The sequence below is a fragment of the Dreissena polymorpha genome, chromosome 1, assembly GCF_020536995.1.
Source record: "Dreissena polymorpha isolate Duluth1 chromosome 1, UMN_Dpol_1.0, whole genome shotgun sequence".
Classification (NCBI taxonomy): domain Eukaryota; kingdom Metazoa; phylum Mollusca; class Bivalvia; order Myida; family Dreissenidae; genus Dreissena; species Dreissena polymorpha.
Window position 1 is genome coordinate 104,399,685 of NC_068355.1, and position 63,211 is coordinate 104,462,895.

The window sequence follows — 63,211 nt, forward strand, 5'->3', positions numbered from 1 at the left end:
TTGTGGACATTTATTACATTATCTTCCAAAAAAAGCGTAAAAAAAAAAAAAAAAAAAAAAAATCGGGGGGGGGGGGGGGGGTTTGGGTGCGATGGTTGGACGGTATTTCAAACATAACCGTTTTAAAAAAAAAATGGGGGGGGGGGTATAGTGGTGAGGGTGTGGTGATAATTTGTGAGATGATCTTAAAAAAAAAAAAAAAAAAAAAAAATCAAAAAAAAAAATTGGGGGGGGGGGGGGGGGGGTGGGGGGGGGTATAGTGTGAGGGTGTGGTGGTCATTTGTGAGATGATCTTAAAAAAAAAAAAAAAAAAAAAAAAAAAAAAAAAAAAATAGGGGAGGGGGGGGGGGAGGGGGGAGGGGGGGGGGGAGGGCACGGGGGATGGTTTGGGTGAAGTCTATTGTGGTATGTCAGGTAAGAGTAGTTTCATCAAAGTATCAATCAAATCTAATCATAAATAAAGAAGTTATGGCAATTTTAGCAAAATTTAATAATTTGACCTTGAGAGTCAAGGTCATTCAAAGGTCAAAGTAAAATTCAAGTTGCCAGGTACAGTAACCTCATGATAGCATGTAAGTATTTGAAGTTTGAAAGCAATAGCCTTGATACTTCGAGTGGATCGAAACACAAAATTTAACCATATATTAAAAGTTACTAAGTCAAAAAAGGGCCATAATTCCGTAACAATGACAACCAGAGTTATGCAACTTGTCCTTTTACTGTACCCTTATGATAGTTTGTGAGTGTTCCAAGTATGAAAGCAATATCTATGATACTTTAGGGGTTAAGTGGACCAAAACATAAATCTTAACCAAATTTTCAATTTTCTAAGTATAAAGGGCCCATAATTCCGTCCAAATGCCAGTCAGAGTTACATAACTTTGCCTGCACCGTCCCCTTATGATAGTTCATAAATCTTGCAAGTATGAAAGCAATAGCTTTGATACTGTAGGAATAAAGTGGACCTAAACACAAAACTTAATCAAATTTTCAATTTTCTAAGTATAAAAAGGGCACATAATTCTGTCAAAATGCCAGTCAGAGTTACATTACTTTGCCTGCACAGTCCCCTTATGATAGTTAGTAAGTGTTGCAAGTATGAAAGCAATAGCTTTGATGCTTAAGGAATAAAATGGACCTAAACACAAAACTTAACCAAAATTGTCAATTTTCTAAGTATAAAAAGGGCACATAATTCTGTCAAAATGCATGCCAGAGTTATCTAACCTTGCCTGCCCAGTCCCCTCATGATAGTAAGTAAGTGTACCAAGTTTGAATGCAATAGCATTGATACTTACTGAGAAAAGTGGAACTAAACGCAAAACTTAACCAAAATTTTCAATTTTTTAAGTATAAAAAGGGCACATAATTCTGTCAAAATGCACGCCAGAGTTATCTAACTTTGCCTGCCCAGTCCCCTCATGATAGTAAGTAAGTGTACCAAGTTTGAATGCAATAGCATTGATACTTTCTGAGAAAAGTGGACCTAAACGCAAAACTTAACCGGACGCCGACGCCAACGCCAACGCCAACGCCGACGCCGACGCCAAGGTGATGACAATAGCTCATAATTTTTTTTCAAAAAATAGATGAGCTAAAAATTATAAAATGGTCAGAAATATATATGGATCGTTGAGCAATTGACAATCATATCCACAATTCATGAGTCACGATTCACAAATGGAACAATGAATCATTAGTTATTAAAAAGCAGCATATACGATAGTTAAGAACATTGCACTTCATTAATTCAAACACCTTCTCTTGGATACAAAGTTCGAGTTTACCATGCAGTATCATATATTGACTTTTCTTGAAATAATTATGTTCATGGAAGTTGTGTTTTTAAAATCAATAAGATATTATTAAACTGGTTTAAACACTACAAAAAAGACATGAAATGCACATGTCATCCGAAATATTTTTATCCGGATATATGTTCACTTTCGACATATTTAAATAAAACCCGACTTTTTTCAGTTTATAAGAAAATCAATCATAACACTTTTTCTTACTTCAATTCCTTTGTAAGCAGTCACCATCTGATCTAAAATGGCACTAAATGACAGGGTTTAATCTCATGTTTACAAGATGTTGTTCTTGTTGGTCACAGCCACACGGCCGCAGTAATCTCCCCTGGTAAACGTCATATGTTCAGTTTTGTGACCCTCAGGGCAGGGTCAAATTTGAGCCCAGGGGAATAATTTGAACAAATTTGGTAGAGGCCTATTAGATATCACTACACACCAAATTTAGTAGCCCTAGGCTCTATAATTATGAACAAGAAGATTTTTAAAGTTTGCACAAAATAGGCCTTATTTAAGCATATGTTCATTTTTGTGACCCCCAGGGCAGGAACAAATTTGTCCCCAGGGGCATAATTTGAACAAACTTAGTAGAGAACTATTAGATGTCACTAAATACCAAATTGGGTAGAAATAAGGCCCAATGGTTATGGACAGGAAGATTTTTAAAGTTTGCACAAAATGGGCCCAATATAAGCATATGTTCAATTTTGTGACCCCTGGGGAACGGTGAAATTTGATCTGAGGGGCTTAATTTGAACAAACTTGGTAGAGGACTATTAGAAGTCATTACATACCAAATTTGGAAGCCCTATGCCATACTGTTATGGGCAAGAAGATTTTTAAAGTTTGCATAAAATAGGCCTTATACATCATGTTTAAGCAAATTTTCAATTTTTTGACCACCCCGGGCAGGGTCAAATTTGACCCCAGGGGCATAATTTGAAGAAACTTGGTAGAGGACTATAAGATGTCACTACATACAACATTTGGTAGCCCTAGGCCCAATGGTTATGGATGAGCAGATTTTTAAAGTTTTCACAAAATAGGCCTTATTTAAGCAAATTTTCAATTTTCTGACCCCCCAGGGCAGGATCAAATTTGACCCCAGGGGCAACATTTGAAGAAACTTGGTAGAGGACTATAAGATGTCACTACATACCAAATTTGGTAGCCCTAGGCCAAATGGTTATGGACGAGAATTTTTTTTAAGTTTTCACAAAATAGGCCTTATATAAGCAAATTTTCATTTTTTTGAGCCCTGGGGCAGGGTCAAATTTGACCCCAGGGGCATAATTTAAAGAAATTTGAAAGAGGTTCACCCCAGGAACATTCCTGAGAAATTTCATCCTAATTGGACCAGTAGTTTAGGAGAAGAAGATGTTTAAAGAAAAAGTTAACGCACGGCGCACGCACGACGGACACAGGACCATGACATAAGCCCCACTGGCCTCTGGCCAGTGGAGCTAAAAATAATGGTCGATAGTTAACCCCGCCCTCATAAGCATTCGCGTAAGCGATTGGACGATGAACATCACAGTTTGACGACAGGAAAGTTACCTGATACATCCTTGTCAGCATTTAAATGACTGTGTAATGTGGCTAGAATAATCAATACGCGCGTCATGCTATTCTCTTATCAGTGGATTATCCATTACCCCATGTGGTGTTTATGGCGATTACTTGTGAAAGTAGGTACCGAGTGCTCTTTTAAAACAGGGAATATTGATGCACTAATAGAGAAACCTTGGTTGTTTTTGAAAAACAACAATCTCCACTTTTCTTTACTGAAAAATACACTGATCGGAAATTTTCAAGCGCCCAGGGGACTCTGATTTCGAAATTCAAGCGCCCCGGCGAGGGATCTTTAAATGGCCTGTGGAAAGCCCTGTCCTTATAGCAACATGAAACAAGTAATAAAGTGAGTAACTAAAATCATATATTAATCTGATAAGTGTTTTAACCACACACATTTTGTTGGAAAAGCAGCATAGATGAAATTAGTATCATTCATTCCTTTAATACTTACATTGCAAAACACACAGTTTGTCGGTTTTGTAATTTCATACAATATTACTAGTTTGCCATGTAAATGGGTAGCATTAAATTAATTAGAGTAAATGTTATACAGTGATTTTTTTGCCATATCAAGAATTGGACCAGATCCCTTCATATTGGAATGTTTTGCATTGTAAAAAATTAATTATGAAAGACCTCAATTGGGAAACCATAAAAAAAATCTACAATTATTAAGACGTGCTGATATGGATCAAAACTAATACAAGAGGGCCTGAAAGGCCCAAAGTCGCTCACCTGAGATTCAAAGAAACTGACCAGTTCTGTGCAGCCCAAGATGTCATTAGAACAAAATGTTCTAACCAACTTTCATTCCCAACTTTTTTCTACAGACCAGAACCATTTTCATACACATCCAAAATATCATTCAAACAAATATTCTGACAAAGTTTCATGAAGATTCATAAGTCCATATAAGGAAAAATGCCCCGCCCCCTGGTGGCCATGTTTTTCAAGCAACTGAAACCATTTTCAAATTGTCCAAGATATCATTGGGACAAATCTTCTGACCAAGTCTCATGACGATCGGACAATAAATATTGCTTCTAGAGTGTTAACAAGGTTTTACTATAGCTATATAAGGAAAAATGACACGCCCCCTTGGCGGCCATGTTTTTCCACCAACCGAAACCATTTTCGAACTCATCCAAGATATCATTGGGACAAATTGTCTGACCAAATTTCATGGAGATCTGACAATAAATGTGGCCTCTAGAGTGTTAACAAGGTTTTACAATAGCCATATATAGCCATATAAGGAAAAATGCCCTGCCCCTTGGCAGCCATGTTTTTCGAGCAAACGTAACTATTTTCGGACTCATGCAAGATATTATTGAGGCCAATGTTCTGACAAAATTTCATGGAGATTGGACAATAAATCAGGCTTCCTGAAAAGGCCAGAACGCCGGTCTTGTCCAGCAAAATTCTTTACGGTCCGGCGAAGTTTCTAATATCGCCGGTCCCTGTGACAGGCCAAAAAAATTATAACTAAATACCGAAAAGTCTAATACTTAACAAAAAAACGAAAACTCCCCCATTAGAATCACTATTTTCGTGAATTTCAATCCTTTTTTTCATTACGAACACTTACGCGTCACTAGTTCTTAAAAGTGCTCTCCTTTTGTTTTGTTTTTTCGAAAACGTAAATTTCATTGGTCCAACATATTACCATCTACCCAATTACAAAGGTTGGAACAAAAAACTACACAATGTACACATGAAAAAATGTTGTTGCTAAAGTTCTTCAATGGCGCTAGACCAGGCCAAGAAAGAAAGCTAAGCGATGAGGAAAAAAACAAAAAAACGAAAGAAACGGAGTCTGACTAGAATTTAAAGCAGTTGTCCATCATACACTGTAATCACTAGAACACGCAAGTGTTTTGTTTTACTTTATTGAGTGTACTTATACACAGGCTGCATATTGCAATAAATATTAGTTAAACTTTACTTAATTCTTCAGTTATAAACTCGCGCTGTTCAGTCAGGTAAATTTTAGTCCGGACAGGCTAACTTTTCCATCAGCCTGTCCGGTTGACAAGCACTTTTTGGCACTTTTCAGGAAGCCTGATAAATGAGGCCTCTATAGTGTTAACAAGGCAAATGTTGACCCCGCACAATGGACAACAGACAAAAGGCGATCACAAAAGCTCACCATGAGCACATTGCGCTCAGGTGAGCTAAAAACAGAATGTACCTGGATTTTATAAACAAGGGGGCCTGAAAGCCCAAAGTCACTCACCTGAGATTTAAAGAAACTAGCCTGTTCTGTGCAGCCCAAGATGTCATAAGAACAAAATGTTCTTACCAACTTTAATGACTAGTGAACACCCTGGCAGCCACGTTTTTCTACAGACCAGAACCATTTTCATACACATCCAAGATATCATTTAAACAAATATTCTGACAAAGTTTCATGAAGATTCATGAAGCCATATAAGGAAAAATGCCCAGCCACCTGGTGGCAATGTTTTTCAAGCAACTGGAACCATTTTCAAACTTGTCCAAGATATCATTGGGACAAATCTTCTGACAATGTTTCATGATGATCGGAAAATATAAATGTGGCCTCTAGAGTGTTAACACGGTTTTACCATAGCCATATAAGGAAAAATGCCCCGCCTCCTTGGCGGCCATGTTTTTCCACCAACCGGAACCATTTTCAAACACATCAAAGATATCATTGGGATGAATCTTCTGACCAAGTTTCATAAAGATTGGACAATTAATGTGGCCTCTAGAGTGTTAACAAGATTTTACTATAGCCATAATAGCCATAAAAGGAAAATAGCCATATATGGAAAAATGCTCCGCCCCTTGGCAGCCATGTTTTTCAAGCAAACATAACCATTTTTGAACCCATCCAAGAAATCAATAAGACCAATCTTCTGACCAAATTTCATGAAGATTGGACTATAAATGTGGCCTCTAGAGTGTAAACAATGTTTTACTAAAGCAATATATACCATATAAGGAAAAACCCTTCCCAAAATAATATACGCTTTTTACCAAAATACGCTTCAAAAAGTGTGTTTTTTCTGCATTTTTAACAAAAAGTGTATTTATTCTGCATTTTTTTCATGAGTAAGTGCGCTAAAGTGTGTTTTTTTCCGTATTTTCATTTTCTTTAAGCGTATTTTTCTGTACTTTTTCATTTAAGAAGTGCATTTTTTTCAAAACAAGTGTATCTTTTGTAGACAAAGATTACTTATTATGCAAGAAGTGCATTTTTGTGCATTTATGTGTATCTTATTATTTGCCAAAAAATACGCTTTCTGTACAAGTGCATTTGTTGCAAACAAAGTTTTTTAATAGTGTTAAGACAAAGTGTATCTTTTTATGCAAAAAGCGTGTTTTTTAATGAAGTGCATTTTTTTAGCATATAAGTGTATCTTCTTATTTGCAAAAAACATCTTTCTGTGCAAGTGTATTTTTATGTGCATCTTTGTAAAATATGAGTGAATCTCTAATGGTGTGAATTTTTGTAATAATTTGTTTAAAAAGGACACTGTATGAAATAACTGAAGTAAAAGGACACTCAGAGGGATCTACTGTTTATTAGGAGGATTGTACTGAATTCTTTTTTATAATTCACATAATGTTAATGGTCTTATAGTTGCAATTTGTCTGCTCATAAAATATGTGAATCAGTAGAACAGCTTTTAAAAGGACAAGTACAACTAATTCAGGTTGTGGGTAACTAATTAAAAATATTGAAAGTGTCAAAAATATTATGTGGGCTTGATAGTATCAATTATATTTCCTCAACATAAAAAATAAGTATTTTAAACTTTCTTATACTGATATATAACCCCAAAACAATTAATGTCTACCACCTTGACTATTAACATACATTTTAAAAGGCAATTAAAATAATATTTATAATAATATTATTATTTGCTTAAACACCACTCAGTATGTTATATTGAAAATTTCACAATTAAAATATAATATGCTGAGGGTGCTGGGTATTATTCAATAAATATTTTGGTGTTGAAGTGTGCCTATTATCAGTGGATATCTCAGATTAAGTATGACTGACACAGCATGGTACCAGCCCTCCCCAATTAAAGCATCATAAACACTAATCCCTATCAGTGTCCTACACAGGTCGGAACTCAAAGACCTGTGAAGAGGCCGGTAGGACTTGTAAATAAACTCTGATACACACACATCCCTATCAGTACTCCAACTGGGCCTAACAAAGGGGTGTTAATAGACTTTTGATTGATTCAGACACCATCATTGTGAAAACAAGCAACTTTTGATTGGTCCATGAACAGGAAGTTGTTTTAAACAAGCTGGTTTCAGCAACTGACTTTGAGCTAAATTTAAGTTATAACTGAGCAACATTAAGACTTATAAGTCTCGTGTAAAATGTCTTGAAATACTTTCAGCGTGAAGTATTGTGTGATGAAAACAATGTGTATTAACTACAATGTGTAAATCAACAATAAGTTTGTTGCAAAGGCGATAAAAAGTGGGTGGTTAAAGTGATATGGTTAGAAGCAACTGCCTGTCTTTTAGGAATACTGAAGAATAGTTGTAACAGGTTTGTATTTTCATTCCCTTTTTTATTTAGTTTATTGAATTAATTATGATTATTATCATATTTATCATATTTATGTATTGTCACTGGGAAATGTAATAAAAGGATAAGTAAATTGTAATGCAATTTAAAGGAAAAACACCATTTGAATTATTATGGCTGTATTTTATGGTTATTGTCAGCTTAAATTTTATTTATAGCTATTACTGGTCATTAATGAACAGATTTCTTTCCCCCATATTTATGAGAACTTTAATATTTTAAACATGAGGTTAAACCCCCAAGGTGATATTTACATTGATCGGAAGATCCTTTGGAGAGAATGTGCATAATCCCCTTACAAAAAAGGGTGCAAAAGAGAGACTACCTGATCATGTATGGACTTTTACTTGAGCTTGATGATCAAATTTATGTTATTTAAAAAAGGAAAGTTTAAACCTGTTTATTTATAGGAATACTCCGCTCAGATGACTCCAATAACCTCAAAAAGACAACTTTGCAGCAGTTCTTCAGGTTCAACAAAAAAGGAATCAAACTTGAGACAAGCCCACACAGCCAAATGAGTCCTGACACATCTTGGTACATTTTCAATCTGTATTTTCTGCAAAATGCCACTTTTTATGCCCCCGGATTAAATGATCGGGTATATTGTTTTTTGCCTGTCTGTCTGTCTGTCTGCCTGCCTGCCTGCTTGTCTGTCTGTCATTGTATGTGTCCAAAAACTTAAACCAGAGTCATAACTTTTGCAATATTGATGATAGCAACTTGATATTTGGCATGCATGTGTATCTCATGGAGCTGCACATTTTGAGTGATGAAAGGTCAAGGTCATCCTTCAAGTTCAAAGGTCAAACAAAAAAAATATTTCAAAGCATCGCATTAGGGGGCATTGTGTTTCTGACAAACACATCTCTTGTTTTAAATTATTTATGAAATGAGTAAACTAAAGTCGCATGTGATCACAGAATTTTAATTGCAATAGACAAACAAAAACAAGCAAACAAAACTGTTTTTACTTAAATTCATAATTATTATAGCAACACAATAACCTTTACAATAATATTTAACATGATAACATAACAAATCAACCGGTTTGAAGAATGCCTCACCCTTTTGAAAGTGTGTGATATGGTGTTTATCTTTTGCAGATCAACTCGTGTTAAAGATTCTCGAGAAAAGGACACAAGCAGCATCATTGGTACATGTCCCTAAGCGCCTGCTTTCCTGGTCTCTTCAGCCACTGCTTTCCAGGTCTCTCACTTTACAAAATCAGCACTGGCTGCTGTCCAAGCCCATCCCCCCCCCCCCCCCAGCGGTTGTGGTCTCTACAAAGGCTGATGTACTTAGTGATGTACAGGTCCCACCAACATATGCGGTCACTGCAATGTTTCCCCAACCGCTGAAGTCCAGGTTCCACCAACAGCTGTGATTCAGTTCTCTGCAGCAGCTGCGGTCTAAATACTTGACTGATGGGGTCCACCGCGGTTAACCTTAGGCCAAACATTCTTCCGCAAATGTCTCTTTTTATAAGATCACATAAATTTAATGTTTATATTATTTTGGTCTTATTTGATAATTTGATAATTCATGTTTATATCATTTCGATGTAATTTTTTGACTTATTAAGATGATTTTCAAGCATATAGTTGTTTTTTCGTAATTGAGGCAAAAATGAGAAGGGCTTTAAGAAGATTTTTTGTATTTGTTTTAATGAGATTTTTTTTATAAATCGTGTGTGTGTTACAGGGACATATCAGCGCTTTTCCTATGTGAAGGCAAATATTCATAAAAGCAAATTTGTAAAAGTGTTGTGAATATAAAATAGTAATGCACAATACTTTATTAATGAAATCATGAAGAAAAAGAGGTAACACGCCAAAAAATTATAGGGTTTGAATTTGCAAGTTTCAATTAATATTTTCTACACTTAAGTTCTGTAAAAAGTTGATATTCGCCAGTAAGCATGCACATAGTAGGACAATCGTGTACATTTCCTAAATAAATAATTTACTTCAAAGATTTCCCCGAGCCTGAGAAGTGTCCCAGCAGAACTTTTTATAGTTATTATTGCAGATTATTTCAACAAAAAGATATGTATTTAAGAAATCAAGTAATAAGTTTGTTTTTTCAGAATATAAAATACTGTTAAAGCCGTTGATATGTCCCCTTTATAGTTAACGCTGATTAAATTTGTGTGTAAATAGTTGTATAAAGTTCCAAGTTCACAAAGTTGTTTGTATCTTAAATGTGCTTCCATGTTCATAGTGCTTATAAGTTTTTACAATTTATTAGAAATGTTATTTAATGTTAATAAATATGTCTATTTACAAAATTTATTTGCTGTCATTATTTCAGTTCACATTTTATTGGTCATTTTTTATAGCCAATCAATTTTTTTTTTAAATACCAATTTTTCAGAGATACACTTGAGTGTAGTGTTTTTCCCAGGCCATTTTAGCGTGGCGAAAAGCCACGCCGCCCTCCCGGATCGCCACGCTGCCCTTTTCAAAGGCAAATTTCGCCATGCGCCCTTCTTTTCAAAGGCAAATTTTGCCACGCGCCCTTATCGATAACATCTTTATTGCCTTACGATCTAACTTGGTCCGCAAAATCAGCGTCCTTGATTGTCTGTGACGCTCCGACTGTGCTTGATTTACTCGAGAGACGTCAACGTCTAATCGACTATATTATTTGAGCAGATTTAATCTATTACAGTGCTCGATTTATAGGTAGACTGCTCCAAAGCTGTGAATTAGTCATGCGTGAATAACCCCGTGTCAGTATCAATCGATAATGCCAGAGGCTATGTTATACCAAGCGCACTTTTCGGTCGGCAATGTGTACTCCTCCACGATAAAATCGTTACTTCGGAGACTTTTGATGAAAAACTCGATGTTATTCTCGTGGCAATTGTGCATTGCATGCATTATTCAGTTATATCAAAACATACTTTTACGCATAATTACATTTAAAAACACAAACAAATTTATTCTTTATCGCTTTCGTCTTTAAGATAATAAGATCTAATTATTGAAATAATTACTGAGACGTATACTAATATAACAAAATGCGAATCGCGTATACGATTTAAGGTTGCTATGCGCACCTGTCGCTTACATCATTTGACATTTGAGCAACATGGCGGACTATACAGAATTAAATTGCGACTCGGCAAAAATGGCAAATAACGTCGTAAACGATCGAATTAACGATGGAGATTATACATTAAGAAGGAATTAATGAAATGTCTGTGATAATCAACGATGCATAAAAATGTTTTAGATAGCAACAACATTATTTATTTATTTGTAATCTACTTGGTGGATGTATGTCACGGAAACGAGTGTTTGCATATTGTTAGCGATCAATTTACTCGCAATGTTATTTTAAACATCTGGCAAGATTATTGTTAGACAAGGGCTGTTTGTAAAACATGCCCCCATATGGTAGTAGTAGTAGTAGTAGTAAAAATAGTAGTAGTAGTGGCAGTAGTAGTAGAAGTAGTAATAGTAGACATGGTAGAATAAGTGGTGGTGGTGGTGGTGGTGGTGGTGGTGGTGGTGGTGGTGGTGGTGGTGGTGGTGGTGGAGTAGTAGTAGTGTAGTAGTAGTAGTAGTAGTAGTAGTAGTAGTAGTAGTAGTAGTAGTAGTAGTAGTAGTAGTAGTAGTAGTAGAAGTAGTAGTAGTAGAAGTAGTAGTAGTAAAAGTAGTAGTAGTAGTAGTAGTACTAGTAGAAGTAGAAGTAGTAGTAGTAGTAGTAGTAGTAGTAGTAGTAGTAGTAGTAGTAGAAGTAGTAGTAGTAAAAGTAGTAGTAGTAGTAGTACTAGTAGAAGTAGAAGTAGTAGTAGTAGTAGTAGTAGTAGTAGAAGTAGAAGTAGTAGTAGTACTAGTAGTAGTAGTAGTAGTAGTAGTAGTAGTAGTAGTAGTAGTAGTAGTAGTAGCAGTAGAAGTAGCAGCAGCAGTAGCAGCATTACAATACCAATACTTAAGAATGAATAAATGGGAAAAGGTAACCTAGCACTGGCAGTAAATATGGGGCTCATTTACAGGTCAGATTTGGAATCTCTGCTGTAAAATGAGATTTTGAATGAATTAAAGGGAGGCAAATCTGTAATAAAAAGAACATGCATAAACCGTAGTTGTTTCCCTTGTTTGAACCATGCTAAATCCTTATAATGCCACTTTCCAGTAACTGTGACCTTCACCTGTGACCTTGACCTTTGACCTAGTGACCTCAAAATCAATAGGGGTCATCTGCGAGTCATGATCAATGTACCTATGAAGTTTCATGATCCTAGCCCCAAGCGTTCTTGAGTTATCATCCGGATACCACCTGGTGGACGGACCGACCTACCGACCGACCGACCGACCGACCGACATGAGCAAAGCAATATACCCCCTCTTCTTCGAAGGGGGGCATAAAAATGGGATAAGACAAACATGGTTTCATTTAAATGTTAGTGGATCTGTGTATAATCAGATTCATATGCATATATTGCTTTATTATGTTTGTCGTGCTGTACAGTTTATTGAAACAGCATGGAACTTAAATGTACATCGCAAGGTAAATATATTAATATAAATCATAGTAAGTTAAATACATCAATTACCATTAAATGTGCTTGTTTATATGTTATTTTTTCCACAACTGCTTCAGATGCAATTACATGTTGCCCCGTAATTCAGGTATTCAGGGAACGTTTTTGCCCTTTTTTGCCTAAACTGGGCGCTAAAATGCATTTTTTGAAAGTAATGCGCCATGCCCCTTTGCCCTCCTGGGAAAAACACTAGAGTGTGTTTTTAAAAATACACTTGAGTGAATTTTCAGTGCACTAATACTGTCACAAAACCAGGTTTTCATTGTGAAAAAAAATCTGATAAAGGGAGACAACTCAAACTGAACTTTTGAAATGAACAAACAAAATTAACCCCCTTTGTAAGTTTGTTTTAAAATAAATCTATTTTTAGTCGTGGTGACCTTGACATTGGAGATATTGACGTGATTCTTTCGTGCGACACACCGTCCCATGATGGTGAACAAATGCGCCAAATGATTTTAAAATCTCATAATGAATGACATAGTTATAGCCCAGACAAGCTCATTTATGGCTATTTTTTACCTCTGAACTCAAAGTGTGACCTTGACCTTGGAGATATTGACGTAATTTTTTAGCGCGACACACTGTCTAATGATGGTTAACAAATGTGCCAAATGATCACAATGAACGACAAAGTTATGGCCCGGACAAGCTTGTTCCGCCCGCCAGCCCGCCAGCCAGCCAGCCAGCCCGCCCGCATTCGCCAATCTAATAACCAGTTTTTTCCTTCGGAAAACCTAGTTAAAAATTCACTAGAGCATATTTTTTTAAAAGTGCACATTTTTATAATATATACACTTTAGTGTATTTTGTAAAATACATTAGAGTGAATTTTAAGTGCACTAATACGCTTAAAAATACACTAGAGCGTATTTTTTTAAATAGTGCACATTTAAATAAAATACAGTTGATTGTATTTTAAGTGCACTAATACACTCAAAAATACACTACAGCGTAATTGTTAGTATAAAAAAATACACTTGAGTGTATTAATGCACTAAAATAATACACTTGAGTGCATTTTTCATCATGTTTTCCTAAGTAAATTAACGCAGTTAAAATGCACTTAAATACACTAGAAGTGCACTTTTTGTGGAACAAATAAACTGAAGCGTATATAAGTAGTGCACTTTAGTACACTTAACAAAAAAAATGAACTTAAGCGTATTATTTCCACTGGAAAATACACTTAAAAAGTAAACTAAAGCGCATTAATACACTCAATAAGTGTACTTGTTTAGAAAAATGCAGAAAAACGCACTTTTTTAACAGAAAAATGCACTAGGTAAAGTGAATTAATGCACTTGGTAAAGTGAATCAATACGGTGCCTATACCGCTGCGTTTTATATCATTAAATGCGCATTTTACACACTTTTTCGGGAAGGGAATGCCCCACCCACTGGTGGCCATGTTTTTAAAGCAACCAAAACCATTTTGGATCCCATCTAAGATATCATTGGGACAAATCTTCTGACCAAGTTTCATGAAGATCGGAAAATAAATGTGGCCTCTATATTGTTAACAAGGTTTTACTATAACCATATATAGATATATAATGAAAAATGCCCCGGCCCCTAGTGGCCATGTTTTTAAAGCAACCAACATCAATTTCAAACTCATTCAAGATATTATTGGGATTAATCTTCTGACCAAGTTTCATGAAGATCGGACAATAAATGTGGCCTCTAGAGTGTTAACAAGGTTTTACAATAGCCATATCTTGCCATATAAGGAAAAATGCCCCGCCCCTTGGCAGCCATGTTTTTCAAGCAAACGTAACCATTTTCGAACTCATCCAAGATATTATTGAGACCAATCTTCTGATTAAATTTCATGAAGATTGGATAATAAATGTGGCTTCTAGAGTGTTAACAAGGCCAATGTTGAAGCTGCACAATACACGACACACGACGGAAAAAAGGCGATCACAAAAGCTCACCATGAGCACATTGTGCTCAGGTGAGCTAAAAACTTGTGAACTATTAAAGTCAAATTATATTTTACAGGTTCTAGTATCAAACATATACCGTAATTACTCTAAACTTAGATACGAAAAATATTCACAAAATACAGGTGTCCAAAAACTTAAGAGTCGAAAATTGAAGTGTCCGAAAATAGCGTCAATTGTATCAAAGACTACCGGTAATAGCATGCGCATGTAAAATACCATGCCGTATAGTATAAATTTCAGTTATATATGTTTGCACTGCATTTTAAATAATTTTAAATGCTTAATTTATTTGACAGAAAGTTACGACAAGGTTGTACTTTGACCAACGAGTTCAAAGATGAGCATGTGATGTACCGATACTTGCTAGAATTAACCTGTAATTAACGCCTTTAAAAAAGCAAACTATGAATTCTGTGTTTGTCCATTTCCGATAGTTGTTGTTTAACACCTTCCATTGTTCGTAAAACTTGCAATCGTTAAGTATTTGTCACAGTTATTTTACTGAGAAGGGGTAGTACCATTGTGGTAGATAATTGAACTGTTAATTGGCACTAACCCTGGTAATTGTCATAACGCTTATGCTATCGGGCGAAACCATTGTTTAATACCGGTTTACAAGGTTATTTACCCAATAACGCAAATGTAATGGTCTGCTGCCCTCAGGCATGCACCTGCCATGTTTTATGATGTTATCTGGTTGTAAAACCCATGATCTAAGTGACATTAGATATCTAAAACAGGACTGAAATTCGGTAAAATAGTGCTGTAAAATATACTGTCTGAAAACTTAGAGACATTAATTATGGACGAAATCTCATGTGTCCAAAAATTAAGAGCCACAAAAAATAATTATTTTTGCTAAAAAAACGGGGTGTCCGAAAACTTAGAGTGTACGAAAACGTAATTACGGTAATATTTCACATGTCCAATATCATGACACAGTTCAATACAATACCAACTGTATTTATATTAATAATTTTGTGTAACCCCTAAAAAAGTCTCACAAGTCCTGGACAATCATTTTTGTGTGTGAACATTTTCAGTGATATCAATTATTTTTTAACAATTTAAACTTGAAATTCATTTATTTCAGATTGAGGCAAATTAATTTTTACTTAGAATGTAACATTATATTATGAATTTCATTTCAAACATACCAAATTTTAATGTAGCAAGAATTTGAAGGAACTATACTGAATTTAAAATATGTGCGTAAGTCTACGAATTAAGTAGCTTAGTAAAACGGTACCCTGGTCATTGTTTACATTTGCAGACAATCGTCACAATGTACACGACAGCCAAACGAAACTACAATTATTACAACTTCCACATGATTTTCACATATTGCATATGTTATCTGATTATCCCAGTTAGTTATTTAATCCAGCACTTTAATATTTAAACACAAATTCAGACCGAGAATGACCAAAAATTTTGTTTAAGAAATGAATAAACTCATCCGGTCGCCATTTGTCGGAAGTGTTTAAGCGCAAAATGCTTGTAAGCTTATAAGAGTTAGCTCCCTTGAAAAAGCGCGGACCTTAGAGAGAGCATGTAAATGACATATAATTAGGGATGGTAACGATTATCCAGATATCCGGACACTGTTCAAGTATCCGAATCATAAAAGAGGATCCGAACACTTGATTAAACAATATTACCCATATTGTTATGCACACTATGTTCCTTATTGTATATTTCGACGTTTATCTGTATACCAGACATCGTTGACAGACTGACATAAATCCGTTAATTGGTAGTTGCTCAGCGAGTGCCCCTGCCAGTTCCCGATCACCTTGTTGATAATGGCCGAGTTGCATAATTGCCAACTTGCGCCTACGTTATGGTCCTTATTTCCCGATAATTGACACTAACTGCTACTTGGCTTCTCGACGGGTGCAACAGTATAGAAAAATTATCTCTGCGCAATTTAAAGTCTCTATGACGCTCAAAATGCAGAGAAAATGTTCTGGCAACCTTCTGGCTACTAAAGGTGCCTTTTCACGTTTAGGTTTATTGACAAAATTTAAAAAAGTTGTATCAGATTCGCAAATTTTCGTTTTAGTTGTGATATTTGTGAGGAAACAGTAATACTGAACATTAACCATTCTTTAACATAGCCATTTAATATATGCATCTTTTGACAATTTAAAAAACCTGAAAATTATATAGCGTTGCAACGCGAAACGATTGAATAATTTGGAGAGTTCTTTTGTTGTCGTTATATTTTGTGAAACTACGAGGATTGCTTATATAAAGTATTAAATACATCCTTCATTGTATGAGCACGGTTTGCCGAGAGGTCTAAGTGGTAGACTTCTACTCCAGGACTTCAGGGGTCAGTGGTTCGAGCTCTGTTGAGGGTAACTGTTTTTGTTAGTTTTAATTTTTATTGATTTTTTACTGGAGCCAATGTTTTCATTTATCAATATAAAGCATTTAATGACAAACTTTAATACCTGCCAAAATCTGTGAAAAGGCCCCTTAAGAGCCACTAGTGGCTAGCTAATTTAAGCCTTTTGTGGTTTCAAGATTAAAATTACCAGTAAAGTATTGGTTGTGGCTACCTTCTGGCTCATAATTTCACTTTTTTTAATTACAAGAATATGTTCTGGCCATCATCTGGCTACTGTGAGGTGCTAGCGGCTACTTAATAATGGGCGGCTAGTGGCTATAAGAGCCGCTAGCTGCTTCTAATAGCCATAAGATTGCCACAAGGTAGCCGCTATTTGCTACTATCGGCTACTTTCTGGCTAGTAGTTGTGGCTACAAAAAATTGTAGCTGCTTTGTAGCTGCAACATTGCCGCAACATAGCGGCAACCTTTTCATTTCTGTAAGGGATATCATCAAATCTTTACACCTGTTTGTACCAATATTAAAGGTGCTTGTTGTTGGTGTATTACTGTTTTTATTGCCAGCAATTGATTGTGTCATCTGTGTGACTGTGTGGCTTGTTGTTTTAGTAGGCAACAGCGTAAATTGACATTATATAACAGGTTAAAGATGGAATTTGTACTATTTGTACAACACAAGACCAGTGACAACCACACCAAAATTGAAAATCTATTAGTTACAATGCAATGATTGAAAATTGCAGCTATTATTCGAAATTTGCCCCAACTTTTGTGAGTCTAGTAAGTTTATTAGGTAGAAGTGCAGTGCTTTCCACAGGCCATTTAACGGTCCCTCACTGGGGCGCTTTTTCAAAATCAGAGTCTGCAGGGCGCCTGAAATTTTCCAATCATTGTATTTTGGCTGTTACTGCAATAAGCCATTCTTAAGATCAAAGCGATATCCACTTCGCAAAAAAAATGTTGAAAGCCGATATACGATTATCTGTCAACTACATCTAACGCTTTACCCAACTAAAGCCCGCTTAAAGGTGGAGCGTCGCTGTATTGGAAAATCAATATTGGCCAATGAGAGCGTACGCTTTGTGTAAGCGATAGCACTATTAGGCAGGCACTACCTGCAGTTAAATCATGCAGACGACTCGTGAAGTACATGTTATTGCCACAGAAATCTTGGCCAGTTACTTAGAAGACTGATGATAGCTGTAATGCTCGTGGAAGTTGTGCATTTCATGAATAATACTGTCAAAACATTTACTCGACTTGTAAACGCGTTTTAAGCAATTATCGTTGAATTCATTACGCAACTGTTAATGTATTCTTGAAGTCTCAATTGAGCATAATTAAATTTGTAATCCGAAACCCACTTCCGAATGTAAATGTAAACTCTACGTTAACGGATTGTTGCTTCAAATAAACAGTGATAATTTATTTTGTGTTGACCCTTTGTCTCAATAAAAAGGGTGCAAAAAATTTGCAGTATGTACAACGTCGTGTCATGTGCATAGAAAGCGTGGGTGTATAGAGCGTTTTATTAACATAAGAACACACCAAGTCAAGCGATTTACACATGTTCAGTGGCAATATTTCATCAAATCTTTAAATAGTCACTTATGTCGAAATTTATTTTATACTTGAGAAAAATGGCAACGCAAAATTATTTAGCACTTTTATCGTCAATATTTACCAGAAAGTGCTTTTAAAAATGGGATAATTGGGTAATGAAACTTGAAAAGTAGTAAGTATGCAGTAATAGAGTCGGGTTGATATGGATGTATTGAAGAATTGTTCTAATTGGGATTTTACTATTTTGGCGGGAAGTTTAAAAACAATTATTAAAAAATGTCTTTATAAATGACTTTAAAGCTAGTGGGTTTTCTTGATTAGTCATAGCGTACCAAATGACGCCTTTTGACGTTGTTTTTATAAGAGTTATAACGCACCACAGAACGTCAAATGAAACATTAAATTAATTAAAAAATCAACGTCGGGAGGGGAGAAGCCACCTCTATAAGCCCCGGGGCGCCTAGTCCATATAAACGGACTGCCAGAGCCTTTGATAATTTTTGCTATGGCGGCTAACCATTGGGTTATAAAGCTGAGAGTTGAATTATTGCAACTACGGGGCGCCTGAAAAAAATCCTGTGGAAAGCACTGAAGTGGTGTGGCATACTGTGTGTCTGCACATAATGTAGCCTCGTAAAGACAGTAAAGGACCTCATTAAACTCGAAATTTATCGATCAAATAACACAATATAGTGGTCTTTTTTCAATATTAATAATATTCAAAAACAATCTATATCCGAATTGATTATCCGAAATCAATATTAGTATGACACAATCAATTACTAATATAAAACCTATCCGAAATAATTTAAGTCCAAAACGCTTAAAAACCCGTGTTGAAGATGCAATTGCCATACTTGAATGTTCACAAAATATTTTTATACAAACATTACTTACACGTTATCTTTCAGTGTGATTTAAACACAATTACTGCTCTTTGTTCGAAATAAACTGGGTACGAACCAAGGTATCTAGTCAATTCGGCACCTGGTTACTTCGGCGCCGTAAACAAGTGCCAATTCGGTACTCGGGTTTGACCAGTTCGGCATTCATAGTTAGTCATATCGGCACTTGTATATTATCACATATTTAAGTTATGTTCAATCAGTGTGCAAAGTATATACACAAAACGCGTTTGCCACTAAAAGTAGGAGTAATGTACTTTTCCTCAGTTGGTCAGATCAAAGTTTAAGAGCAATTAATTAAAAGGCTAGTTAATGGATCCATAAAAGTGTTTGGTATAATACGATATTGCACTTAAATAAATTGACTATTTCAATGGTATATAAGGCTAAAAAAGCATTTAATTAGTAAAATTGTAATTATTTGAACGGATTCTTTCTTTCACATTTCGTAACTGAAGCTTCTGCTAGATTTCCAAAATAAAAAATCATATTCATGTATACGTAATTTGTGGTATTTTTTATGCATCGATCGAAAATGCTTTATTGATTTGAAATAAAAAAAAATTGAAATGTACGTCGGTATGTAAAATCATTTAATTTGCATATCTTATAATTTACATTGGTATTCTTAAAAAATAATGTATGAATATTTTAATACATCCTGTGTAAAATGTTAAGTGTGTTTTGCTGCATTGTCTGTCTTTTTTAATATATACGTATTGGTAAGAATATTGTATTTGGCCCCTTTTGGGATAAGGGTGTGACCCATTGTTGTATTATCAACAGACTTTCGTTAATTACTGTCCACATGTCACTCTTTCAACTAACGCTGCTCGCGTCATAATAATCTCGCTTACCACCAAATTAGATATATATATATAGCGAGTATTTTTTTATCTATTGAACAATCAGTTGATCCTTATATATAGACCATCAGTACGTAATAATCCCTTGCGATGTTGGAGTATTTAGGAAAATAGTTGAAAAGTGTGACTTTTTTAAAATCAAATTCAAAGTGACGATTTAATTGTTCAATTATTCCAAAGTTTTAGTGAAATACATGTAAGTGCAAAATATTCTATTTCAACTCGATTGTTTCTACTTTCACGACCGACCGTAATTTAACCGTTTAATCTGTGGGAGAAATACTCAGAGAGATCGAGATCTCCGTCTCACGTCTTTTCAGAGAGTGTACCAACGTGTACGGGCCAGATGCTTCTGGTGGTGAATTATATTTGTTTGCCATGTCCATTTTTATCAATGTTTGCCATGTATTTTTCTATAACTTTTGTCGAAATAAAACAATAAAACTGATTAAAATTCGAAATTTTTTTATGACGTTTTTTTCTTTTTTAACTTTTTTCAAAATAGAAAAATAAAACTGATTAAAATTCAATGAATTATATTTGTTTGGTCATGTCCATTTTTATCGATGTTTGCCATATATGTTGTTTTTTTTACTTTTTGAAAATAGAAAAAAGAAAGATGATTAAAATTCGATGAATTATATTTGTTCGGTCATGTCAATTTTTATCGATTTGTGCCATGTATGTCGTTTTTTTATACAGTTTTTCAAACAAGAAAAATAAAACTGATTAAAATTCGATGTGTTTGCCTTATTTTGACGTTCCTAGTTAATATATCAATAATAAATATTAATATCTTAGGTTAAAACTGAAGTTAGTGTCGAAACGTAAGTGTCGATGACAATGCAATACACGTTAAAAAATATATTAACAATAAATTCATTTAATTCATTATTTATTTAAAAAATGTTAATCATTTAAACGATTACTATGAGGTTTGCGAAGATTTATATTTAGATTTAAATATTATTCATTTCCATTTCCCATTAATATTCAATTTTAAGATCAAATAACTCCATAGAAGGCATTGAGATGACAATACAATGTATGTTAAAATATATTAATTTACCGATATATGCATTTAATATATTATAAACCTATGCATTTTTAAAAAACAAACTAAGGGCCGAAGTGTCTAACTATAAGTGCCGAAACGTCCAACTTCAAGTGCCGAAATAACTACCGAGTGCCGAAGTGACTAAAGTCCGAAATGACCAGATGCTGAACTGACTAGCATTCCGAACCAAAACGTATAATCAAAGCTTTGATATTAGAAACAAGATATATCTTTAAATGATATACGGCGTTGATGTTTTAATGTTTGCGACCAGTGAAAGGAGATGGAATGAAGCGACCATGTATTTTAATGAAGGTAGTGAGTGATAATAAGATAATATATTTTAATGTATTAACAAATAAAAATGAAGAACAAGAAGAGGTGAAATTGTATGTTTTATTATCAATAAGTATTGTAATGACTAGGTTTGCATACTTGAACGAGTAATGCATTAGTTTCAATAGGAAAACAAGGGCTGTTTGTAAAACATGCATGCCCCCCATATGGGCTGTCCGTTGTAGTGGCAGCCATTGTGTGAATACGTTTTTTGTCACTGTGACCTTGACCTTTGACCTAGTGACCTGAAAATCAATAGGGGTCATCTGCGAGTCACGATCAATGTACCTATTGAGTGTCAGGATCCTAAGCAAAAGCGTTCTTGAGTTATCATCCGAAAATCATTTTACTATTTCAGGTCACCGTGACCTTGACCTTTGACCTTGTGACCTCAAAATCAATAGGGGTCATCTGCGAGTCATGATCAATCTACCTATGACGTTTCATGATCCTAGGCGTATGCGTTCTTGAGTTATCATCCGAAAATAATTAAACTATTTCGGGTCACCTTGACCTTTGACCTAGTGACCTCAAAATCAATAGGGGTCATCTGCGAGTCATGATCAATCTACCCATGAAGTTTCATGATCCTAGGCGTATGCGTTCTTGAGTTATCATCCGGAAACCATTTTACTATTTCGGGTCACCGTGACCTTAACCTTTGACCTAGTGACCTCAAAATCAATAGGGGTCATCTGCGAGTCATGATCAATCTACCCATGAAGTTTCATGATCCTAGGCGTATGTGTTCTTGAGTTATCATCCGGAAACCATTTTACTATTTCGGGTCACCGTGACCTTTGACCTAGTGACCTCAAAATCATTAGGGGTCATCTGAGAGTCATGATCAATGTACCTATGAAGTTTCATGATCCTAGGCCCAAGCGTTCTTGAGTTATCATCTGACAACCACCTGGTGGACGGACCGACAGACCGACCGACAGACCGACATGAGCAAAGCAATATACACCCTCTTCTTCGAAGGGGGGCATAATAAAACATATTCGCCACTGAAAAATTATGAACATAATGTTGGAATGAAATAACAGATAATGTGTTATAATGTGTACAGATGTTAGAAGAATGTAAACATAAAAGACTTAATATTGCAAGCATCATAGTGATATGATTTTTTTGCAGAAAAACAGAACTTTATATAAAAAATGAACGAACCAAAGTACAAAGAAACAAATTTACACTAATAACCGCAAATATGGATTATAATAAATCAAAACAGATATATTTCCAACACCTATATATTTCCTTAGTATCGTGGGCTACCGCCCCAAACACCCGCCTTGTCGATAGTGGTAAACAACTGCGTACCGGTAAAGTGCAATCTAGCCTGTTTTTATAGTGTTTAGTGTGGCCGCTATGGCATGTAAACAATCATTGTGTACACACCAGTCTGACAATAACGTAGTGACGTTACCATCTATGTATAGAATGGTAAACAATAGATTCTTTTAATTGTACAGACATGTGATTAATGCTATACTGCTTCGTAAACTAAGGAGAAACGTTTCGATTTAATGTTTAGAGGATGTTTTGTATCATGACAGTTTTTAATTTATTGTAATTGACATGTAATTTACAATATATTCATATTTCATTTTCACTTCAAATGATATGCATCCAATGTTTTAGTCTGGAAACCAGACTACCAATGTTTACAGTGATTTTTGTATTATTAGCCAATGAACAATTCGGGTTTATTCATTTCGGATCTATCATGATGAAGGTCAAACGTGACGTGAAACAGCTATGCCGAAAAATGTGTTCAACATGAGCGCCACCGTGTTACAAAGTACGCCCACATATTGGTCTGGTCTACACTGAGCTTGCAATTTTATGAACTATGAATATTCCAATTAGTACACTTCACACACATTTCATAATACAACAATACAAAATGTGTAATAAATAAAACAGTTTTACACCTCAACTAAATTGTCTTTGCAAATGCAAGCGTGATCAGTGAAATATAACAATATTTCATGATTATGATTGGACTTAACAACTATTGCATTAGCCTGCTTGGGTGAATGGACACTTAAGAGGACAGAATTTACACACAAAAAATTAATGTATGTTTTGTGAAAAGGGAGACAAAAATGTGACCTGTGCTACATAATGATGCTCGATTGGTCCTTGTCGGCTCGGGTACTACTACCCCGGGTACACTTAAGTATACTTACATGTACCCGGGGTACGGTATAAATACACTAAAACGTACTCGGACGATATTAGGCTGTAATCGATATTTATTCTCGCCCATAATCCGATTTCGTAAAGCGCGCTACCGATAACCCTTATTACGAAACAAACTTCTTTTAAAACAAAAACTGCACCAACATGCTTTTTGAGTATGAGTTCCGATAATATAGTGGCCATTTAACAAAAAATTGACATAAATATGAACATAATTAATTAAAAAAAAAGAGCCAACAACGACCGATTTAGCGTTAAAATTTCCGGGTACGTTTTAGTATATTTTCCAACCCGGGGTACATGTAAGTATACTTAAGTGTACCCGGTTTACATGTAAGTAGTACCCGAGCCGATATTGACCAATCGAGCCATAATGATAATTAAGAAACGCTTAAAGAGATCTGTTTGATGGTGATCAGATTACAACTATTTGAGTTAAAGAAAGAACTTTATTAGTTTAAATAATTTTTACTATTAAAGGGCCGCAATTGAGTAGTGCTTCCAGCAATTTGGCTGTTTATTAAACTAAGCAGAGGGTTACCCTTAAACAATAGGACCAGAGTAGATAATTAATACGTTGGTATTATTAAGTTTCAAGATAAGTTTTAATTTAAACTGTTTAAGATACAGATCCAAAAATGTTAATTAGGATGTAGTTTTTAATTCTTCTTCTACTGATACAGCATTCCTCCTAAATATAAGATTTTGCGCCAGTGCCTATTAGTTTAAAGGTGACAATGGTACAAAGGCTCTCAGTTGGATGTTTATTTAATGTTATTACATTGTGTCTACAGATGGATAACGGGGGCAAGGATGTATAAAGGTAAGGTAGTGAATTCCATTGGATAACTGTTCTTTGGTAGAATGAGAGGTTTATTTATACGTGCATTGTTAACTGCGATCGACAGGTACGAGAAGGTTATCAGGAGTGACGGCAACTACATGGGCCATAGTTCAGAGGTGCTTCAAGTTATCAAGTGATAAAAAGATATGCCCACAAATATTACCTACACATATCATGATGCTATTTTATAAACCTGTTTAAGTACACGTAAGAGAGCGGATATTGTTCTCCTGGATGCTGCTTGTCTGCAGAAATACCTGCACGGTTTAACACCCACCTGTATTAGGCTGACTTTCCTTGTATACCTTGTTGTTCTTTTTCAACCGGTGTTTAACATAGAAATAACAGAATTAATAACTTTTACGTTTGATTTACCGTTGACTACTATCTGGGTGTCAACATGAATTTATATCGCTTATTCTCATATTATCGGCCCACCTCATATTCTTGTGACTTTAACGAAAAACCCTCAAGAAGTGCAAGACAGTTGTTTTTTCAATGATTAGGAGTATTAATTTATTTGATGGCTATTCATAACTATAAGACGATCAATGATTTCCGGTGTTCATTGGAAAGTAGGTCATGTTTATTCCAGGGTAATGCTATGATTTTTAAATTATGTAACACATAATTATGTTAGTTTGTTTATGGCTTATCAGTAGCTTTATTAAATGTTTTATATGCTGCTAAGTTTTGAAAAAATGTACAAATATTTTAAGATCAACATGAGCAATTAATTGTTTTGTTTTTCCATTGAATGGGCCGTCCAACAGATTTTGGCATGTATTGAAGCATGTCATTAAATGCTTTATATTGATAAATTTAAACATTTGACCTAAAAATCTCCAGTAAAAAAACAAGAATACAATTTAAAAAAAGAAAAAAAAGTAACCCTCAACAGAGCTCGAACCACTGACCCCTGGAGTAAAAAGTCTCCCGCCTAGACCACTCGACCATTCATGCTCATGCTTTGAGCGGATGTATTATTAGCTCGGCTGTTTTCGGAGAAAACCCGAGGTATTGTCATAGCTATCTCGTCGTCCGCCGTCCGCGTCGTGCTAAAACCTTGACATTTGTCAAGGTTTTGAACATTGGCTATAAAATCAAAGTGCTTCCACCTACAACTTTGAAACTTCATATGTAGCTTCACCTTGATGAGTTCTACACGCCTAACCCATATTTTGGTCACAAGGTCAAGAAAAATTCTGACAAGCTTTCATTTATAAAAAAATGCACCCGCAGCCGAGCGTTGGCACCCGTTTATGCGGTGCTCTTGATTACCTATATATTTAAGCAATCCTCGTAGTTTCCCATAATATAAGGACAACAACAGAACTTTCCAAATTATTCAATCGTTTCGCATCGCACGACGCTTTATAATTTTCAAGTTTTCAAATCGTCAAAAGCTGCATATAAGGATATTTAAGGGCATAGTAAATGGTCAGTATTACTATTTCCTCAAAAATATCATGACACAAACGAAAATTTGCGAATATGAAACAACTTTTTTTAATTTTGTCAATGTACCAAAACGTTGGACGGCCCCTTTAAGATTCTACCAGTATTTATAGAACCAACATATGCGCATAGGTAACAAGAAATATCTTTAAAAAAGATATACGGCGTTGATTGTGGTTGCAGTTAATGAAAGGTAAAGACTTCAATGAATGAGATCAAAGATAGCGAATGTCTTTTTCTGTGCAGTTCTTACCTGCAGCAAACGCAGTACGGGATGATACGCGGAGTTTTCGCGGCTTATTTTACATTATTACATATTGCTGGTCATAAACGTATAGATACAAAACAGAAAACCAAAAGAAGAATGGAAGTGAAATTAAAACATATGAGTCAACCGGCCACACGCGAAGTATCCGTATATATTTTAAAATATTTATACGCGCGTTTTTCGAACAAACCTGATTTAGTGGTTTGTCTGGCGTTGCTATTTGATTCGATTTTTAACAGTATCGAGAATCATTGCGCTCATGCTTAATTCATTAGTCAATATGATGGCATAATTCTTGTTAAATTAATTAAAAATAATATTTATCATGGTATTGTTGTAAAACACATTAAGAATCTATTATTGACATACCATATGATATCGCTGGATATCTTCATTTAACATCTGTCTGGTCTAAAGAAAATTCCAGTTCACCTAGTTCACGCTATAGCGTCTTTATTATGTAACGATTATTTTCCTGGCCGCGAACTCCGATCAGCACATAGGGTAGAGACGCAGCGATGACCTGTATGTAAACTCTGACATTCACACACAGTGGCCGCAAATTGACCCGATAAACCTCGCTAGTTGAAATGCAATGCATTAAAGTGAGTCTTCGTTTCCACTGCTCTCTATTCTTTAACATGTTAACATGTTTACAGGAATATGGAAGATAGTAATAAATATGAGAAAATAGCCTTTAAGTGCAAACGTTCTCGCGCTGAAAATCTTCTGAAAATAAAAGGTGGACGCACAAACTGTATTGTTGTCGAGATTGAGTGTAAAACTGTTCTATCTATTAAGCCTTTTCATTAGATATAAAATTGTTTCATGCTGAACACGCAGTAAAACAGTGTTACAAAGACGCGGACATGTTTCCAATGTTCTGGTCGTATTCTCAAATCAGCCAATGCAGTCAATGAAGTGTATTCATCTGTACTTGGCCGCGGGAAGTTTTATTTGAATTCTATTGGACGCTAACAAAGGTCAGGCTAAGGTGAAAAGCTGGCTTAATACAGCTTACGCCGAAAAAACCTTATTAACCAACACGGAGCGTATAATGTCTCATCTAGACTCCGTGCAACCAATTATAGCAGGGCCCACATAATGAGACATATCTCGCATGATACAGATTACTACAGGGAGCTAAATCTAGCAAGTATTTTGTCAAAACAATGCAGATTTAAATGCTGTTTGTGTTGGTATGTCCAAAACTACACTTTTAACTTTATATTGACATATAACACATGTTTCTTTATTTTTCACTCCCAAAATAATTCGTATGTATTCACGAAGAGGGCTGATACTACCGATAGACATTTTTAATCCTAAATGATATGCTTCAAAGGAGGTCAAAATATATAGTAAAATTACATGAAACACTCTACATTATGAACATAATGTTACCTGTCTCTTCATACTGTACAAATAAACACCTTTAACCTAAATTTAGATAAATAATTATTGTTTTGAAATGTACATGCTGTTGTAGTCTAGCCGGTGTAATTTATACAACTCAAGGCGTTTGCGGCTACATGTTTATTCTGTTATGTCTAAGCTGCAAGTGTACAACAAACTGCATAGCATATACATTCATATATAAAGACAACTCTTACAGATAATAGTAAAGTATAATACAGTGATGTCCCTTTAACTATTCATTAGATTATGGAACATGTCGTTCTTTTCAAATATATGTTTTCTTGGGAAAATATTTATCTGTATCTGTTTACAGACCGTTAATTGGCGAAGCACTGGTGATTAATCTAACACACTGCTGGTTAATGTTAACATCCTGATAAAACTTCTCAAGTTATCTCTAAAGTGACGCAGATTGTGGTATTGTTCTAGTCTATCTTAAACATTGTTGAGATATCCAATTAACACTATAGAAATATTATCCATTATGTAACTTTCTCACGGAATAAGAAATACCTTGAAACTTGACAAATAACACAAGTTAATTTACCCAATTTCTTAACAGTTTGATACCTTCAAAAAAATAATTGCAGCATGAGAATATTATGGCTTGCGTTTATAAAATACATTTATTTAGTACTAGTATAATATGATTATAACATGCACATACAATATTAAACATACACATTATACAATCAAATAACAGTTATTTCACATGTCTATTCTCTGAGGTACGGTGGCATAGAGGTGACATTCACTTCTCTTTTTTTAAATTGCTCTCCTCTTTTTTCTAGAAAAAGAGGAGTTCAAAACTAAATAAAAGCGGCGTGCAATTAAAAAAAGAGAGGCGCTTCTCTTGTTTTAAATTGCTCTCCTCTTTTTTCTATCTCGTGGCCACGAGTTAGCTATGTCGTGGCCACGAGATAGAAAAAAGAGGAGTGCAAAACTAAATAAAAGCGGCGTACAATTAAAAAAAGAGCGGTGCAGAAAAAAGGCAGAGTGCATTAAATAAAAGAGGAGAGCATTTTCGTCATCTCGAGATCCCGACTTAGCTCAGCCAATCAAATTGTTTGTTATGTCAATTTAACGTTTATTCTGGATTACCTGCCCCTTTGTATACACAGAGTCAGCAGGTACAGACCACAGACGAAGGGCGCGTGGCCAAGTCACTTTAACACTATCAATTTGTCATAAAACAACATTTTTTATCATATTGACCAAAAAAAAAAAAAAACAAACATTCTGATATGTTATATATGAACAAGGTACGTATCTCTTGACACAGGAAAATCACCTTCATCAACATTTTATGCGATTAATTGCCTAAATGGCGGTCGATTTTCGCCTACCTTGTTCATATATAACATATCAGAATTTTTTTTATTTTTTTTGGGGTCAATATGATAAAAAATGTTGTTTTATGACAAATTGATAGTGTTAAAGTGACTTGGCCACGCGCCCTTCACCTGTGGTACAGACGAAGTTATAGCGGAGGCGATGGCAATAGTAAGTTAAATAGCAAATTTTAAAAGGTGGTTCGTTGTGCAAATTATTTATCTCTTGATCAGTATTATAATTAAGTATTTCAATGGCACTGTGAATGAACAAAAACTGTCACGTGACCACAAAAGTCAACGTCAGTAGTCATTTTATGACAACAAACAGCCGCGCAAGGTAGGTTTTTTTCCAATATCTTTACTGATCATTCTCTGACTTTCATACGACCTATAGTGCAGGCAATATGGCATGCATATCAGGCCCGTACCCAGGCCATGGGCCCAGGGGCCCGGCCCCCCCCCCCAGCTGGCTGTCGAACTATGATTTTTTTAAATGATCGGCCCACTGCATTTTTTTCTCTTGTGCAAGGGCCCACAGTACACTTTCCCTCAAAACAAAAGAGCATCTATGTTTTATTGTCCCTGATAAACAAGGGGATTAGCGCTCGCCAATCGAGATAAGCCCATAGGCAATGTTTTCTTATCGCCTTGTACACACATCCCCGATCAGTCCCCCATTGTGATCATGAATGCTTCATCTATCGATGGTTGATGTATCATGTATTTTGATTAGTGCAGCAAATGGAGGCAACTGCTACAGGAGGTTGTAGAATATAGTCTGATAATTGCTGACGCAGGTTTTTTTCCTTCTTTGAGAAGGCCCTTTTCCCTAGACGTATTTTTCCCCTATAAAAGTTAACTTGTTTTTTTTTGGAAACCTTTTATTTGGGAATTTTTAGGTCCCAATATATACTTTTTACATTGAGATAGGGCCCTGAATTTGAACCGGAACAAAAACACTGACAAATGTATTAAAACTGAGTATTTATCATTTTTGCAAGGAAATCACGGAAAAAGACTACGATGAGATAGTTAAACATATCTGTTGAAAAGAAAAACAGATTCATAAATTTGCCGAGCAACAGATACGAATTTGGCAGAATTCAGTATTTAAAATAATTTAACCAAAATAATTCAATGCGGGGAATCACGTGGTCAGATTTGATAAAAAATGACCGCCGATGCCTCGATTCGATAGAGAAATTGAGTCTTCAAACGTTTTCCGTCAGGAAATCGCGAAATATTCCATGAGTTATCTCCACACTCAGACCAACCAGCAGAAAACGGTTCCGGCTGGCCATATGATAGGCGTTATCCGATTAAAAACAAGTAAGTAATAAGGTAGATGTACCTGTTTGAAGACTCAGTTTCTCCATCGAATCGAGGCATCGGCGGCCATTTTTTATCAAATCTGACCACGTGTTCCCCGCATTGATAATTGAGTACCGAGAATTGAGTAATGTCAACCTATTAATGGCTCATTGGTAAAAAAAAGTAAAATTGAAACAACAAATCGATCTCGTTATATAAGTTAACATGATCCAGTGTAGTAAAATATTGTATAATTAAATTATCTGTTGCCTTGAATTTGTTTCAAAACAGTAAAATATGTTAAATTGATTATTTAAGACTTTCATTATTTCCCCCATAAATTAGGCGTTTCGCGAAATTTTTTCCTTAAAAAGGCAAGGTCTTTCCCAAAAAATCAGTGAAAAAAACCTATGACGTTATTGATTTGTAAAAAAAGAATGGTGGAAGCAATACGAGAGTTGATGTGGATAATCGTCAGTTTAAACCTGTTAGTTTCGGAAATCTAAAGCTTTTAATATTGTTGTGAATTCACACCAATGTTTAAAGCTTAAGACTTACAAAATGTGCTGATTTCTTGTTATATTCCATTAATTCATATCACAAAACACCATTTTTATAAGCATTAAAATTCACCTTGCAAAGTGCCAAATTAAAAAAGTATATATATAGGGAGGGGGGAACCCTCCCCGGTTGGGCCCCCCAGTCAACAAATCCTGGGTACGGCCCTGCATATAGCTTTCAATCGGTATATCACGCGTTTTATGTGTTGCTCTGGTTTTCGAGAACACTTCGGCGCAAATTTCCATTTAAGAAGCAAACGTCAGTAGTAAAATTACAAAGAGTCAGTGTTCTCAAAAATTAACTATCACGGAACTGTATATGCTTTACCGGACGAACATTTATTACATATGTCTATGCATAAACAATCAAAAATATCTACCAAATATTAAAAAAATGTTTAAAGAGTGAAAACAAATATGGCAAACGTCAGTAGTACGTTTAGGAATGGCAAACGTCAGTAGCAAAAATATGCAAACGGCAGTAGACGAATAAATGCAGGCGTTTAATTTAATGAAAAACATGTGAAACAATATAATTTATGCTATTTTAGATTTAAATTAGATATAACAAGTTTAGATTGATGTCATAAATTAATGCACGACATATATCAATTCTGCAACAACAAAAATGAACTAATGTTTAAGTGATATTATGTTTATCTAACAGTTTATAGGTGTCTATCGCAACCGTTGTTTATTTTTGGTGTTTTCACTTCATATACACTTATATTCGTTAATGCAGCATCAACATATTGAAAAAATATCCCGGAAAGAGAAATATAATATGCTTTTGAATATCAACCGTACTTTCGTTTTGACAACTGACGACAGGAATGATTCGATGTACAATGTGAATCTAAATTGAGTTTTATGCAGATTCGTTCATACGACACAAAGACACTATTTTGTTTTACGGATCATTCCGACTAAGAGGACCCCGGAAGAGGACTCACCAGTCACGTAAAATATCGAATTTATTATATATATTTTTATAACCAACTGGTTGCAAGATGCGTTGCAGATAATTGGTCATTAATCACATTTTAACTAACTCTTTTGACCTGTTAATTTTTTCAGCCCAATTCATAATATCACTTTAATAAAATAATATGCAATCTTATTGATTTTTGACTTATACTATTTTACTTGTTTGAAAATTACGAAATGATCCGTGAAACAAAATAAGTGTCTTTGTTTCGTATGAACGAATCTGCATACAAATCAATTTAGATTTACATTGTAAATCGAATCATTCCTGTCGTCAGTTGTCAAAATGAAAGTACGGTTGATATTCAAAAGCATTATATTTCTCTTTCCGGGATATTTGTAAATATTTTGATGCTGCATTAACAAATATAAGTGTATATGAAGTGAACACACACAAAAAAACACAATGGTTGCGATAGACACCTATAAACTGTTAGATGCCCATAATATCACTTTAACATTAGTTAATTTTTGTTGTTGCAGAATTTATATATTATGTCGTGCATTAACTTATAACATCAATCTTAACTTGTTATATCTAATTTTAATCTAAATTAGCATAAACTATATTGATTCACATGTTTTTCATTAAATTAAAGGCCTGAATTTTTTCGTCTACTGTCGTTTGCATATTTTTGCTACTGACGTTTGCCATTCCTAAAGGTACTACTGACGTTTGCCATATTTGTTTTCACTCTTTAAACGTTTATTTATTATCCGGCAGATAATTTTGTTTGTTTATGCATAGACATATGCAATATTTGTTCTTCCGGTAAAGCATAGACAGTTCTGTGATAGTTAATTTTCGAGAACACCGACTCTTTGTCATTTTACTACTGACGTTTGCTGCTTAAATGGAAATTTGCGCCGAAGTGTTCTCGAAAACCAGAGCAACACACAAAACGCGTGATATACCGATCGAAAGCTATATGCATGCCATATTGCCTGCACTAGGTCGTATGAAAGTCAGAGGATGATCGGCAAAGATATTGGAAACAAGAAATATCTTTAAAAAAAGATATACGGCGTTGATTGTGGTCGATGTTTATGAACGATCAAAAGTTATCTCTATGTGATAAAAAGTAGCGGATGCCTTTTTTCTGCGCAGTTCTTAGCTACATCATAAGCAAATCAATTACGGGGTGCTGCGCCAGATTTCGTGGCTTATTTTGCTTTATGTGATATTACTCAGATATCTATATTTACAGAATAGAAAAACACAAGAAACATGAAAATAAACGAGTGCATATAGGTCAGCCGGCAATACTCGAATCTTATTTAATTGCATAATTATAGTATAGTGAATTATTGTGCTCATAAATAAACTGGTCTAAATGGATAAATATTTCTAATTAATTTTATCAAAATTGGTCCTTATCATGCAAATGTTGAAACCATATTAAAAATCGATGATTGACATACCACAATAATATCGCCGAATATCTTTATTTAGTATCTTTTTGATCAAAACAGACTTCAAGTGCACAAAGTTTACGAGACGGCGTTTATATAAAGATTTCTGCAACTGACCGCAAACTGACCTTGATACCTTGCGGATTGGAATGCAATGCATTACAGTCACTACGTTATTGTCAGTAAGACCGGTGTAACACTTCGCAACCCCTTCTGCGAACTCCGGTGATGAACTGTATATAAACTCTGACTTTCACAAATGGCCGCGAATTGACCCGAAACCTCGCGAGTTGAAATGCAATGCAAGTAAGTACTAAATATGACAACATAGCCTTTAGTATAAACGCTTTTGCGCTGGTAATTCTCTGAAAATAAAAGGTGAACGCACAAACTGTATTTATGTCGAAAATTGATTGCAAAACTGTTCTATCTATTGAGCCTTTTCATTAGAGATAAAATTGTTTCATGCAGTAAAACAGTATTACAAAGACGCGGATATGTTTCCAATGTTCTGGTGTTATACTCAAATCAGCCAATGGAATAAATGAAGTGTATTCATTCGTACCTAGCCGCGTGAAATTTTATTTGAGTATTATTGGACACTTACAAAGGTCAAGTCAGGGTGAAAAGCTGGCTTAATACAGCTTACGCCGAAAAAACCTACCTTGCGCGGCTGTTTGTTGTCATAAAATGACTACTGACGTTTACTTTTGTGGTCACGTGACAGTTTTTGTTCATTCACAGTGAATGGTATGACTCATTTTCACGGAACGATTGATTTTGTTTGAGATTTTTCATTCTTATAAGTTGAATAGTTTTCGGATAAATAAATGGAAAATGTAATTTCGGATAACATTTATTATATGGAGTAATAGTACCGTCAAAATCCTTATTTTTACCAATGATATGTACATTTTTGGCTTACATAATACAATTTATTCTGTTTAAAATCGATAATGTATTTGTACATACATTTAATTTGATTGTTTTATCAATGCTCATTTATAACAAACAACTATATAATAAATTTTACAAGCGGCCACTGCTCATTCTAATAGAACTATTTACATTGTCCTATTGTACTTGCAATTTTTGCTATGATGGCTGAGAGAGCTAAGTTAAAATAATTATTATTGTAAATAATCGGTATTTTTTTTTAAATTTTAAATTCAACTGCTAAGCAATTTACATAGTCATAGTACACAAGAGAAAGAGATTATGACACATGCAGGACTAAAACCTGTGATGACATGCCTACCGAGCGAGATTAAATCCAGATGCTTGTAATTTTCCTTGGTGGGATGATAATCCTGTGTAACCAAGGTCTAATTATTTAAACTAGCCCTTACACTACACTGCTTTCTTCTTTTTTCAGGTTATCAACAGCCAGTCAGTTACAGATGCATTGCGACAGAGACGTTGTTATCTACGTCTCTGATTGCGAACACAGAATTAAACAACATTGGTCAGAATGTAAGCATAATTAAGCTCCAATATTATATATAAAAGTCAACAAAACTATTTGCAGTTTGAGCCATGAGCACATAATTGAGCATTGAGCACAAACAAGATAATACTAGTAGATAATGAAGTTTTGATCTGCTGATGCAAACAAACTGACCTGAGCTTATACAACTTTATTTTGTGCTTTAAGTTCTAATCTGTTCTCTCAGCTCAAACATGACACAAATAATCCATTTTTTCTGGAGCTGTTTATTACCTATTAACAAAGTTTTCCTAAAACTAGGAACAATTTTCCTAATATTTTTAGCAAAATGTACATCTTTATATATATATATATATATAAACACACACACATTATATTTGCAGCTTACATACAAGAGATCGGCAGAGCAGGAAGAAGCCATGTTGATGCCCTGGCCATTCTCTTCTTTAACAAATCAGTCATTGCATCTGCACATATGACCAGAGAAATGAAGGACTATTGTGGAAACTCAACTATCTGCCGAAGAACTTTAGTTAATCAGTATTTTGGTTTGAAACTAAGGAAGTCTAACAGTTTTCCATTTGTTGTGATTTGTGTAATAATGAACTGGGGTTAGAATATGATTTTAGTAAACTTTCACCTAACTACAAGCATACATATTATTATTACAAGATTCCTTGATTAATTGAATTTTCACATCTTTTTAGGAAAGTCTATCCTCGAATATTTTAAATATCTTAAATATATTTGATTGGATTGATTTATTTATCATTTATGTTTGATGAAAATGTATATTCTATGTTGAATTAATGCATATGTTAGTGTGAGTGTATTTTTGTGTGTTTCTGAGGATAGTGCGTATGGGTGAAAATATGTGAGAATGGTACGGGAGTTGCGTGATTTATGTTTATAAATTAACATTTGTTTGTAACGATATACCATATAGTATAAGTTACCTAATAAAGTTCTTTTCTGTTCTGTTCTTAATTGTGCTGCTATGCTTATTTTGGTTGAAAAATGATCAAATCTACCTTAAAAAGAACTTACTTATAAATAATTGACTTTTGACATATTTAAAGAAAGTGTCAATAAAAAAAGATTGGGTCGGGATACAAAAAAGAGGGTCAATCTGGTGACCAGAAACAATATTTGTTTGGCCTTATGGGAAACAGTTTAGTAATAAAAGTTCATTGTCTATAACAATGTTTTTAAAATTCAAACATTCTATGTAATTTGAATAAAAAGTTCAGAACTATTAAGCATAATAATGTAACCCTATTTTTTAACGTCCAATTTCATAATAACACTTAATTTGGTTCTGAGAAATCCATGTGTGCAGTTCTTCCGTGTTAATCTTCTTTACCGGATTTTTAGCTCGACTATTCTGTATGAAATATATATAGTGGAGCTATCCTACCCACCCCGGCGTCGGCGTTCCTGTTAGCGTGCAAATGTTAAAGTTTTGCGTACCACCCCAAATATTTTCAATGTCCATTGACATATTGCTTTCATATTTTGCATACTTCTTTACCAGCATGACCCCAACTTATAAACAAGAGAAAACAACTCTATCAAGCATTTTGTTATAATTATGGCACTTTTTTCATTTAGAATATGCATATTATTGATAATTCTATGTTAAAGTTTGCGTACCACCTCAAATATTTTCAATGTTCCTTAACATATTGCTTTCATATTTTGCAAACTTCTTTAACAACATGACCCCAATCTATAAACAAGAGCAGACAACTGTATCAAGCATTTTGTAAGAATAATGGCCCTTTTTTATCTTAGTAACTGAGTATTTTGTTAAATTTTGTGTTTAGATCCACTTGACTTCTAAAGTATCAAAGCTATTGCTTTCAAATTTCAAATATTTTCTTACTATCATGAGGGTACTGTACCTGCCAAGTTCAATTTGACCTTGACCTTTGAATGACCTTGACTGTGAAGGTCAAGAGTAAATTTTAGTTAAATTGCCATTACATCTTTATTTATGATCAGATTTTATTAATACTTTGACAAAACAACACTTACCTGAATACCACAATGGATTCCACCCAAACAATACCCCATGCCCCAACCCAGAATCCCTGCCCCCCCCCCCCCCATTTTTTATTTTTGAAAGATCATCTAATAAATGATCACACCCCACATTATACCCCCCTCTCAACCCCCTCCCAACCCAAAAAATATAAAAAAAAATCTTCGAAACATGGTTAAAAAAATATATAAATATATTTATTTACTTTATTTTTGAAGGACCGTCCAAACTTCCCACCCAAGCAATTGCAATCAAACTTTAAATAAAATCTTATTAGTTTGTTTTATGTCTTTACAAATGTCCAATAGATTGTGGAAAATATACCTGAACTATTACCTTGACCTTATTGAATAATTTGAATATTACCCCATGATGGCTTACGTTATACTGTCAAGCACTCGAATAGTCGAGGGCGCTGTCCTCTGACAGCTCTTGTTGGGACAGTGCTTAAACCTAAATGAAAGTTAATGTTGTCCCCAACAATTCTGAATTTCTTTCCACTGGCAATGGAATCAATTAATTCAGTATTAAAATGTCCCGATATCTGATCCATTGTATACAACATGCCTGAATGGCTCAGAGTGACACCCAAAGGTTGAAGTCTGTCATACACCTACAATGATCAAACATTTTTGTCTATAATTCATTTGATTTTTTTTTAAATATTACCTTAAATAAATCAACTAAATGGGTTTGAAAAGCTAAACCAAACACATTTAGGTAATACTTCATATATTTCCATTTATCTGAAAGGCATTCTGTTAAGTGAAATTATATAAGGATACATTATATACAAATGTATATAGTGAATAATTCATAATTTACAACACCTGTTTCAAGTCGGTGCGCTTAACTTACTATAGGAACAATTAGTTTAAAGGCTCATAGAAACATCACATTTCAGAAAATAGTAGAATGAACTAGCCAATGAAAAATCTTATACTTGGTTTTGCTTCATTTTAGAAAAATTCCATTGGTTTTTCTCTACAATTTGGTCAAAAGGTGATTGTCATTAAATGTAAGTAATATTAAAACAAGATTGAAGCAATAACTTTCAGCTTTAACTAATTCAGTGTGTTTGGTTTTTGAAGTTCTATAATACTTTAAGGATAAATAACAAATAAACATAACCGAAGTATAAACAAATAACAACAAACTAACAGTCACGAGGTACATTTTTTTATTTCTTATTTATGACATATGCCGTGTAGAACCACGTTTTGGTAAATTGAAAAAAAAAATCAAAAAATGTTTCATATTCGCAAATTTTCGTTTTAGCAATGATATTTGTGAGGAAATAGTAATACTGAACATTTACCATGCTCTAAAATATTCATTATATGCATCTTTTGACAATTTGAAAACTTTGGAATTATAAAGCGTTGCAACGCGAAACGATTGAATAATTTGGAAAGTTCTGTTGTTGTCATTATAGTTTGGGAAACTAAGAGGATTGCTTATTTCATTAAAAAAATACATCCGCTCATAGCATGAGCATGGTTGGTCGAGTGGTCTAGGCGGGAGACTTTTTACTCCAGGACCTCAGGGGTCAGTGGTTCGAGTCCAGTTGAGGCTTACTTTTTTCCTTTTTTTAATTGTATTCTTGTTGTTTTTTACTGGAGATTTTTAGGTCCAATGTTTAAATTTATCAATATAAAGCATTTAATGACAAGCTTCAATACATGTCAAACAATGTGAAAAGGCCCCTTTAAAATTTCTATTGTTTGGAGATCCCTGACTGACTCATGAAATTGCATGACAGGACCAATTTTTTTTTGCTTCTATATAAGGCTAAAAATGATTTATTAGTTAAGAATTACAAACCCTGAGAATCCTGCTGGGAAATTCACTTTTGACATCAAATTTAACACATTTTTACGTAAGGTATATTAATGAAATTTAAATGGTGTTCTAATTACATATAGAACTACAATTATTCAAAAATTGAAACGAAATGGACAAGAAATAAGAATATTTTTTTGCAAGATTTGTAAACTTATTCCTGATTGTGTTAAGGGTAGAATTAAAACAAAAGGGCCATAATGGCCCTATATCGCTCACTTTAGTACAGGAAGCCAATATTTGTCAATGGCATAGTGACCTAGTTTTTGACCCCTGATGACCCGTCTTTGAACTTGACCTACAATTCCTCCAAACAATCATCCTGACCAAGTTTCTCGATCTATGAGCAGAAAACAAAACAAAGGGGAGTTAAAAGAAGAAGGACGGACAACAGACATTCATCGATCCTATGAGCTCATCTGAGCTCAGGTGAGCTAAAACATCAAGGACCTTAAGAGCCTGGGTCAGCGCTATTAAATAGATGTTCCAAAAGATTTATTTAATTTCCAAACAAAACATGTGTCATGAACAGTAACATAAACATTCAAATGCCCAATTTCACAAACTTGAGGTTAAGAAAATAGTACACAATTTAATGTTTAATACTGTTTTTTTTATCAAATTGCAAGAAACTATACATTTATATTGCTAATTTCTGGCTAAGAAAGATTTGTTTTTAATACCTAGTATGTTTTTTACTGTATGTGTATTTAGATATTGTGAAATATTTAAAACATATAAAGATATATTTAAAATACATACACTGAATATTTTATAAAACAAACATTCATTCACAGCTGAGTTTGGCAACTCTTTAATGAAATTTTCTATTGAGTTACTCATAAAATGATTAAATATAAATTGCACACTTTACAATATTCCATTCTATAAACAAGGTGTTAATTCATATTTTGTGTTTTTGGGCTTAAACAAAACATTTGAAGAAAAAAAGAAACACAGTTGAAACTAAATGTAATTTTGGGCATCTTTGTTCTTTAGCTAAAGTCATTGCGATTATCTTTTGAACTAACGAGTTGTAACGACAACTCCTGGTATCCTGTATTCATCAACATTCCAAACACAGTAGATATGACCAGTATTAGTCTCTGTACAGATTTTGTATTCCCTATCTTAGAGGTTGGTAGAGACACAGCCAAGAGAACATCAGCTAGCAGTGGCTGTTGCTCTAATAGTTCATCAATGAGTTCATGCCATTTAAATTCAGCCAGGTCACAGAAATCCTTTTGGGCTAAAACACTGTCCTTGCTGTAGCATTCTTTTGCTGCATATTCAATTTCATTTAAAAGTTCTACAACGATACTTCCTCTCAATGAAGAAGACAATATATGCACTGCAACTTCTCTTGGAGAGCTGGAACCTGATTGAAGCAAAAAAAGGTAAAATAAAAACACAAAACAGAAATAATAATATATGATAATATTGCTTGATAAATCTTTTTTTTCTTTAAAAGAAACGACAATATAATGTTATTTTAGCAAACATTAATAATCTATGTTTCTATATCATAGACTTCTTAAAAAGTGTTTTATACATTATTAGTAGTCATTTCAAAAAAATTATTTGTTTAAATTGACTAAAAATTAGTCATAAATTTTACAAAAACAAAATATCTGATTGATAGCCGTTTTAGATTTTTTATTTTATAAAATCACCCACCCCTTTACTACATTTATCATCTCCCACTGTTTCTGTTGTGTACATATGTACAGCTTATGACATATGGTAATGATTGTTTTCTAAATTCAATTTAATAAGCATGGTTCATATGACATTGTATTATACCTGAATATTAAATTGAGTGCTCTGCCAGTAAAATAAGGAAAATATACTAATGTTATTACTGTTTAAGAATCATTATGTACCTGTTCTGTTTTTTCCACCAAACATGTTGTTCATGGCAATTGCACACTTGTTCCAGAAACTGTTTTCTGACTCGCCATATTTTCGTAATTTCTGACTGTATTCTTTCAGATAAGATTTCTCTTCGATGGACCATTTGTTGTGTCTGGTTTTTTCATCCTAGATCAGTGATGAAACATGAAAAATTGAGTGTTTAATGGCAAAGCTTGAAAAAGGATTGATGGGCTTGTGCAGAAATAGTTTATATGAATGAAGAGTGGTTTATTTGATCTTTGAATTAAAATTTTAGCCCATGTCCTAATGCAAAGAACTTAATATTAATGGCAAAAATATAATATGCACACAACAAGACAGTGTTCTATTAAGCAAGCCTGTGTTTAACAAATATTAAATCCATAGTAAATATACCAAATGTTGGTACTTACAACAAATTTTACAATTGGTTGAAGAGATTTCACAATTATAAAAATACAATTGAATTATTATAGAAAAGAAAGTAGTACTAGAAAGTGAAAAATAATCACAAGTTTAATCCTTTTATGTTCATGTTTAGGTGTTTTTCTTGTGGGAGTTGATATTGCCCTCTTGCTTCCTCGTTTATGAGGGGAACTTGAGTTTTTTTGGGCACAGGCACTGTTTGTGTGATCTGGGCCAGACCTACTCTCAATTACTTGGAACCAAGTATGATCCATCTGAAATATGATTAATGATTTGAATTATGAGTTATGAATAACTTTGTCTTGAAAACCACGAACCATTTTTAATGGAGTTTAGAAAAGATATTTAGAAGCATTTTGCTAATCTGGGAAAAGCAGGTCTGAAATTCTGACTGTGGTGAACCTGGAAAAAGGCATGAATACATAAAAATGCATTACTACTGTTAATCAAAGATAACCACACCGCAACGCTTTCATATTTGTCACACTACTCGAAAATACATCACAAATACAGTATGTTACAAATTTACTCAAACATCCGAAATTACACTATCTGTGTACTTGTCCGAAACATACTCAGGTTATGGAACATTAATTAACTCTAATATGCGGAAGAACTCGAAAAAAAGGAAGAACGTTTACAGAATGAAATATATGCATTTCGATTGAAAAATGAATGATAACCCGTTGAGCCACATTTGTAAATATTTGGTTAACTCAATTATCATCGCGTCGACCATGATTCCGCCAATGCCAGGCTTCTATTTGTTTACAGTGGAAGCTCGGAACCAGAATATATGCGTACATAATATTTACACATGTTACGCACAATTTGATTGGCTGACTAACTCGTGGCCACGAGTTAGCTATGTCGGGATCTCGAGATGACGAAAATGCTCTCCTCTTTTATTAAATGCACTCTGCCTTTTTTTCTGCACCGCTCTTTTTTTAATTGTACGCCGCTTTTATTTAATTTTGCACTCCTCTTTTTTCTATCGCGTGGCCACGACATAGCTAACTCGTGGCCACGAGATAGATCAAAGTACTGACAGTACTGGTGTGACGATGCTTTTGAAGATGATTGATATAAAAGAATCTATTTAATTTTATCTACATCACCACAATTGTATATGAAGGTACGAACGTTTTGGGTAGGAAAAAAATGGTTACGAACATTTTGGGTACACAAATTGTGCAAAAAAAATGGGTTGAAAAAAGATTTGGTTACGAAAAAAAAAATTGGGTAGGAAAAAAAATTGGGTACGACAAAAATTGGGTACGAGCAAAAATAAGGTACGAAAAAAATTGGGTTCGAAAAATGTAGGGTACGAAAAAAAATGGGGGTACAGGGAAGTAGTATCCGTCGGGAATTTGATCCATTCAGCGAAACTGGGAGGCGGGTTACATTCTCGATCAAATATAACAAGAAATATCTTCAAGATATTCGACGTGTATTTTCTGTACCACTTATCTTAAAAAAACGTTATGTTACAGTTAAATGTTTGTGGGTTATAACATAACGTTTCAGCATATAAATTCAAAACTTGACATGCTCTTTAATTTCACCATGCTCTTTAATTTCACATGTTTATCATACCAAACTTTATATGTCGTTGTTTCCTTTCCTAAGTTAATGATGCTGTACGGACGTTATTTCACATGCCTATGTGCATGAACATATAATTTTTATCTTTTGATTATTATTTTTCTTTAGTTCAATAAGCTTAGGCATGTTTGTTCGTTAAGTACAGCAATAATTTCATGATGATTCCGGAAAGTAGGTATGAGCACATAGTCGTAAGAGCACTTGAATACGTGAGTTCGCCTATGGTAAGGTTAACTAAATCTCCGCGATATGACCTAATATGTGTTTAAAACAGCAAACAATATCCAACAAACGAATGAATAATCAAACATAGTGTGTGTACTGATGTGGCTCTGTAATTTCTGTTTGAAAAGTTTATTAAATATGCAAAATGAGAAAGCACGCATAAGAGCGAGTTTCTCAGATGTCACATGGCTATTATGCTGTTTATATACCAACGTTTACAATTGGCAGGTTCGAAATAATTCGTTTTCTTTACACTCATGATCGCGTTGAAAGTTAATAATACACGTTTTATTTCGCAATTTATTTACTGAATCACGACAAATGTCAAATACAATACAGAAAATGCATAGTTGTTTCATTGATCTACAAACATATAATGAATTGAATATAACTGATTAAAAATTAACGTTTTCAAACTATTATAAAATCTTTTTCACAGAATATGCTGTCCTATTTATAGCTGAGCTTCCTATACCTTTATCAATGATAATAAGCGAGGTATGCCGATTAGAAAAATCGAGCTATCTCAATCGGACTGGCTCGGTCTTTAACATAGGTCGCCATTGTGAAGATTTTTTTATGGTATGATACCTTAGACGAGCTGCTTAGCAGCATCGTCAAAAATGATTTCAGTAAAGTCTATCATTCATATGCATCAATTTTGTAAATATCAATATAAGTATACTACATGAAAACATTTTTGAAACAAGGGCTGTTTGTAAAACATGCATGCACCCCATATGGGCTGTCAGTTGTAGTGGCAGCCATTGTGTGAATACGTTTTTGGAACTGAGACCTTTACCTTTGACCTAGTGACCTGAAAATCAATAGGGGTCATTTGCGAGTCATGATCAATGTACCTATGAAGTTTCATGATCCTAAGCGTAAGCTTTCTTGTGTTATCATCCGGAAAACATTTTACTCTGTCAAGTCACCGTGACCTTGACCTTTGACCTAGTGACCTGAAAGTCAATAGGGGTCATTTGCGAGTCATGATCAATGTACCTAAGAAGTTTCATTATCATAGGCGTAAGCATTCTTGAGTTATCATCCGGAAACCATTTTTCAAAGTTGAGTCACTGTGACCATGACCTTTGACCTAGTGACCTGAAAATCATTAGGGGTCATCTGCGAGTCATGATCAATGTATCTATGAAGTTTCATGATCCTAGGCCTAAGCGTTCTTGAGTTATCATCCGGAAACCATCTGGTGGACGGACCAACGGACGGACTGAGCGACATGTGCTAAACAATATACCCCGAACAAGCCACAAAGGAAATGCAGCATAACACATTCTTAAAGTATAAGACATCTGTGCAATGATATCTTTTCTTCAAATGGTAAGATGAACAAACAAGAGGGCCTGAAAGGCCCAAAGTCGTTCACCTGAGATAACAAGATATTATTGGGACAAATATTGTGACCAAAATTCTTGAAGATCGGAAAATAAATGTGACCTCTCCGGTGTTAACAATGTTTTACAATAGCAATATAAGGAAAAATGCCCCACCTCCTGGCAGCCATGTTTTTCAACCAATTATAACCATTTACGAACTGATCCAAGATATCATTGAGACTTATATTCTGGCCAAATTTTATGAAGATTTGAATATAAACGTGACATCCAGCATTCTTGAGTTATCATCCGGAAACCATCTGGTGGACGGACATACGGACCGACATGTGCAAAACAATATACCCCCTCTTCTTCGAAGGGGGGCATACTAATACAGTAGAATGAACCAACAAGGGAGGCAACTTGTTATGTCACAATTTGGCAGTGTATAAAAAGTGGTACTTAATTATCTCGCTAAACATGGGTCTAAATTACGTTTAAAAGCTATTTTCTGATTGGATTAAACAGTCCAAAATCATCCAATAAATAAAGTCGAGATATTTATCTTGCGGAACATGCAATGCCATGCCGCATGCAAGCTATTTATAAAGTAAATATCGTAAATCAAAAAGTTTGTTATGTTTTTTTCGCGGTCATAGACAATGTTCCTGGCTGAAAACGATGCAATATTACTTGTAAATCATTCATGCATTAGTTTTTAGCAAGAAAGAGGTAGAATATTAGTGTAAAACATTTTTTTTTATTTAAACTTGTGTCTGCTACAATTTAATGAGTGGTTACGGAAATTACCGATTGTACAGATGTATCGACAGACATATGCAAAACGAAAGAATAGCTTGCACATTTCAAGATCATCAGCCTTGAAATAACGTATTTATCAAATGAGAATCGAAATTATTAAAATATAAACCAGTAATGTTTATTAACACCAAAATCTTTGGGCACAACCATCATATTTTTGGAAACCGTGACGTATTGTTTTTCAGAAACCGACGATCGGTAATTTCTATAACCATATGGAAAATTTCATCACTGACAAGTTTCGTTTCTAATGTTTTTCTCAAATATTCTACCACAAAATTATAGTATACCATTACACAAATGAATGACAAGTAATAATTACTTGATTTTGGGGAGGGGCACTGTCTTAAAATGCTAAAAAAAGCATAAAGGCTAAACTTAAGTGCATACAATATTGAAAAATAAATAATAATTCAAGTGTAGACAGGTGTTCGTTTTATCCGATATATTCATTCATCCACATTGCTCAGACACTCAATTATAATGGAAATTATTACGAATATCTGACAAAAACTTGCATTATTTATTTTTATCTTTAAACTTCCATTTCATAAATGTTTTTTTGATAAAGGTCGTCAATTATTAATTGTATATAGATTTCTCTATAGTCTGAAAAACATTTAGGCAAATATTTTTCATGTAAGATAAAATGCAAATAATTAATTAAATATTCCCTTTTAATCAGTATGTTGGTTTATCGGTCAATAACAATATCACTTTGAACATTGAATTATTTAAAAGTTATAACAAACATTAAATGCTCTCCGAACAAATGATTCATAACACATATAACAGATTGATAGGAAGATATGAACAAATCAAGGTTGCTAGGTTGCCCGCCTAGAATGGTCCTGTTAGTATGGAAGTACTTGATATATAAATTTATTAGGCTGTCGGTGTTATAAAGACATAAAATATTTTATGAATGTCTCAAAGCGTAGAATTATTTTGCATTTAGTAAAAGAAAGGCAACATATAACCCTTAAGTGGCTGACAACAACTTGTGGCTGAATACGACTAAAAAGAAGCATTATGCTTCTTGAAAATAAAAGTAAACATCATTATATATGAACTTTCTTATCAAAAGTGTTATTTTTGTGAATAGGGGAAATACATTTTCAAGAATAAACAATATAATTATAAATGTTTTGGCGAAGTGCATTATAGTATTATCATAGAACCAGTTTTGGTCTAAAAATCCAGTAACATTTTTTTAATTTCATAACCCCTTGTTGCAAAAAAAAAAATCATGAAAAATATAATTTTAAGAGTAACCTATTAAAATAAAATAAAAAATGCTTTATTAGACCCTAGATATTATTTTTGCAATCATTTTTAATCAATTACAAATGTTTAAAAAAAAATTGTTTCATGCTGCTCATGGTACCAGTTTTTGTCGAAAATTAATTACATTTTTTAAAAATGCGTTACCCCTTGTTGCCAAAAAATTCATAAAAAATATAATTTTCAAAGATATCCTTTAAAACAAAAAGAAAATGCCTTCTTAAACCTTAAATATTATTCCTTTAAGCATTTTACATCAATAATTATTTATGTTTGAAAAAATTATTGGTTCATGCTAAATACTGTTTGATATACTGTAAATAATGTAACTACACATCCAAGTTGTGAGTCCATCAAACTATTGCAACCGAAACACCTGGTGTGCCAAGGCACCAGCCGAAGTCAAATGCCTTTTGACTTAGTGCATTTTACTATTTATATTTTTATGCATTTGTATATGTTTGAAAAAATGTATAATCTTAAATGACATCTTCTGACCATGCATGTCCTAGATTTCAAAATCCAGGCCCTGGTCTGACACATTGGTAACATTAACGTTAAACTGTTACCAGGCTTCTGAATTTAATTAGCCAGGTCACAGGAAAAGGGCAGTCTAATCAGTATCCAATTAAACTATTTGTCATTGTCAGAAAACCGCTCTAAAGCAAACAGATTGCATGCAACTGCAGGCTGAACTGGATCTAAACTGGCCACAATCGCCTTAATGTCTCTTTTACTGGGATACAGTTCATTTAACTTTAAAGAGATCTTTTCACGTTTTGGTAAATTGACAAAAATTGAAAACAGTTGTATCGGATTCGCAAATTTTTGTTTAAGTTATGTTACTTTTAGGAAACAGTATTACTGAACATTTACCATGGTCTAATATAGCGATTATATGCATCTTTTAACGATTTAAAAATTATAAAGCGTTGCAACGCGAAACGATTGCATAATTTGGAGAGTTATGTTGTTGTTGTTTAATTGTGTGAAACTACGAAGATTGCTTATATTAGGTATAAAATACGTCAATCATTTATACTTGGCAGAAAAGTCGAGCAGGCTAATGCGTTTTTACTCCAGGACTAAGGTGGTCACTGGTTCAAGCCCTGTGGCGGACTACTTTTTTTTAAAGAATTTTATTCTGGATTTTTAACTGGAGCTTTTAAGATCCAATGTTTACATTTATCAATATAAAGCATTTAATGACTAACTTCAAAACATGTTAAAATCTGTGAAAAGGCTTTTTAACATAATATCTACTCCTATAAATATGAGGTCGATATACATGGACTAAACGGTAAATTACGTCTAATTATTTGGACTATGATATCAACTACTTAAATAGAAAGAAGAAAGAATTCATACAAACCAGTAATTTGAGTAAAGAGTTGGTAATCAATGTTGTATTTCAGGACAGCTTGGTGATTTGCAAATTCCATATGAGCTGTTGATATCGGGTATCATAGCCATTCAATAAGTCGCAAAATGCTCGAACAAAATTTATAAAGCAAAATGTGACTTAAATTGATAACTAAAAATACCAGTATCATCAGTATGCCAGTTTTGCCTTGTCAATCTGTCGAGATCCAGAAAGTGCTTCATTTCACATTGAATATATCCTTCGAATTCCATTTATTGTTGCATTACTAAATAGCGAAACAAGCCAATTTAAGCTGTAAGAAAGTTTTGACACGAGTGTTATCAAGTCTCTCATGGGCGAAGTCATTGTTGTAGAAAGTGATCCATTCACATCGAATATATCCTTCGAATTCCATCCATTGTTGTCATTAGCGGAGATTTAGTGAATAAATAATTCATATATCATAAATGACAGCTTCTAAATAGCGAAACAAGCCAATTTATGCAGTAAGAAAGTTTTAAATCGAGACTTTCATGGGGCGGCCATTGTTGAATGTTGAAACACGAACGACAACTCTGCTAGGAGAATCAACGAGCAATCTCCTACGCAGTGGCGTATGCCCAAGGGAAGTAACTGAAAAATCGAGTTATCTCAATCTTTTACATAGGTCGCCATTGTGAATTTTTTTTGATGGTTATCATACCTTAAACGATGCTGTTTCAGCATCGTCAAAAAAAGAGGAGAGCAATTTAAAACAAGTACGTTGGCATAGAGGTGACATTCACATCTCTTTTTTTAAATTGCTCTCCTCTTTTTTCTAGAAAAAGAGGAGTGCAAAACTAAATAAAAGCGGCGTGCAATTAAAAAAAGAGCGGTGCTTCTCTTGTTTTAAATTGCTCTCCTCTTTTTTCTATCTCGTGGCCACGAGTTAGCTATGTCGTGGCCACGAGATAGAAAAAAGAGTAGTGCAAAACATAATAAAAGCGGCGTACAATTAAACAAGAAATATCTTTAAAAAAGATATACGGCGTTGATTGTGGTCGATGTTTATGAACGATCAAAAGTTATCTCTATGAGATAAAAAGTAGCGGATGCCTTTTTTTCTGCGCAGTTGTTAGCTACATCATAAGCAAATCAATTACGGGGTGTTGCGCCAGATTTCGTGGCTTATTTTGCTTTATGTGATATTATTACTCAGATATCTATATTTACAGAATAGAAAAACACAAGAAACATGAAAATAAACGAGTGCATATAGGTCAGCCGGCAATACTCGAATCTTATTTAATTGCATAATTATAGTATAGCGAATTATTGTGGTCATGCTTAATAAACTGGTCTAAATGGATAAATATTTCTAATTAATTTTATCAAAATTGGTCCTTATCATGCAAATTTTGAAACCATATTAAAAATCGATGATTGACATACCACAATAATATCGCCGAATATCTTTATTTAGTATCTTTGTGATCAAAACAGACTTCAAGTGCACAAAGTTTACGAGACGGCGTTTATATAAAGATTTCTGCAACTGACCGCAAACTGACCTTGATACCTTGCGGATTGGAATGCAATGCATTACAGTCACTACGTTATTGTCAGTAAGACACAATGATCGCAACCCCTTTTGCGAACTCCGGTGATGAACTGTATATAAACTCTGACTTTCACAAAATGACCGCGTATTGACCCGAAACCTCGCGGGTTGAAATGCAATGCAAGTAAGTACTAAATATGACAACATAGCCTTTAGTTAAACGCTTTTGCGCTGGTAATTCTCTGAAAATAAAAGGTGAACGCACAAACTGTATTTATGTCGAAAATTGATTGTAAAACTGTTCTATCTATTGGGCCTTTTCATTAGAGATAAAATTGTTTCATGCAGTAAAACAGTGTTACAAAGACGCGGATATGTTTCCAATGTTCTGGTGTTATACTCAAATCAGCCAATGGAATAAATGAAGTGTATTCATTCGTACCTAGCCGCGGGAAATTTTATTTGAGTATTATTGGACACTTACAAAGGTCAAGTCAGGGTGAAAAGCTGGCTTATTCAGCTTACGCCGAAAAAGAGCGGTGCAGAAATAAATTGGCAGAGTGCATTAAATAAAAGAGGAGAACATTTTCGTCATCTCGAGATCCCGACTTAGCTCAGCCAATCAAATTGTTTGTTATGTCAATTTAACGTTTATTCTGGATTACCTGCCCCTTTGTATACAAAGAGTCAGCAGGTACAGACGAAGTTATAGCGGAGGCGATGACAATAGTAAGTAAACTAGCAAATTTTTAAAGGTGGTTCGTTGTGCAAAGTAATTATCTCTTGATCAGTATTATAATTAAGTATTTCAATGGTATGACTCATTTCTCACGGAACGATTGATTTTGTATGAGATTGTTCATTCTTCATAAGTTGAATAGTTTTCGGATAAATAAATGGAAAATGTAATTTCGGATAACATTAATTATATGGAGTAATAGTACCGTCAAAATCCTTATTTTTACCAATGATATGTACATTTTTGGCTTACATAATACAATTTATTCTGTTTAAAAATCGATAATGTATTTGTACATCCATTTAATTTGATTGTTTTATCAATGCTCATTTATAACAAACAACTATATAATAAATTTTACAAGCCACTGCTGATTCTAATAGAACTATTTACACTGTCCTATTGTACTTGCAATTTTTGCCATGATGGCTGAGAGAGCTGAGTTAAAATAATTATTATTGTAAATAATCGGTATTTTTTTTAAATTTTAAATTCAACTGCTAAGCAATTTACATAGTCATAGTACACAAGAGAAAGAGATTATGACACATGCAGGACTAAAACCTGTGATGACCATTATTCTAGCATGCCTACCAAGCGAGCTTAAATCCAGATGCTTGTAATTTTCCTTGGTGGGATGATAATCCTGTGTAACCAAGGTCTAATTATTTAAACTAGCCCTTACACTACACTGCTTTCTTCTTTTTTCAGGTTATCAACAGCCAGTCAGTAACAGATGCATTGCGACAGAGACGTTGTTATCTACGTCTCTGATTGAGAACACAGAATTAAACAACATTTGTCATTATGTAAGCATAATTAAGATCCAATATTAGATATAAAAGTCAACAAAACTATTTGCAGTTTGAGCAATGAGCACAGAATTGAGCATTAAGCACAAAACAAGATAATAGATAATGAAGTTTTGATCTGCTGATGCAAACAATCTGACCTGAGCTTATACAACTTTATTTTGTGCTTTAAGTTCTAATCTGTTCTCTCTGCTCAAACATGACACAAATAATCCTTTTTTTCTGGAGCTGTTTATTACCTATTAACAAAGTTTTCCTAAAACTAGGAAACTAGGAACACTTTTCCTAATATTTTTAGCAAAATGTACATCTTAATATATATATATATATATATATATATATATATATATATATATATATATATATATATATATATATATATATATATATATATATACACACACATTATATTTGCAGCTTACATACAAGAGATCGGCAGAGCATGAAGAAGCCATGTTGATGCCCTGGCCATTCTCTTCTTTAACAAATCAGTCATTGCATCTGCACATATGACCGGAAAAATGAAGGACTATTGTGGAAACTCAACTATCTGCCGAAGAACTTTAGTTAACCAGTATTTTGGTTTTGAAACTAAGGAAGTCTAACAGTTTTCAATTTGTTGTGATTTGTGTAATAATGAACTAGGGATAAAATATGATTTTAGTAAACTGTCACCTAACTTAAAGCATACATATTATTATTACAAGATTCCTTGATTAATTGAATTTTCACATCTTTTTAGGAAAGTCTATCCTCGAATATTTAAAATATCTTAAATATATTTTTGATTGGATTGATTTATTTATCATTTATGTTTGATGAAAATGTATATTCTATGTTGAATTAATGCATATGTGAGTGTTAGTGTGTGTGTATGTTTGTGTGTTTCTGAGGATAGTGCGTATGGGTGAAAATGTGTGAGAATGGTACGGGAGTTGCGTGATTTATGTTTATAAATTAACATTTGTTTGTAAGGATATACCATGTAGTATAAGTTACCCTATAAAGTTATTTTCTGTTCTGTTCTTAATTGTGCTGCTATGCTTATTTTGGTTGAAAAATGATCAAATCTACCTTAAAAAGAACTTACTTATAAATTATTGGCTTTTGACATATTTAAAGAAAGTGTCAATAAAAAAAGATTGGGTGGGGATACAAAAAAGAGGGTCAATCTGGTGACCAGACACAATATTTTTTTGGCCTTATGGGAAACAGTTTAGTAATAAAAATTCATTGTCTATAACAATGTTTTTAAAATTCAAACATTCTATGTAATTTGAATAAAAAGTTCAGAACTATTAAGCATAATAATGTAACCCTATTTTTTAACGTCCAATTTCATAATAACACTTAATTTGGTTCTGAGAAATCCATGTGTGCAGTTCTTCCGTGTTAATCTTCTTTACCGGATTATTAGCTCGACTATTATATATGAAATATATATAGTGGAGCTATCCTACCCACCCCGGCGTCGGCGTTCCCGTTAGCGTGCAAATGTCAAAGTTTTGCGTACCACCCCAAATATTTTCAATGTCCATTGACATATTGCTTTCATATTTTGCATACTTCTTAACCAAATTGACCCCAACCTATAAACAAGAGCAGACAACTATATCAAGCATTTTGTAATAATTATGGCCCTTTTTCCACTTAGAATATGCATATTATTGATAAATCTATGTTAAAGTTTGCGTACCACCCCAAATATTTTCAATGCCCCTTGACATATTGCTTTCATATTTTGCATACTTCTTTACCAAGATGACCCCAACCTATAAACAATAACAGACAACTATATCAAGCATTTTGTAATAATTATGGCCCTTTTTCCACTTAGAATATGCATATTATTGATAAATCTATGTTAAAGTTTGCGTACCACCCCAAACATTTTCAATGTCCCTTGACATATTGCTTTCATATTTTGCATACTTCTTTACCAACATGATCCCAACCTATTAACAAGAGCAGACAACTATATCAAGCATTTTGTTATAAGTATGGCCCTTTTTCCACTTAGAATATGCATATAATTGATAAATCTATGTTAAAGTTTGCGTACCATTCCCAAATATTTTCAAGGTCCCTTGACATATTGCTTTCACATTTTGCATACTTCTTTACCAACATGACCCCAACCTATAAACAAGAGCAGACAACTCTATCAAGCATTTTGTAATAATTATGGCCCTTTTTCCACTTAGAATATGCATATTATTGATAAATCTATATTGAAGTTTGCATACCATCCCAAATATTTTCAATGTCCCTTGACATATTACTTTCATATTTTGCATACTTCTTTACCAACATGACCCCAACCTATAAACAAGAGCAGACAACTGTATCAAGCATTTTGTAAGAATTATGGCACTTTTTTCATTTAGAATATGCATATTATTGATAAATCTATGTTAAAGTTTGCGTACCACCTCAAATATTTCCAATGTTCCTTAACATATTGCTTTCATATTTTGCAAACTTCTTTAACAACATGACCCCAATCTATAAACAAGAGCAGACAACTGTATCAAGCATTTTGTAAGAATTATGGCCCTTTTTTATCTTAGTAACTGAGTATTTTGTTAAATTTTGTGTTTAGATCCACTTGACTTCTAAAGTATCAAAGCTATTGCTTTCAAATTTCAAATATTTTCTTACTATCATGAGGGTACTGTACCTGCCAAGTTCAATTTGACCTTGACCTTTGAATGACCTTGACTGTGAAGGTCAAGAGTAAATTTTAGTTAAATTGCCATTACATCTTTATTTATGATCAGATTTTATTAATACTTTGACAAAACAACACTTACCTGAATACCACAATGGATTCCATCCAAACAATACCCCATGCCCCAACCCAGAATCCCTGCACCCCCCCATTTTTTATTTTTGAAAGATCATCTAATAAATGACCACACCCCACATTATACCCCCTCTCAACCCCCACCCAACCCAAAAAAGAATATTTTTTTCTTTGAAACATGGTTAATATATATATATATATATATATATATATATATATATATATATATATATATATATATATATATATATATATATATATATATATATATATATATATATATATAAGTAAAATGTAATAATCCAGATTGTGAATATTATATAATAAAAGTAAAAACACGTGTCTGGGATTTTAAATATATATTGATTTAAATCAATATATATTTAAAATCCCAGACACGTGTTTTTACTTTTATTATATATATATATATATATATATATATATTTATTTACTTTATTTTTGAAGGACCGTCCAAACTTCCCACCCAAGCAATTGCAATCAAACTTTAAATAAAATCTTTTTAGTTTGTTTTATGTCTTTACAAATGTCCAATAGATTGTGGAAAATATACCTGAACTTTTACCTTGACCTTATTGAATAATTTGAATATTACCCCATGATGGCTTACGTTATACTGTCAAGCACTCGAATAGTCGAGGGCGCTGTCCTCTGACAGCTCTTGTTGGGACAGTGCTTAAACCTAAATGAAAGTTAATGTTGTCCCCAACAATTCTGAATTTCTTTCCACTGGCAATGGAATCAATTTATTCAGTATTAAAATGTCCCGATATCTGATCCATTGTATACAACATGTCTGAATGGCTCAGAGTGACACCCAAAGGTTGAAGTCTGTCATACACCTACAATGATCAAACATTTTTGTCTATAATTCATTTGATTTTTTTTTAATATTACCTTAAATAAATCAACTAAATGGGTTTGAAAAGCTAAACCAAACACATTTAGGTAATACTTCATATATTTCCATTTACCTGAAAGGCATTCTGTTAAGTGAAATTATATAAGGATACATTATATACAAATGTATATAGTGAATAATTCATAATTTACAACACCTGTTTCAAGTCGGTGCGCTTAATTTACTATAGGAACAATTAGTTTAAAGGCTCATAGAAACATCACATTTCAGAAAATTGTAGAATGAATAAGCCAATGAAAAGTCTTATACTTGGTTTTGCTTCATTTTAGAAAAATTCCATTGGTTTTTCTCTACAATTTGGTCAAAAGGTGATTGTCATTAAATTAAAAGTAATATAAAAACAAGATTGAAGCAATAACTTTCAGCTTTAACTAATTCAGTGTGTTTGGTTTTTGAAGTTCTATAATACTTTAAGGATAAATAACAAATAAACATAACCGAAGTATAAACAAATAACAACAAACTAACAGTCACGAGGTACATTTTTTATTTCTTATTTATGACAGACTGTGTAGCAGAGCAATTTATCTTTTATAAGGCTGACCTTAAAGGGGCCTTTTCACGTTTTGGTAAATTGAAAAAAAAAATCAAAAAATGTTTCATATTCGCAAATTTTCGTTTTAGCAATGATATTTGTGAGGAAATAGTTATACTGAACATTTACCATGCTCTAAAATATTCATTATATGCATCTTTTGACAATTTGAAAACCTTGGAATTATAAAGCGTTGCAACGCGAAACGATTGAATACCTTGGAAAGTTCTGTTGTTGTCATTATAGTTTGGGAAACTAAGAGGATTGCTTATTTCATTAAAAAAATACATCCGCTCATAGCATAAGCATGGTTGGTCGAGTGGTCTAGGCGGGAGACTTTTTACTCCAGGACCTCAGGGGTCAGTGGTTCGAGTCCAGTTGAGGCTTACTTTTTTTCCTTTTTTTAATAGTATTCTTGTTGTTTTTTACTGGAGATTTTTAGATCCAATGTTTAAATTTATCAATATAAAGCATTTAATGACAAGCTTCAATACATGTCAAAATCTGTGAAAGGGCCCCTTTAAAATTTCTATTGTTTGGAGATCCCTGACTGACTCATGAAATTGACAGGACCAATTTTTTTTGCTTCTATATAATGATTTATTAGTAAAGAATTACAAACCCTGAGAATCCTGCTGGGAAATTCACTTTTGACATCAAATTTAACACATTTTTACGTAAGGTATATTAATGAAATTTAAATGGTGTTCTAATTACATATAGAACTACAATTATTCAAAAATTGAAACGAAATGGACAAGAAATAAGAATATTTTTTTTGCAAGATTTGTAAACTTATTCCTGATTGTGTTAAGGGTAGAATTAAAACAAAAGGGCCATAATGGCCCTATATCGCTCACCTTAGTACAGGTAGCCAATATTTGTCAATGGCATAGTGACCTAGTTTTTGACCCCTGATGACCCGTCTTTGAACTTGACCTACAATTCCTTCAAACAATCATCCTGACCAAGTTTCTCGATCTATGAGCAGAAAAAAAACCCCAAAGGGGAGTTAAAAGAAGAAGGACGGGGACAACAGACATTCATCGATCCTATGAGCTCATCTGAGCTCAGGTGAGCTAAAACATCAAGGACCTTAAGAGCCTGGGTCAGCGCTATTAAAAAGATGTTCCAAAAGATTTATTTAATTTCCAAACAAAACATGTGTCATGAACAGTAACATAAACATTCAAATGCCCAATTTCACAAACTTGAGGGTAAGAAAATAGTACACAATTTAATGTTTAATACTGTTTTTGTTTTAATCAAATTGCAAAAAACTATACATGTATATTGCTAATTTCTGGCTAAGAAAGATTTTTTTTTGTATACCTGGTATGTTTTTTACTGTATGTGTATTTAGATATTGTGAAATATTTAAAACATATAAAGATATATTTAAAATGCATACATTAAATATTTTATAAAACAAACATTCATTCACAGCTGAGTTTGGCAACTCTTTAATGAAATTTTCTCTTGAGTTACTCATAAAATGATTAAATATAAATTGCACACTTTACAATATTCCATTCTATAAACAAGGTGTTAAGTCATATTTTGTGTTTTTGGGCTTTAACAAAACATTTGAAGAAAAAAAGAAACACAGTTGAAACTAAATGTAATTTTGGGCATGTTTGTTCTTTAGCTAAAGTCATTGCGATATTCTTTTGAACTAACGAGTTGTACCGACAACTCCTGGTATCCTGTATTCATCAACATTCCAAACACAGTAGATATGACCAGTATTAGTCTCTGAACAGATTTTGTATTCCCTATCTTAGAGGTTGGTAGGAACACAGCCAAGAGAACATCAGCTAGCAGTGGCTGTTGCTCTAATAGTTCATCAATGAGTTCATGCCATTTAAATTCAGCCAGGTCACAGAAATCCTTTTGGGCTAAAACACTGTCCTTGTTGTAGCATTGTTTTGCTGCATATTCAATTTCATTTAAAAGTTCTACAACGATACTTCCTCTCAATGAAGAAGACAATATTTTATTAAGCAAGCCTATGTTTAACAAATATTAAATCCATAGTATATATACTAAATGTTGGTACTTAATAAGTGATATATACCAAATGTTGGTACTAAATAAGTGATATATTGTGTTTTCAACAAATTTTACAATTGGTTGAAGGGATTTCACAATTATAAAAATACAATTGAATTATTATAGAAAAGAAAGTTGTACTAGAAAGTGAAAAATAATCACCAGTTTAATCCTTTTATGTTCATGTTTAGGTGTTTTTCTTGTGGGAGTTGATAAATTGCCCTCTTGCTTCCTCGTTTATGAGGGGTACTTGATTTTTTGGGCACAGGCACTGTATGTGTGATCTGGGCCAGACTTACTCTCAATTACTTGGAACCAAGTATGATCCATCTGAAAAATGATTAATAATTATGAATTATGAATAACTTTGTCTTGAAAACCACGAACCATTTTTAATGGAGTTTAGAAAAGATATTTAGAAGCATTTTGCTAATCTGGGAAAAGCAGGTCTGAAATTCTGACTGTGGTGAACCTGGAAAAAGGCATGAATACATAAAAATGCATTACTACTGTTAATCAAAGATAACCACACCGCAATGCTTTCATATTTGTAAGACAACTCAAAAATACATCACAAATACAGTATGTTACAAATTTACTCAAACATCCGAAATTACACTATCTGTGTACTTGTCCGAAACATACTCAGGTTATGGAACATAAATTAACTCTAATATGCGGAATAACTCGAAAAAAATAACGCTTATAGAATGAAATATATGCATTTCGATTGAAAAGTCAATGATACCCCGACGAGCCACATTTGTAAATATTTGGTTAACTCACCATTATCATCGCGTCGACCAATTTGATTGGCTGACTAACTCGTGGCCACGAGTTAGCTATGTCGGGATCTCGAGATGACGAAATGCTCTTCTCTTTTATTTAATGCACTCTGCCTTTTTTCTGCACCGCTCATTTTTTTAATTGTACGCCGCTTTTATTTAGTTTTGTACTCCTCTTTTTTCTATCTCGTGGCCTCGACATAGCTAACTCGTGGCCTAGTCAATATAAATTGCCGCCTAAGAGTCTTTTGATGATTTTTGCTTTGGCAGACTCTATTAATTCTGAACGCGAATTATTTCAGCTAACTCGTGGCCACGAGATAGAAAAAAGAGGAGAGCAATTTAAAAGAAGAAAAGCAACGCTCTCTTTTTTTAATTGCACGCCGCTTTAATTTAGTTTTGCACTCCTCTTTTTCTAGAAAAAAGAGGAGAGCAATTTAAAAAAAGAGAAGTGAATGTCACCTCTATGCCACCGTAAACAAGAGAAGCACCGCTCTTTTTTTAATTGCACGCCGCTTTTATTTAGTTTTGCACTCCTCTTTGTCTAGAAAAAAAGAGGAGAGCAATTTAGAAAAAGAGAAGTGAATGTCACCTCTATGCCACCGTACTGAGGTGGCTTGACTGTTCTGCCCGATCTAGTGACATATTAAGCGCATTCGGCATACATACCCGTGTAAAATTGTTTTGCTTACCCTATGTAACCCGAGTAACTCGGGTAACGGATTTAGTCCGAACGCTTATGGAGTAAACTACACTCGCAAACCACGACAGTAGAAAGATAAATAAATAGTTTTTATCAAGTAAAGTCACGCTTGCTAGATTTTCATCCAAATAATAACATTATTTCATATTTTATCTACCTGTTTCCTTTCTCGTCAACCAGGTCAGCCATTTTCCCGCTTCTTGTTGGAAGAAGAAGTATATTCGGACAGTCTTACCCGGCTTCCCGGCTCCGTGAGGTGGGTAGCAATCGAGTGACTCGCGCACCATAACCAGGGTAACACGAGTAATACTCGAGCATTACCCGGGTTAACTCGTGTTAGCTCGAGTTAGTATGCCGAACGCGCTCATTGTTTCCCTGCCTGTATTCGGCTGCTACTATCATTTGGTACCGATGCTTGTTGTTGTTGTTGTTGCTGCTGCTGTTGTTGTATGTTATTATTTGGGATGTTGTTGGGATTGTCACTGAAAATATGCAATGGGTTTTTATTTGTTTTTAACAAATGGCCACGATTTCGCCTATAAACACCACCATCTTCAGTTTCAACAATGTATGACCTGTCATGCATTTGTTTTCTTACGATAGCAGGTTTCCAACGTTTGGCTTGTTGGATTCTGACAGTTTCTCCCTGTGATAAATGTTTAAGTGATTTTGCTTGTTTGTCGTATCTTGCCTTTGAAATATTTTGTGATTTTGACGTCTTATCTTTGATCCGTTTGTGATTTTGTTCTTTTGGCTCCAGATGTTTTTGTGTTACTGGCAATATGGATCTTGTTTCCCTACTCATGAGTAATTAATCAGGTGACTGTCCACAAGCAAGTGGAGAATTTCTGTACTCGAGAATTGCAAGATAATGATCTCGATTGGCTTAAATTTTATAACTTCATTTACCAGCACTTTAATAAATCAGGTCATAGCGTAACAAATATTTCAATTCAACCTGTGGAGCAACTTATTTTTAATAATAGTACTTCAAGTCAGTGCCAATTAAAAGCAAGGTGCATGTCAGAATTTGAATGGATTAAACGTTTGCAATCAGCTTACCCACTTGGATTAAATGATAATATTCTAAATGTTGGAACAATTTCTAAAAATAAATCGATTAATTCATTTTCTCTGTTTAGTAAACGTCTAAGACATAAACGTTCACATGGCATTAGGAAAAATGGTAACTTAAGGCGTAAATTTAAACGTCTGCTTTCTTTAAATGATTGCTGCACTGTATTACAAAATGGGGGTAAACATAAATTACTAAGTGCACTTTGCTCTCTTTCTGTTTCTTCGTTGGCGCATATTGATAAGGAATGTAAACTTATTTTATTTCAATCTGACCCTCTATATGAATGTGCTTGTATTATTGAATCTTTCACTGACTACTATCTTAAACCTTTTATTGAAAATGTACTTAACAAAACTAGAAATCGTATCAAAATTGAGTTTTGTAACAAAGGTCTTGATTTAATTGACCTTCCTAAAATATTCAATGATAAAAATGTACGTCGGTTGATTCCCCCTTATTTCCGCAATACTGAATCACCACTTATTTGCTACAAATAAAGTAAACCTGTAAGAAGTATCGTTTTTAATTATAATTCTATTTCCACAGATATAAATGTAATAAGAAATTGTCCTACATTATGTGACTGTACTAGTTCTAAATATATATATGGTCCAGTTGGACATGTTATAACTGGGGACCTTAATTTCATTCAAAATAAAAACCTTAGAAATTTGCTACGCAGAAGCCCTAAGTACAGACTGCCTATTCCTGTTGATTTTGATGACTGCATTAAGAATATCGTAGCATCCTTACATGATTATTGCACTAAATGGTGCAGGAAGGAAAATGCTGAAATTACTGCACTCAATGATTGGAAAACAAAAATATTTAGTATGGCCATGAATAAAATATGTTTTTATGATACACATCCTTTGGCCCTACCACATTCACCTAAATTTAATAAACAAAATCTCTGTAAATTGCTTGAAGACTTAAAATCTAAATTCGTCTTAGTTCCTGCTGAAAAGGCTGCTAATAATGTTATCATAATATGACGAGTGTTTTATGTTCAAACTATTTCACAAGAACTTTCACAAACTACATCATATTGTGAGTACAATAAGCAACCTAATGAAATTATTACCGACCATATTGCCCAATGCATTAAGTTAAATGTAATAGTCAATATTACTGACAAGAAATTGCCATCACTTTACTGGATACCTAAATTACATAAGACGCCATATAAAAGTCGTTTTATCGCTAATTCAGTGTCTTGTACCACCAAACAATTATCAGTGTATCTTACATCTGCATTGAGTGCTATTAGATATCATATAGCTAAATTTTGTAATAAAGTTTATGAAAATAGTAATATTAACCTTTTTTGGTCAATAAAAAACACCTTAGAAGTTATTGATAAAATTGAAAATAAAAAATATAAGGTGTCACAGGTAAGTACTTATGATTTTTCTACACTATATACAACGCTTCCTCACGCTTTAATAAAATCCAAACTTGTTTCTTTAATTGAAAAAACTTTTGCTAGAGAGAAGTGTTTGTATCTAGCTTTAAACACTAAAACAGCTTTTTTTACTAATCAGATATTAGATAATTACATCATTTGGACTGGTCTTGACTTTTGTGCAGCACTTACTTTTCTTTTGGATAACTTGTTTGTTGAATTTAATGGTAAAATATTTAAACAAATTATTGGCGTTCCTATGGGTACTAATTGTGCGCCACTTATAGCTGACCTTTTTTTATATTGTTATGAAAGCGAATTTATGTTAGAATTATCTAAAACTAAGCAAGTAGATTTGATTAATTGTTTTAACCTTACTAGTAGGTACATTGATGACATACTTAATTTAGATAATCCATTATTTGAACAATATATTCACAAAATCTACCCAAAAGAACTAGTCTTAAATAAATCGTGTATATCCAATACAGACGCTGCGTATTTAGACTTACATTTTACTATTAATAATAATTTGATCAAAACAAGTTTATACGACAAACGGGACGATTTTAACTTTGAAATTGTGAATTTTCCGTTTCTAGATGGCAACATCCCTAAAGGACCTTCCTATGGTATTTACATTTCGCAGTTGGTACGTTATGCCAGAGCATGTTCGTGTATTAAAGATTTTAATGATCGTAATCTAATATTAACTAAAAAATTGCTAAAACAAGGCTTTTTTGTATCATAACCTTAGAAATAAATTTGCTAGATTTTACTCTAAGTATGGTGATTTAATTTCAAAATATAATGTTTCTTTAAAATGGCATTTAAATAATGGAATCTCCCATCCATCATTTTACGGAGATGTTTTGAAGCGTGTCCGCAAATTAAAATATGTTAAACCAAATGTTCATATTAAACTTTTCAATTTAATTAACTTGTTTTTATCAAAAGGATACGATGCTTATGTACTTAAAAACACGTGTTTGATGGTTTTCGATTCACTATATCTTTCTTCCCTTAAAATTTGGAATCATTAGTGATATTATAGGCATTTTTCACTGTTGAATAAATTTGTGTCATTGTGTCGTATCAACAAATCTGCATGAATACTACATTATAGGCATTTTTCACTGTTGAATAAAATTGTGTCATTGTGTCGTATGAACAAATCTGCATATAAACTACATTTGGACTCAAATCGTATATCAAATCATTTCTGTCTTCAGTTGTCAAAACACCTATATACTGTTTGATTCCAATAATGTCGCTTTAATGGAATTACTATTTTTATTCATTTGCTTCTTAATATTAAATCACCTAAACTTGTTTTATTAGTAGCACAGCCCCATTAATATTTTTATTTAGTACTGCCCCTGGAATTTGTTCACGTCATTATGTCATTATGGATTTTGTGACGTCATACGACCGACTTTCCCAGTTGTAATCTACATGCATAGGTCATTGGGTTTATAACGTTCCATTTTATTTATATTTTCTCTCTGATAGGCGTTTCTTGTTTGATTTAATTATTTTTATTTTGTTTAGCAGTCACATAAACAACCAAGCTATGTAATATGGAATTTTTTACACCCATTATTGCTGCTTCTTCCTGTATTCGCGCGATGATTATTTGAGATATTAACTCAATGATTCTATATTCTCAAATCTTTTCTATAAAGAAGGAATGTAGTTGACAATTGTTAATAGTTTTATTTGATCGTTCGTCAAAAAGTTGTAATTCTGTTAATCTTGTATCTTCAATGCAATTGAGTAATTAAATAGTAATTAAATTGAATGCGTTTTAATTCCCTTTTATTATTGTTTAATTTGAGTTACAATGCTATGACGTTAAATTTTATTTACACTTAAATGTATTATGAATATTGCTGGGCCAAGTGTGAGGTTGAGCGCTCTATAACCAGGTTTAAACCCCCAATGCTTTGCATTGACCGTTCCAAGGCGGTGACCCCAGCTTTATTCATATTTTGTGTTTATGTTGGTTTGTATTGTGCTGTATTGTGCTGTTTTGTACTGTTTGGGCAATCGGTCACTTGCCTTAAATAAAGGACCGACTAATTGTTTTTAATGAAAATTCAATACTGCTCCAGCAGCTGGAGTTTCACTTCTTTATATTGTAAAGATTTTGTGAAATTCTTCTTG

General features: G+C 33.7%; 2 protein-coding genes and 2 long non-coding RNA genes across 5 annotated transcripts in view; 2 read left to right on the forward strand and 2 right to left on the reverse strand.

Annotated features, from left to right (window-relative positions):
• The window catches only part of LOC127865184 (ligand of Numb protein X 2-like), a 185,798-nt gene extending 166,404 nt beyond the window's left edge, over nt 1-19,394 (reverse strand). The window contains exon 1 of the mRNA XM_052405157.1: nt 19,291-19,394. The gene's annotated coding sequence lies outside the window, so the exon portion shown is untranslated. The remainder of the gene's footprint in view (nt 1-19,290) is intronic.
• Nucleotides 19,395-29,211: 9,817 nt separating this feature from the next.
• LOC127865263 (uncharacterized) lies at nt 29,212-35,791 on the forward strand. Its single transcript, XR_008042552.1, has 3 exons — nt 29,212-29,260; nt 34,738-34,835; nt 35,193-35,791. It is a non-coding gene; the product is annotated as an uncharacterized LOC127865263 (long non-coding RNA).
• A 2,294-nt stretch (nt 35,792-38,085) lies between these two features.
• Nucleotides 38,086-57,874, reverse strand: LOC127865230 (uncharacterized). The gene is made up of 4 exons (XM_052405246.1): nt 57,823-57,874; nt 41,101-41,268; nt 40,579-40,735; nt 38,086-40,073 (listed from the first exon to the last, which is right to left on the reverse strand). Exons 1-4 carry the CDS (start codon nt 57,835-57,837, stop codon nt 39,691-39,693), a joined length of 723 nt encoding a protein of 240 aa, XP_052261206.1. The 5' UTR covers nt 57,838-57,874; the 3' UTR covers nt 38,086-39,690.
• Nucleotides 49,855-51,941, forward strand: LOC127865278 (uncharacterized). 2 transcript variants are annotated; one of them, XR_008042567.1, is made up of 3 exons: nt 49,855-49,919; nt 50,641-50,738; nt 51,159-51,941. It is a non-coding gene; the product is annotated as an uncharacterized LOC127865278 (long non-coding RNA). The 2 variants fall into 2 exon arrangements; XR_008042568.1 differs by having other exon boundaries at nt 49,877-49,962.
• Nucleotides 57,875-63,211: the final 5,337 nt, after the last annotated feature.

Bases quoted from the DNA above. Each gene is read 5' to 3' on its own strand.
- LOC127865230 (XM_052405246.1), bottom strand. The intron at 40,736-41,100 runs GTGATTATTTTT...TCACTGATCTAG, and splicing joins AACATAAAAGGATTAAACTT to GATGAAAAAACCAGACACAA. The intron at 40,074-40,578 runs GTACATAATGAT...TGCTTCAATCAG, and splicing joins TGGTGGAAAAAACAGAACAG to GTTCCAGCTCTCCAAGAGAA.